The 72,089-nt window shown below is 45.2% G+C and overlaps 2 protein-coding genes across 5 annotated transcripts; both read left to right on the top strand.

The window, feature by feature from the left end:
* The first annotated feature begins 3,450 nt into the window (after positions 1-3,450).
* Positions 3,451-9,948, top strand: LOC127776835 (protein DETOXIFICATION 16-like). Its single transcript, XM_052303395.1, has 8 exons — positions 3,451-3,885; positions 6,026-6,570; positions 6,749-6,835; positions 6,951-7,007; positions 7,118-7,356; positions 9,254-9,372; positions 9,488-9,574; positions 9,670-9,948. The coding sequence occupies exons 1-8, from the start codon at positions 3,607-3,609 to the stop codon at positions 9,727-9,729; spliced, it is 1,473 nt and encodes a 490-aa protein (XP_052159355.1). The 5' UTR covers positions 3,451-3,606; the 3' UTR covers positions 9,730-9,948.
* Positions 9,949-36,372: 26,424 nt separating this feature from the next.
* LOC127776834 (protein DETOXIFICATION 16-like) lies at positions 36,373-65,565 on the top strand. Of its 4 annotated transcripts, none has more exons than XM_052303392.1 (8): positions 36,373-36,818; positions 47,553-48,100; positions 48,259-48,345; positions 48,461-48,517; positions 64,371-64,609; positions 64,778-64,907; positions 65,012-65,098; positions 65,186-65,565. In XM_052303392.1, exons 1-8 carry the CDS (start codon positions 36,492-36,494, stop codon positions 65,388-65,390), a joined length of 1,680 nt encoding a protein of 559 aa, XP_052159352.1. In that variant the 5' UTR covers positions 36,373-36,491; the 3' UTR covers positions 65,391-65,565. The 4 variants fall into 4 exon arrangements, with proteins under 4 accessions (XP_052159352.1, XP_052159351.1, XP_052159354.1 ...); XM_052303391.1 differs by having other exon boundaries at positions 48,256-48,345; XM_052303394.1 differs by having other exon boundaries at positions 64,778-64,896; positions 65,186-65,353.
* The last annotated feature ends 6,524 nt before the right edge of the window (positions 65,566-72,089 follow it).

The following is a 72,089-nucleotide window of genomic DNA, read 5'->3' as shown; positions in this document are numbered from 1 at the left end:
TTACTGTTGGCAGATAGATATTGCAGCTGCCACACCTTACCACAAGGGAAGGTCCGCCGGTCCAATACACCAAAGTTGATTGAAATAATCGAACAAAACAGCATAAAAAAGTTATACACGTAAATACCATTTTAGCAAAGTCATTCCACGTAACAATGAACATATGCTCTTGAAGCACAAAATATGGTAGCACACCACATAAGTTTGGCAATTTGCAGGACAAAAGAAAGCTACATCTCTATTATTTTGAATTTAGCAAGGAGTTCAAATATTTGAGCCTATTTATTTATTTATTTATGGCGTGTTGTAATTTCCGAACTCAAAACTTCTTATACTAAAGTTTGATAAGGCTTCAAATTAACACTATCTAAAATTTAATAATGCCAAAATATAGCGTTACCAAAGTTTAGTAAATATATATTTCTTGAACGAAGCGAACAAGCCCTTAATTGGGGTTTTACACTTGTGCAGTGCCAAAGTGTTTTTTTTTTGGAACGACTCGCACGAGACGGTGCGAAGTTCTATTGATAGAGCAAAAAAAAATTACAAGATTACAACCCTGGAGGGTCGTAACCAGAAAAAAGGAAAAATATACCACCACCCACATACCGACATCGCCAACACATAAGCCCAGGAGAAAGCTAGCACCGGACCGGCTGCCGCTAAGCATAACCGACCGCCACTAGACCAACAAAGGGACCCAGTTGAGATTGCCCTATAGGGGATGCCAAAACGACGTCTTCTAGAAGAGAAGCGACGGAAAAGCCGCCGCTGCCGTCCGTCGGGGCTCAAAGGAGCCAAGACTGGGCTTTCGCCCGGCAATCACCCTTGAGGGGGTAAGACAGCAGTGCCAAAGTGGTCGTTTACTGCCAAAAAAAAAAAAAAAGAAGAAAAGGAGAAGTGGCTACTGTTAACAACCCGATTTGCAATGTTTCCAAACGTCAATATCGAGTGCAACAATGGAGGGTGGAGATGGAGATGGCAAGGTCTAGTATATAGGAAATGGAGAGATGGAAGAAGAAAAACGTACATACTCGACGAGGATCCAAGCCCGGACCCAAATTGCTGCCGCCGCAGCTGTTCGCTCTCGCCGTCCAGGCCAAGCTTTCGTGCTGGATTCTCCTTCTAGTACAACTGCTGCTTTTAAATTCTTTCCTTAGGCTTTACTTGGAACATGACGTTGGGCTGCATCAATAGTCTGGTTCAGCTGCACCTTAGGAAGCCCATGGGTTCCTAACAGCTACTACTACAAGATCTGATAGAATAAGTTCATTCGAGGTCCCTCAATTTGTCGTCCAGTCTGGTTTTCATCCACAGACCGAAAAACCGGATACAAACATCCCTCAACTTACAAAACCATACAAACGAGGTTCCTCGACAGTATTGACCCCCGGTTTTTATTGACGTGGCGCCTAAACGGATCGTTTGACTAAGTCTTTGTCCCACATTGTATTGATGTGGTGCTTACGTGGCAAATCCCAAAAAATGATAAAACCCGTGGAACCCACATGTCAATCACACACAGTAATAATAATAAATGGTGGGGCCCATGTGGCCCACATGTCATCCTCAAAACTCCCTCTTATTTCTATCCCCCTGCAGGGTAAAGCGCGGTGCAGGGGCAAGCGGCGGCCTGAGTAAGGGCGGAGCGGGCGGCGGAGGACGCGGAGCGACGGGGTGGAGGGGCCGACCGGCGGAGCGGGGCATGCGGCGGGTGAAGCGGCGGCGACGGTGGAGGAGCCTAGTGGTGCAGAGCGAGGCGGGCGGTGATCGGAGCGGCGGCTACCCCTCCCGCCGAAGCGAAGCGGCGGTCGGAGCTTTTCAGCATGTGAGTAGCGAAGGGCGCGAAGCACGGAGCGGCGGGAGTAGAATAGGACGAAGCCAAAGCGGGAAAACGTGGAGAGGAGGTCATCGGCTCCGACGCTCCAGCCGAGGGAGTGGAAGAAGAGTGTCTTAGTCGTGGGGTCAGCCTTCGCTGCGAGCCACACTATCGCCATCGTCGCGTGGGTCGTCTTCGCAATGTCCTCCTCATCGTCGTCCCCTCCGGCGTCGTCCTCCCCCTCGGCATGCGGCCCTACCTGCCGCCTCGTGCCAGCAGGGGTGGCGGAGGTAGCTCGTCCCCGGGGAGGGCGCCGTGCCGATGAAGGTGAGGACGGGGGTCCGTGTCCCCAGCAGCGTGGTGGGAAGAGGCCGGCGGCGCCATGAGGTAGGGGCAGCTGGTGGCACACACGCCGGCGGTGAATGTGAGTCCCCCTACAGCGGCGGGGCCGGTGAGCGGGGGAGCTGAGGGGCGGGGAGGCCTGCACCGGTGAGGCAGCACAGGAGACAGGCCGCCGGGAGTCGATGGGCCCTCCAATCCCCAGCGAGCCGGCGATAGAGGAGGTCGGCGGACACCATTCTGAACCAGGTTCGTCGTCGCCACGGCCGCCGCGGGCTAGTCCGATCTGTTGCCGGAGCTCCTCTCCAAGATCGCTGGCGGCCTCATCAAGCTCCCTCTGTCGGTTCCGCTCCTCATGGCACGCGACGGCAGGTGGGCCAACGGCGCTTCTACGCATCCCCGCACGGGTGGACGCTCGCCATCGACCCCACTGACCTCGCCGTGTCGCACCTTCACTCCTTCACCCCTTCCGCTGGGCGTCCTCGCCGTCGAGGAGAAGAGAGAGGAGTGGGGAGAGAGATGAAGAGAGGGGAGATGGGGAGAGATAGAGGAGGAAGAAGATGAGGGGAGATCGCCGGCAGCCTCACCGCGGACGGGCTCCCTCCGCCGCCTTTGCTCATGGCGTGCGGTGGCAAGTAGGGTGGCAGCCGCCTCTACACGTCCCCGCACGACGCACGTGGGCCCCACTATTTTGTTATTATCTTGTGTGCAGCTGACATGTGGGTCCACATTTTTTATTTTTTTCGGGTAACAAATTGCCACGTAAGCACCACGTCAATGCCACGTGCGACGAGTACCTAGTCAAACCAACAACGTAGGCGCCACGTCAGCCAAAATTACTTTCCAAACCGTTGGGGGATCTCGTTTACACCGGTTTTGATAGTTTGGGGACCAGTTGTATCTGGTTTTTGGTTCAAGGATGAAAATCGGATTCGGTGTAAAGTTAAGGCACCTGAAATGAACTTATTCCTGATCTGATGGATGTTGGACAGCCCATCCTGGAAGTGGCACCGCCCAACACCAGGCCCAATCCCATTCCCCATCCTCACGGCCATTTCGCTCTGCGCCCATAAACATCACCGCTTGAGGCCACAGCCGATCGATGCACGCGGCCAATCGGTGGACGACGACGACGACGACGACGACCCAGATGCAACAGCGATCGGAGTACGCAAAATTCCTCGCCGTGCAGCGCCAGGCAAACACATGAAATTAGCCATATCTGCTTGGAAGTTGGAACCACTAGTACATGCAAAGCTCCCTACCACGGTGCCACCCCCACCCCACCCCACCCCTGCCGCCGCCTACGGATCACAAATTCACAACTCAATTCTCTCCACACAAAAACACACACGTAACTACGTACGCTTAATCAGTGATCGATCGAGCTGGAGTAGCTAGCTGACAAGAGGAGGTACGTGTCGCCGGCGATCGATCGATTGACCGACATGGCGGCGAAGGGGAGCCCGGAGGAGGAGGCCCTCCTCGCCGGCGTCGGAGGTGATCATCAGCTGGTGGAGTCGGATGAGTTGGCGCCAGCTGCAGCGGTGGTGCGGGAGGAGGTGAAGAAGCAGCTGTGGCTGGCCGGCCCGCTCGTCGCCGGCGCGCTGCTGCAGAACGTCATCCAGATGATCTCCGTGATGTTCGTCGGCCACCTCGGCGAGCTCCCCCTCGCCGGCGCCTCCATGGCCAGCTCCTTCGCCTCCGTCACCGGCCTCAGCCTCCTGGTATTAATACGGTTTTTAATTACTCATTCATCATCATTTTGCTCATATAATTACTAGTAGAAACTAGTACTCTACTTCCTCGGCCGTAAACATTTCTGGAGAGTTTGGCGTGAATTAAGGAGGTACGTGAAATTGAATGACGAAAAGTTCTAATTGATTGAAAAAAGAAAAATATGTAGATAAATTAAATGAGAGGTGGTTGTGATTGGTTGAGATGATAAGAGGCAAATGAAGAAATAATTACACTTAAGACAAATTTGAACCTAGCTAACGCAATTCATCTATATATGTCGCTAGCTGTAGCAAATTATGATCAACATCGTTTTAGCCAAATTATGATAAACATGAATATCGTTTTAGTCCATCATTTAGCCTATAGCTGATTATAAAACATATATAATCTTATTAATGAAATATATTAATTCATAGGTACATTATATATGTGGTTATTAGCAACTTAAAAGTTCACTACAACGAAAAACAACATCAAAATAAGTTATAAAATTATGATTTAAAATTTAAATTTTAACTGCAGTTAATAAGTTGAAGAGAAAACGAAACGCACTAGAAGTTATATCTCCAGTCTATTTTGGTTCATATATATCTGGATCAATATAATTCGTCCCCTTTGTTGGTAGAGGATCGATCGACATTTCTCCCCACAGTTCTATGATTGGGAAGATCAAGTGATCAACCACTCTATATTGATCAGTACGTGTCACTATAAAATCGTTTGCTCTAATTATAATATTGACAGGAGAACTACTTTTAATTTCAGTGTACAACTAGTCTTCTTCCAAGGGGAAAATTTAATTAGTATTTCTTTGTGAAAGTGGTGCTGTCTAGCTATGATTTCGAGGCCCCACCTCTGAGTATATTATATATTTTGTTCAGCATTTTTCGCTCCTTTTGACCGTAGAGAGGACTTTTCACTGAAGAGAGGAGAAAGATCAATGGTAGTCCAATGTTAAATCATCCAGTTGTCATCTGCATGTTTTCCTGCTTAGAACCTTTCTGAACGTATTACCAGTAGGCTCCATGATTGTTCCAAATCTAAAAAAAAAAATACTAATATAGCAAGCATATGGCAATTAAGTTTGAGGTTGCATGGTCTTACCGAAGGAATTTTATACCTGCTGCGCTCTGCTGATATATTTTAGGAAAGTTAAATAGAGCACGGCAGGTTGAAACTTTGCCAACAATTTACAAATATTGTTCTAAAAAAACAATTTACAAATATTTATCCTGATATATATAGTGCTCATGACAACATTTTGCCTTTGACCAACAAATTATATTACAAAACGATGGGATCATTTCCCCCTAGGTTACTAGAAGGCACTATATATGATGCCATATTTTCTATAAGAAATAGTCAAATTTTTACACTGTAAATTACTTACATTTATACTATAATTTTTAATAATTATATTGTAATTTTATAATACATATTGTATAAGAAAATTAGGACTAAAAGTAATTTTTTATTTACATAGAAGAAGAGATAGGAGAGTTATTAAAAATACTTACACAATCACATAGAAAAAAACTGTGAAATTAATCAAGTAAAATAGATGGCGCCATATCTTTAACAACTGCTATAAATTTGTGAATATCATACCGAAGACATTGCATATCATATCTTTGCGCTGATATAATTCCTAGAGGTGCTAGTAAAGAACCAGGCATCTCAGTCGGTGCATCTGTGATGGAGACGTACGGCCTATTACAAAGGTCTCATCTTTACCGGGCCGAAAAAGGCCCGTCACAGATGCAGTATCTTGAGTCCTAAGGCCTAGGTAATAAGAATTTTGGATGGTGATGAATTCACTTATAAATTTATAGGTAGAACTATAATTCAAAGATTGGTATAGTTGCTATACAAGCAAATCCGTGTCGCAATTTTGAGTTCAATTTTTCCCTTTTTTTCCCTGAACAAACACTCGTCTCACATATTTTCTGTCCAAGACTCTTCCTGTTCAAATCATGATATTTCGAATGAACACCTTTTCCCCTTCTACGTACATACCGCGAATACATGCATCAATTCCGTCAAAAGCAAAAATACAACATATACATTGTTTCGAAACAAGCTTAACCATTTTGAAATTGAATAAATTCCACTGGGCTTCATGATCAGCTAGGAATGGCAAGCGCACTGGACACCCTGTGCGGCCAGGCGTTCGGCGCCCGGCAGTATCATCTCCTGGGCGTCTACAAGCAGCGCGCCATGCTGCTGCTCACCGCCGTCAGCGTCCCGCTCGCCGTCGTCTGGTTCTACACCGGCGACATCCTCGTCGCGTTCGGGCAGGACGCCGACATCGCCGCGGAGGCCGGCGCGTACGCCCGGTGGATGATCCCGGTGCTGTTCGCCTACGGCCCGCTGCAGTGCCACGTCCGGTTCCTGCAGACGCAGAACGTGGTGCTCCCGGTGATGGCGAGCGCCGGCGCGGCGGCGCTGTGCCACCTGGTCGTGTGCTGGGCGCTCGTCTACGCCGCCGGGATGGGCAGCAAGGGCGCGGCGCTGAGCAACGCCGTGTCGTACTGGATCAATGTCGCCATCCTGGCGGTGTACGTGAGGGTGTCGAGCTCTTGCAAGAAGACATGGACGGGGTTCTCCATGGAAGCCTTCCATGACCCGCTCAGCTTCTTCAGGCTCGCCATCCCTTCCGCTCTCATGGTCTGGTCAGTGATCGATCGACTCAGTTCACACTCTTCCTCGATCTGTTGAGAATTTGATACTTCTCTGAAAGTTTAAATCCTTCTCTTTTTTTTTTTTTTGAAAATTTCGAGCCTTTCTTTATGTTGTGCAACTCGATCGAAGATACTCGTGTGGCGATGACATTCTGCTCTGGCATTGCAGCTTGGAGATGTGGTCGTTTGAGCTCATTGTGCTTCTTTCAGGTCTTCTTCCCAACCCGAAGCTAGAGACGTCCGTGCTATCAATCAGGTAATACTAAACAGAAATTGATCACCACACATTTCGACTGAAATGTTTTTGTGCCATGCCAAATAGAGACAGAAAAAAAAACAGTCTGAAACATATTCGGTTGCAATTTTGACAGCCTCAACACTGCTGCTTTCGTTTGGATGATCCCCTTTGGCCTCGGTTCTGCCATAAGGTATACGTAGCATTCATCCTCCTAGCTTACACTGCATTGCAGTCAACATTGCTCATCATCATCATCGTCATCAGTGCCTGTATTATCCATCATGATCTTGCATGATGCAGCACCCGTGTCTCCAACGAGCTCGGAGCGGGCCGGCCCCGCGCGGCCCGCCTCGCCGTGCGGGTCGTTGTGTTCATGGCCGTCTCGGAGGGATTGGTGATAGGGTTGGTGCTGGTTGGCGTGCGCTACATCTGGGGCCATGCTTACAGCGACGAGGAGGAGGTTGTCACATACGTGGCCAAGATGATGCTGATCATCGCAGTCTCCAACTTCTTCGACGGGATACAGTGTGTCCTTTCAGGTACACCTGATTATTTCTCCTTCCTGGCTGGATACTAAGTTACACAAGTTCGTCGTCACAATAGCCAAGCTGATTAGCGATGAATCATGTGTAGAGTGTTTTGCTTTCTCTCCAAGAATTCTATTTAAGATATTCTCTGATTTATAATAGGCTTTAATAGACGGCGTAGGAGGGTTTCAGAATATATTTATTATACATAAATTTCCTCTTTTACTGATTGAAACGGCACGTTAGCACAAAGTATATGAAAACTAGGACTTAGGGGGGGGGGGGGGGGGGGGTTATGGACGTTACCTTTGTGTTATTGAGCCTTCTATAGTTTTAAATTTATTTTTCTTACATTTAAAGTGAGTCATGACTAGATGGCTTTTTATTTTATTTTGTAACATTGTAGATTTATATATGTTCTACTCCCTCCGTCCCATAATATAAGAAATTATGCGTAAGTCATGGACAGACAAAAGCAGTATATGCTTATGAAGCGATAGAGGATGATATAATATATATTGCCAATTACCCTGGCTCTTTACCTTGATGGCATACATGCTCATTGCACTTTAGATAGCAATGTGTTGTATAGACACCTCGTTAATATTTGTGAACCGACGTTTGGTGGATTGGGGTTTGTAAGTTGGAGCTAATACATAGGAGTTGAGTGTTACATATTGATATATATATAGTTAGCCCTATAAAGGCTGAATACATTTGGATCAGCTGATATACTAAAAGCAACTTAAGTTTAAACTCCAAGATTGAAAAGGAAAAGATTGACATATATGCCCTCTACTCTTGTTTAATCTATCCTTCAGAACATAAATACTGTATGCAAAGATCACATTTAATCTTTTTTTATGATAATGTATTCACTTTAAATATTCTAGATATAATTGCATTGAAATTATCACTATATATGTTAGAATTAGAATCGGGGACATATCCGGTGAAAATGAGCTAAGTGTTGAAAACTCGTGAAAATCATACCTAAAAGTTTTCTAAATTCATGAAAAAAATACTAGAGATAGGTGTAGATATGAAATACATTCTCACCAAATCTCAAGTTCAAACTCAACTTCGTTTAGGAGTAACAAAAAAGACAAATTTCAGGTGAATAGTAACAGGACACTATTCACCAGAAATTTGTCTTTTTTGTTTCTCATAAAGGAACTTGAGTTTGGAGTTGAGATTTGGTGAGAATGTATTTTATATCTAAACCTATCTCTAGTATTTTTTTTCATAAATTTACGAAACTTTTAGGTATGATTTTCACGAGTTTTCAACACTTAGCTCATTTTCACCGGATATGTCCTCATTAGAATCACTCGCAATTAGAGTTTTTTTTTTCAATTTTGTGACATTGTTGATCTAAATTAATTATGTGTATTAATGAAGTGGTATATGATGATATATAATCTACATTAGTAATTATTTTCATAATTTATTTAATATTGTTGGGATGGCATGCAAAAGGTCAACATATGTCTGAAAACAACATAGAAAATATTTTTTTTTCAGAATGTTACTCACAATTTGAGTTGTTATTTTTCAGTGTTGTAGATCAAATTTAATTAAGCATATTCTCTGAATTGATATTTGATGATATAGTCTTCATTGTAAATTTTCTTTGCAATAGTTTTATTGTTTTTACTAGTCAAAATATAGCTAATATTTGTCTTGACTGTTAATTTAATCATAATAGAACTACAATGATGTAGAAGGATAGAAAATTCAATATACGGTTTACAAGTCATGATTATCACATAACATTTTATGAAGTTCTGAAAATTGATCATCAAAGTTTTAAAAGTTTCACCGATTCTTATCCTAAACATGTACACCAAATATTTATGACCTGTTGGAGTAATAATTTTCCGTTCGTGAAATTTACATATTTGTGCAGGTGTGGCTAGAGGGTGTGGATGGCAAAAAATTGGAGCTTGTGTAAACCTTGGCGCCTACTATATCGTTGGCATCCCTTCAGCTTACCTCATAGCTTTTGTCTTACATGTCGGCGGAATGGTGCTTACTGAAGAACCCTCAAGATCTTTTGTTTGCCTGAATTTTCATCAAGTTCCTTGTTGCAAGTTGTTTTTGGTTGATGCTATGAGTTTCAACAATGCTGAATGTCTTATAGGGTCTATGGCTAGGCATCATCTGCGGCCTCTTGGTGCAAGTCCTGCTACAAATGGCAATAACACTATGCACAAATTGGGATAAAGAGGTGCATACATGCACTTTTTTCCCTAGCTAGCCAATATTATGTTGCTGCTATTTTAAGTTCGAGAGTGAAGTGTATTCATAATTTTGTATTTACAGGCGGCTAATGCGAAGGACAGGGTCTTCAGTTCTTCTCTTCCTTCAGATCTCGCAACATGAAGTTAGAGGTGATAGTTGTGAAAGCGTGCTTGCAGACTACATGCTATTACTAATCAGGCCGCATTGATCTAGTTTCTCTTGGTTGGGTGTCGATCGTAAAATTTAGTATGCTGATCTGGAAGCTTAAAACAACTTGTGTATATTGCCACTTTTATATATATGCTGCCTTGTGAAATTTATTTATTTTTATCAGTGAGAGTTTCTAAACTCAGGATCTAACTGCCATAGCCTAAAGATTGTCACTTAATTCTTTGATCTAATATGGAATTTAGTGAAAATAACTAGTTGAATCTTAAAGAAGTATATAGTACCACCACTTTAGGGAAGCTGATCTCATCCTTGGTGTTGGAGTAGATGAGTCATGAATCCGGCAAGCCACTGGCTCAATACTGGAGGCGTCGACGGAAAATGGTTGTGGATCCTTCTTGCAATGGCTCTGGAATTGGCCGTTCGGGTCCCTCCCAATGCCTTTATATGTATCAAGATCTTTTTGGGAGTTCAGTGCACAAGAGATTGCCATCTCACATGCATGCAGGGGTTTCTCTCATTTTGTCTAGCATTGGTGGAAAACCGTCACTGATCATGGCGCAACATTTAGTAAGATGTGTGATTTAAACATTGGGTGGCCATGTTCCCTCTTGACCCAGTCTCCCAGTTTGTTAACTAAGAGATCAACCAAAAATCAATGGGAGACTGGGTAACATACATTTTTTTTTTATGATCCAAGAGGTAGCTACCTTTTCGTTGAATAGGAGAAAGCATAATTATGGGGGGGAAAAGTATGTTATGCCTCCTGAATATTAGCTTGCTAACTGATCTCGCAACTATCAGCTTGCTACCTAAAGGAAATCTAAATGATTGCATAGTAGGCAGAATGGCAAATGACGAGTCATGTAGCTCATCCGGCACAACTAAAAAGGATAAGTTGCTTTCTACTTCCTCCGTTTCTAGCATTGCTCACATTCATATAGATGCTAATGAATGAAACCCTACACAACACAAGCACATTCAAAATGAACCATTATGGTTCGTGGCTTGGACTGATCCATCGCAATAGAAAAGAATATATATTTGCATAAATATGGTGATTAGTTAGTGGTCTACTCTTAATACGTGGGCAATTTTGTACTTGTACATAGCATGTAACTTCTAACCTAAAATCTGGATTTGCAATCCATTTGAACTGATGTGCTCCATTCGAACAGAGCCGTAAAATGACTCTATCATGGATTAAGTAAGTTAATTATGTAAACAAGTTGTTCAGGTGAAAACGTGCCCTCACCAGAAAAACTGAGCACCCATGTTAGTGATTCGTAAATTCCGATGTGGATAAACATTGCAAATGTGTGCTGGTGTGCTTGTGTGCCTGTGTGCCCTAGGTTGGTCAGCAAAGCCCAAGGTGCCGTCTTACGCCATGGAGTCAAAAGATGGACAACAATTTGCGGTTGCATGGGTAAAGGAATAAGTTCATTTGTGGTCCCTTAACTTGACACTGAATCTAATTTTCATCCCTAAACCGCAATACCAGATATAACGGGTCCCTCAATTATCAAAACCGGTGCAAATAAAATCCCAAGGCAGTTTGGATGACGGTTTTGGCTGACGTGGTCATCGTCCTACGTGGCGATGATGTGGCACTGGAAACAAAATATAAAAACTAAAAATTAAAATAAAAAGTACAGGACCCACATGTCATTGAGTGTTTGATTAAAAATAAAAGTATTACACTGGGACCCACAACCAATCCTATAAAGCCTTTGTGGTTCATGGTTGGAATGGTTGGCATAGAAAATGTAGGCTAAAAGAGCATGTTGGTAGTGTTGGTAGCTTACATAATCAAGCCATGAAAAATTGTGATGTTTTGTTTCAAAGAGCCCAACACATTGATGTCCATATGCAAGTGTAAAGTGAAGCTGCTAAAAATGCATATTTTGTTCGATTAAATGGATAAATTAATGTTGCTAGGAGGTTGTTAAAGTTAGGTTTGCCTTTTCGGGGCCATGATGAATCAAGTGCTTCATACAACAAAGGTAATTTCTTGGAGTTTCGTGATTTCTTAGCAGAGCATGATGTTGCTTTAGGCAAGGTAGTGGGGAAAAATGCATCGAAGAATTGTCTTATGATAGCTCCTGAGATTCAAAAGGATATTGTTGAATGCTTTGCCAAAGAAATATTACATTCCATTTTGGAAGAACTTGGCCATGATGTGTTTTGCTTGCTAATTGATGAGTTAAGAGATATTTCTTGCGAAGAGCAAATGCCCGTGGTGTCGAGGTACGTTGATAAATGTGGAATTGTGAAAGAAAGGTTTGTTGGTGTTGTTCATGTGAAGGAAACAACAGCCTCATTCCTCAAGGCTTCTATTGATACTCTAATGGCAGATTTTAATCTAAGCTTGAGTCAAGTTAGAGGCCAAGGATATGATGGGGCTAATAATATGCGAGGTGAATATAATGGGTTACAATAATTGATCATGAGAGAGAGTACTTCAGCTTATTATGTCCATTGCTTCGCCCACCAACTTCAGTTAGTAGTTGTGGCTGTTGTGAGAAAGCACAAAGGAGAAAGTAATTTCTTTAGTATGATTTCTACCTTGTTAAATGTGGTTGGTGGTTCAGCTAAGAGAAGGGACATGATTAGAGACATCAATAGTGAGCATGTGAGCAAGGCATTAGGTTGTGGGCTACTTCAAAGTGGAAAAGGGTTAAACCAAGAGCAATCTCTTCAAAGACCAGGAGATACTCGTTGGAGTTCTCATTACAAAACTCTCAAAAGTTTGGTAGATATGTTCCCAACAATTGTTGAAGTGCTAGAATTTATGGAAGAGGATGATAGGGATAGAGCAAACAGAGATCAAGTGGCGGGTCTTTTAGTGTACTTCCAGTCTTTTGACTTTGTCTTTTACTTGCATCTCATGTTGACTGTCCTAATAATCACAAACACCTTGTCATTAGCACTACAACGGAAGGATCAAGATATTGTGAATGCAGTTAAATGTGTGAGATCTACAAGAGGTCATTTGGATGACCTTAGAAGACATGGATGGGAAAAATATGATCTTACCAAACTAGAAATGGGAGAAGTATACATTAATCCAAAGAAGCCAAGGCAAAAAACAGGAATTACAGACAAGCATCATTATGACGTGGATTGTTTTAATAATGTTATTGATTAGTTACTTCAAGAGCTAATGAGACAACATCTGAATTGCTTCTTTGCTCGGCAGCTTTTAATCCAAGAGAATCATTTCGTGATTTTAAAGTGGAGAGTTTGATGAGCCTGGCCAAACTTTATCCCAATGATTTCAGTTCTGCAGAATTGAGAGATCTTAGTCATCATCTTAGTCTCTACATCGCCGATGTGCGAGAAGATGAGAGATTTTCCCACATAAAAACAATTGGTGATCTTTCTCAAAAAATGGTGGAGACAAGAAAACATATTTGCTATCCTTTGGTGTACTGTCTTTTGAAGCTAGTATTAGTATTGCCCGTTGCCACTGCGGCAGTTGAGATATGTTTTTCAGCCATGAAGATTGTGAAATCAGAATTGCGCAATCGTATGAGTGATGACTACTTAAGTCATAGTCTTATACGCTATGTGGAGAAAGAAGAAATGAGAAAAGTTACCAATAAAGCCGTAGTTGACCGTTTCATGAAAAGATGAGAAAACGAGTATACTAAAATGTAACACATTTATTTTTATGTTTTTATACATTCATTGGATATAAATTTTAAGTTGGAAATTAAGATGTTTCTGACTTCTGTTTTTCTTTTATTGTATGCTATTAACTATCGATGATATTGAGATTGGCAGTGCCGAGGATGTATTTTGCATAGATTGATTGTCTTTTATGTATCTTCTGATGTTCCCCTTCGTTGTTTATTTTCGTCTTATATTTCGGTAAGCATTTTTACTTGCTACTCTATGATTTGGTGTCAATGGTTATCTATAAATGAAAAAAATACATACCATTATTTAGAGTAATTGTTGGTATTTATATGGTTAAGTAGTGCACCACCCTCAATTTAGTTCCAGCTCCGCCACTGCAGGAGTGCGACCCTCCCCCCCCCCCCCCCCCCCCCCCCCCCCCGCCTGGCCCGAGCGGACCATAGAGCCTGTTACGCTGCCGTCGCTCATTGCTCTTCGTTCTGGGCGCTTCCCCAGCTGCGGTACATTCACATTCTTCGCTCCATCTCTATCCAAGCTCCGCGGGGCCGTAAATGTTGTTGAAAAAGCAATTTTTAAACACAACTGGTTAATCTAGTTGTTTGCTATAAAAATAACTCTAATAATGTTGCTCTAGGACGAACACTACCCTGCGGCCCAGTCTGTCCATGTGATTTTAGATCGATAAGCAGAGTGTGTGACTCATGGGAAATCCTCGAGTTGGTATGGAATACTTGGTGGAGCGCTGGCTGCCGATGCTTGCCCCCGCCCTGGCTACCAGCTAGGAGATTGATGAAAACTTCACCCCTGGCCGAGTTTCTGGCAGACAACCAAAGTCTTCTCCCGCATGCTAGTTGTGTGTCACCATCACTAGTAGAGAAACGATTTTCCTAGACAAGGAGCTATTTAGTTTATAGATGGACCGTTTTCACGTCCACACGCAAAAATCGGCATCCCATTTTCACGTGCGGACCCTTAAGAGGCCCATACACGAAAATCGATTTTCACATGCGGGCCTCTTAAGGGTCTGCACGCAAAAATAAGCCGATTTTCGCGTGCGGGACTCTTAAAAACACCTACAAAAGTCTATCCTTCCTCCTCCTTTCCCTCCTCAACACTTCAAAATTTCATCTCATCCACCCATCCCCATCCTTATCTTTTCTATCCCCTCTCTCTCACCTCTGTATCCTCTCTCACTCTCTCACCTCTCTCTCCTCTCCTGCGTGCGGCCGGCGCGGGCAGGGTCGGCGGCACTGCGCGGCTTGGCAGCGGCCTCGGCAGCATGCGTGCGGCGGCGACCGGGAGCGGTGGGCTCGGCGGCGTGTGCGCGCAGTGGCGGACGACCGCCCCCCGCCCGGATCCGGAAGAGACTGCTGCCCCCCACCCGGATCTGGTGGCGGCGGCTGTCCCCCGCCTGGATCCGGCGGCGGTGGCGGCCTCAGCGGCATGCGCGCGGCGGCGACCGGGAGCGGATGGCGGGAGTGGCGGGCGGGAGCGACAGGTTTGGCGGCGCGTGCGCGCTGCGGCGGCCGTCCCCCGCTCGGATGGTGGGGAGGCGCCGGATCCGCTACCGCGACAGCGACGACGACATGTTGTTCTCCAAGTACAGGTAGAAATATATTATTTGAAAAAAAATATGCATTATAAGCATAGCTAATTCTCCATTATTTTAGTTATATTGACGGTCGAAGTTTGTCTGTAACAACCGTCAACAATAGGCTTTTACTCGGGCTGATAAATTACGTACGCGGTTCATCCACCTTCGCTGCTTGACATCGCCAGGAGCTTCCAGTACAAGCATGAGCTCAACTACACAAACTTAATGGCCGCGCTAATTTCTATAGTGAGTATGGAGGTAAAGAAAAAAGCATTCAACTTCTGGTAACCGTCAAATCGTATTTTTTTAAAAAAATGTTAGTAAAAAATAATCCTTTCAGGGTATGGTTGATTTGAGCCTTGGTAAAAGAGAATGCCAATCTTCAATGCTACCTGCTTATCTGTTGCCTGATATGTCACAATCTTTAACATCCTCTTTTACGCGCGCGTTATGAGCAGCCTGTTTGTCCTGGGTGCTCTCTTCCCATGGGGCCACCATCGATCATCATTTTTAAAGAAACTAAAAAAAATGGTTGGATGCAGAAATTATAGTGAAGCGATACGCCCATCCCTCCTAAAGTACTCCTACCAAAGTAGCTAGTAGAATGGTGGAGTTCACACTACTATTAACGGTTGTACCGGGTGTTGTTGGGATAGATGGATCAGAGGTGTTGGCGTATTCCTTTCGGTAAAAAGGTTATCCGTTTGTATTATTTGAGGTTAGGGAATACTGTATAATCTAAAAATTGATTTACTTACATATTAGAGTGGGAGGAAATCTATTGGGAAATTCAATTACTAATTGTATCATGGTTCCATTGTAACAGAGTAGTCCCAAAATTTAGATGGTTGTGTCGAGTTAGTTGGAAAGGCAGAAAATGTGGTGGCTATATTCGGTTGAGATAAATGTGTTAAAGAGGAAACCGCATGCAAACGGTGGATCCACTATTGTTAGTTGCCCTTGGTTGTGGGAGGGGCAAATGGCGAGCGGAAGTGAGGATCTCGTGCCGAGTTCTATGTGATCCTCCGTCACAACTCTCAGCACAGCTCCTTCAACAATGATGGAAGGAAGGTGTGTTCACCCCATTGATGATGTTCAACGTGGCGATTTGCAGCGATTGGGTGCTGGAGATGGTGGAGTTAATACAGGAAGCCCATCGAGCAGAGCAGATAGGCCTCCATGTGTAGATGCTTTTGAGATGAACACGCCAACAAGGGGTATCATGCATATTCATTTGAGTTGTCGTCCCAATCTCACCCAGATGCATAATATAATGTGCCATTTATTTATAGATTTGAATGTGTATATTAGATTGTAATGTCTCATGTAAAGATTATTGGCTCGTACATGATGATGGGAATTGTAATCGATTTTTTAGGAGCTAACATCATAGATGAAATGGTTCCCAAGTATAGAATGGCATTTGAATCGTATGAATCAGCCTATGCGTTCTATGAAAAAGCCGGAAGAAGTCGTCGTCCAGGGAAATATGTTGCAGCAGACAGGTCAAGAACATATACCGGGGGGATGAGACTAAGCGTGAACATCGTAGTGGGTTGGCTAGGGTTAGCTGTAAGGCATATCCGCATACGTGAGGGTGAAGAATGTTATGAGAGAGAGGGAGGTTGTATCAGTGGTTTTAGATGATGTTGTTCTAGAGCACAATCATCCGTCGACACCGTCACCCTAGGCCGTGAGGCACATGAGATCGCACAAGCATCAGGATGAGACATTAATGGAGTTTGTCGACAATATGCAGCAAAGTCGTGTCTCGCATCATAGTGTCATGGGGGTGCTGCCCGAGCTACATGGAGCCCGTGAGAACATCCCTTTCACAAACCGAGATCTGGAAAACAGGTAATATAAAATGAATGGTATGTATATTTTATAGATCATGACTTTATCGCCAAAATCCATCTCAAGTGTTAATAAAAACTGTGTGCGTGCAGGAAAGCGGCTAATGTCCGGGAGGAGAATGCGGACGACATAAGCAAGCTACTGAAATTTTTTAGCGAATGCAAGGAGGACATTCCTAAGTTTTACTGGGACATAAAAACATATTAGGAAGGGGGTGATAAAGAATGTATTTTGGAGCCATGCTAGTATGCAAGCAGAATATGCTGATTTCGACGACACCGTTACTTTTGACACCACCTACGAGACTAACATTTACAAGATGCCTTTGGCCATGTTTGTAGGCGCTAACCATCACCTGTAGTCAACACTTTTTGGATGTGCCTTGATCCGGGATGAACGGGCTGAAACATTTGAGTGGCTATTTGAGACGTTCAAAAATTGCATTGGAGACTGCCCTACTCCGCGGTGCATTCTTATAAGTATAATTTGAATCCTTTTGAAATTTTGTAATCTGTGGTGAAGATAGTATTGAGTGGGGTGACTGATAATAGGTGGCCTACTTTTAAAATGTTTTAGACCAGACCAACCTATGGCCGTTGCAGTTGGTCGTGCTTTCCCAGATGATATCCATCGGTTATGCAGGTTGCATATTATAGACGGCCACTCAAACCATCTGAACACTATTTTCATGAGACACAAGGACATTGAGACTGAGATGATGGTCTGCATTAACCAGACTTATACACCGATGGAATTCGAAAAATCCTGGAAACAATTCAGTGACATGTTTGAGCTGCATGATAGTATATCACTACGGGATCTATATGATTTAAGGCATCGATAGGTCCCTGCCATTTTCAAGAAGGAAAGATTATTGTGGTCGTTTGACGTTGACATAGAGGAGCGAAAGCTTTAATAGATTGGTGAAAAGTAAATTTTTAGATCACCAAACTGCACTACATAACGTTGTCATTTCTAGGAAGGAGAAAGAGGCTGCGGAGACGCGTGACTGCGAGGTATGGAAATATAGATTGAATAAAATGAATACATTTATTGTTGGATCTATCGGTGTAAGTTTGGTTGCATGCTCTTTCAGGCTATACCGATTGTGAAGACCGCATGGCCTTTTGCAGAGCAGCTATCTAGAGTGTACACTCGTGCAATCTTCAAGGTATTTGAGGATACGATAGATGAAAGTGTACATTTTAGGATTGATGGAGAAGGAGAGGACTAGACACAATGGATTATTTCTCACACCAGGCACTCAGAGCAGCATGACTGGAGCCAGCGTTAGTTCAAGTTAACAGCGGACGTAAAGAATGGGCAATTCATCTGTGAGTTCATGCAATGGGAGCACACAAGTTAGAGTGGAATATTAGATTGATATTCAATTATGCATTTCTTTTCATAATCTATTGATTTATTTTATTTGGTAAGGTTTGTTCTGTCCACATTTATTGCGAGCATTCATGCATGTGCAAGTTGAGAAAATACCTCATACATATGTTCTTCGTCGTTACTCAAAGCAAGCAAAGAGTGATGTGAATTTTGACCGTCGTGACCGTCCAATAGCTGGTCCAGACGGTGTTAAGGAATCGTACAAGACGAACATGTTGTCGCTAGATGCATTGCAGCTGGTAAAGTGGGGGCGGAGGTCCAGGGTTGCTTTTGAAAGGGCAACTTCGGTGATGAAAGGACTGAGAAAGCAACTAGAAGAGATTCCTCCCGATGTGTGTGAGGTTGGTGTAAACGAGGGTTCGAGAGAGCATGGCGGTGGTGGTGAGGATGAAACAGATCTTGGTGGACCAATGCTCTGTCCGCGTGGTAGTGCTGGTGATGGAGTTAGCCGACGCCCTCCACCGAGGACAATGACAAAGGGTAGGACAAGTGACTCAACTGAGACGGTCCATCAAGGAGCTCCTGGACCTAAGAAATGCACACAGGGTTGCAGTTGGTGTGGACTGAAGGATGGACACTACAGGAATACATGCCCAAAAAACTAGCAAATTTCAAGCGTACAGCTGCAACTAACAACAGAGGCAAAGCGAAGAGAGGGCGGCCTAGGCGTGAAAGCAGTGGTGGTGGTCGTGGGCGGAAAGCCATTAGGAGAACCCTAATGGACAAGTGGAAAGAGGGCAATGAAGTTGAAGGCTGTAGCGTTGAAGGTGATGGCAGCGGCAAGCCAAGCGATGGCAAACTGGAAGATGAATCAGAATGACTTATCAAAAATGTATCATGAATTTCAGTTTGTGGTGGTAATTTAGTTTATTGTGTGTAACTAAGTATTGCACAAATTCAGTACAGATGAAATGGTGTCACTTATGTATTAATGTTTATCGTTGGGTACATTGGTTAGTGTGTGCAAACATCATAGTGGTGGCGTATTTGAACAAATGAAATGTAATATTCCAAAAAGCTTATGGTTGGTGGTTGAATTGTGCGCATATTAGTAGTTAAAATAATTAATGTGAGTTATAACAATGAAATAATGATAGCAATGTGACCATATTAGCACTCTTAATGAATGGTTGGGTCATGAAACCATCCTGGGATAATAGGCGATCCAGAGGGAGTTTGAGGATCGGTACTGTGTTTACTTGGGGTTGTGGACCTATGGACGGGATATGGTGAGCTAATAAGTAACATATTTTCTAGTTGATGTGCATGAGAGATATTGGCGCCAGAGGGGTGGATAAGAGAATGGATGGATTGGTCAAGCGTAGAGTTAGGATACAATCTTTAGCTAAGTCGACCACTAGGCGTTATATATAGTTCATAGTTGGACTATATTGTTGCAGATCAATCTCCAGGGAAAAAGCATAGGTGCATAGGTGTCTGGAGGGGATGAATTTGGCAAAGAACTCCCTAAGCTACCCGATGGCTCTCCTGCATCAATATATGGTGATTCGTCTGGGTCGCATTCGCTAGAGAGGTTGCCTACATCTCCAGTAATGCGTGATGTGGATCTACCTCCTGAGTTTCGTGTAACCGGACCACCAACACCGGACTGGCCAACACCTCCTTCACCATCGGATGAAGAGAGGTTTTGGGAAGAGCTGTATTGAGACTACGATGATGGGTACGTATCGACTCCCTGCCTGTCGCTAGATCCGCCTCGCCGCCGCTCCTCATCCCCGAACCGCCGCCGCTGGAGCCGCACGTCGATTTGGCCATGAAACGACAATGACCCCCAGCGGCACACCTCGAGTAGCGGCTGGAGAGGGCGGTGATTAGGTCAGCCGCCCGTCACCTGGATGACGCCACTCCTTGGCCATAGCCGGGGGGCTCTGCCAGATCCGTAAAAAGTGGAGAAGGAGGGAAAAGTGGGTGGACGGTTTCTATGATGGGAGATGGAGTGAGTAATATAAATAGTAGGTAGAGTTAATAATAAACAATTTACTCCGTGAGTGTGGGAGGGGGAGGGGGTGCGGGGTTGGGGGGTTGGGATGCATGGAAGCTCCATCCTCCAAATTGTCTTCGCCATCGAACAGATCAGATGGTGGTGATGAGCAAGGAGTAGATACGTACCCATCATCGTAGTCTCGATACAACTCTTCTCGAAACCACACTTCATCCGATGGTGAAGGAGGAGTTGGCCAGTATGGCATTGGTGGTCCGGTTAAACGAAACTCAGGAGGTAGATCCACATCACGCATTATCGGAGATGGAGGCAACCTCTCTGGCGAATGCGACCCAGACGAATCACCATGTATTGATGCAGGAGAGCCATCGGGAAGCTTAGGGAGTTCTTTGCCAAATTCTTCCCCCGGACATCTATGCGCCTATGCCTTTTGCCTAGAGATTGATCTGACACTGTACAGTCCAACGGTGTACTATATATAACGCATAGGGTCGACTTAGCTAAAGATAGTATCCTAACTCTACACTTGACCAATTCATCCATTCTCTTATTGACCCCCTAGTGCCAATATCTCTTATGCACATCATCTGATCCATACACATCCACCAGAAAATATGTTACTTATTAGCTCACCATACCCTGTCCACAAGTCCACAATCCCAAGTAAACACATTACTAATCCTCAACTCTCTTTGGATCGCCTATTATCCTAGGATGGTTTCATGACCCAAACCATTTATTCAGAGTGCTAATATGGTCACGTTGCTATTATTATTTCATTGTTATAACTCACATTACTTATTTTAACTACTAATATGTGCACAATTAAACCACCAGCCATAAGCCTTTTGGAATATTACATTTCACACATTTCATTTGCACAAATACGCAACCACTATGTTGTTTGCACATACTAATCAATGTACCCAACGACAAACATTATTACATAAGTGACACCATTTCATCCGTACAAAATTTGTACAATACTGAGTTACACACAATAAACTAAATTACCACCACAAACTGAAATTCATGATACATTTTTTATAAGTCATACTGATTCATTTTCCCATTCACCATCGCTTGGCTTTCCGCTGCCATCACCTTCAATGCTACAGCGTTCAACATCATTGCCCTCTTCCCACTCGTCCATCAGGGTTCTCCTAACGGCTTTCCGCCCACGACCACCACCACAGCTTTCACCCCTAGGCCGCCTGCTCTTCGCTTTGCCTCTGTTGTTAGCTGCAACTGTACGCTTGAAATTTGTTGGGTTTTTTGGGCACGTATTCCTGTAGTGTCCATCCTTCAGTCCACACCAACTGCAACCCCGTGTGCATTTCTTAGGTCCAGGAGCTCCTAGACGGACCGTCTCAGTAGGGCCACTTGTCCTACCTTTTGTCATTGACCATGGTGGAGGCCGTCGGCTAATTCCATCACTAGCACTCCCACGCGGACGGAACATTGGTCCACCAAGATCTGTTTCGTCCTCACGACCACCCCCATGCTCCCCCTAACCCTTGTTTACACCAACCTCACACACATTGGGGTGAATCACTTCTAGTGGCTTTATCAGTCCTTTCATCACCGAAGTTGCCCTTTCAAAAGCAACCTTGAACCTTCGCCCCCACTTTACCAGCTGCATTGCATCCAACGACAACATATTCGTCTTGTACAATTCCTTAACACCGTCTGGACCAACTATTGGATGGTCACGACGGTCAAAATTCGCATCACTCTTTGAGTAACGATGAAGAACATATGTATGAGGTATTTTCTCAACTTGCACATGCACGAATGCTTGCAATAAATGGGGACAGAACAAACCTTACCAAATAAAATAAATCAATAGATTATAAAAAAAATGCAAAATTGAATATCAATCTAATTCTTCATTCTAACATGTGTGTTCCCATTGCATGCACTCACAGCTGAATTGCCCATTCTTTATGTCCGATGTTACCTTGAACTGACGCTGGCACCAGACATGCTTCTCTGAGCGCTCGCCAGAGGAGAATGACAGAGGAGACAAAGTGAGAGAGTGAGAGAGAGGAGAGAGGATAATGATGAGGATGGGTGGATAAGGATGAAATTTTGAAGTGTTGAGGAGGGAAAAGAGGAGGAAGGATAGACTTGTAGGCATGCCTTTAAGAGTAGGGTTGAAAGTGATTCGGATTATTTCCATCCGACTGGACCTTTTTTCGAATTCGAATAGTTTTGGTCGGATATATCCGGAAATTTTCGAATTCGGAACGAATTCGGATTTTTTTCAGAAATGAAAACTAATATGATATAGTTGATATCCGTCGGAATCGGATAACGGTATTTTCCATCGCATATCCGCATTACACATAAGGCTGCCATAGCCCATAAGCCAGCCCAGCCCAACAACATACAAGGAGAACTCTATCTCTCTCCAGTTCACACGCCCACACTCACCGGCGCACGACACAGCCGCCGCAGGAGGGTTCCCCATCGGTCGGCGCGGCCCATCACCGCCACCGCCTCCTCGCTCGCCACATCGTCGCCACGGGGGCAAGCCGCCGCCGCCGCGCCTCATCGCCTCCTCGCCCGCCACATCATTGTTGTGGGGCCAAGAAGCTGCCTCGTCCCATCGCCTCCTCGCCCGCCACATCATTGTCGAACGCTTCCGCCACCACCTCCCGCCGCCATCGCTCATGAGGGCGTGGGTGGCAGATCCGGCGCCGCCGACCCTCCCCACCGCCAGCACACCTCCCTGTTGCCGCCGCCGCTCCCGCTGTCCCGCCGTCGCCTGCCAAACCACCGCCCGGCCACCTCCTGCTAGCCATCCGCCACAGCCTCCACCAGCCGTCGCGGGCGCTGGTTGCCGAGAGAGAGAGAAAAGGAGGTGAGAGAGAGGACTAATGGTGGAGAAGAGATAATGGTGGAGAGAAAGAAAAAAGAAGTGCTGAGAAGAAGAGGAGAAATAATGGTGGAGAGAGAGAGGACTGAGTGTCTGAGTGAGAAGAGAAGATAAGGTTGCTGAAATTTTAAAGTGGTGGAGAGGGAAGAGGAGGCAAATCAGACTTCCTAGCAAAGATGAATTTTGAATTGATTTTTATGATACTAAATGAACTCATATGAAAACGTCGTCAAAAACAAAGTTGTAGTACTCATTAAGATCTACCAACTTTATTTTGGCCATTTCTCCGTCCGAGTTTGACTGAACTATATACAATTTGATTTGAATTTTAAAATATAAGAAATTCAAATAATTTTTCGGGTGGTAAATGATTTAAAATGGAAAAATTGTCAACAATAAAGTTGTATAACTTATCAAGATCTACAACTTTTATTTTGGTCATTTTTCTATATGACTTTGTTTTGAACAGTTTGAATTTGAATTGGAAAATATAACAACTTCAAACAAAATTTTAAAATACTACATGATTTCAATTGAAAAAGTCATCAACAACAAAGTTGTATGACTCATCAAGGTCTATAACTTTTATTTTTGTCATTTCTTCATCCGACAAAGTGATAGTAACATTGTTCACAAAATTTACATATCTCTCATTTGGTTTTATAAACTATAAGAGAGATATGTAAATTTTGTGAACAATGTTACTATCACTTTGTCAGATGAAGAAATGACCAAAATAAAAGTTGTATGTCTTGATGAGTTCTACAACTTTTATGTTCATGACTTTTTCAGCTATGTTTGATGAAAACAAAACAACGAACACACAGAAAATAGGGAAACCATGTATTTTATTAATCATGATTCATTAACATGAATGTTTTACAAAATACAAGATAGGGCTCCTGCAAGAGTTCGCCTTTTGCAGTCGTGACAATGCTTAATGGAAAGGTATCTAGACTGGAAATTGCGTGCAGTCCGTTGATTCCCGGTGCCTAGCAGTGAGGCTACCGGTTAATTACATCCATAGGACGAGCCTATGGTATACCTCTGATTAAGCTGCACTTGTGATCGTCATCTTCAAAATTATTTGCTCGGCGAAGGTTGAGGTTGGTGCAGATTTGATAGTGAATATAGTGAATGTGGAACGGGTGGCTTTGTTTCGCCAAAACCCAGTCATACTACACTACCATCACATCGGTGTGCGGAGGGAATTTGATGAAGCGGGATGACCTTTGCCTCATCAGTGCCCAGTCATGTACCCTGGCCTTCATCAAACATGGATTTTGTGGTTGCAAGAACTTCTCATACCTTTCTTCATCAGTACGCACATCTTCTAGAGCATAGCGAGCTAGACGGTTGAACTCATGAAGGTACTCTGTCACGGTACAATCCTTTTGCTTAAGTGTCCTGAACTCTCGCTTCTTCAAAGCAAGCACTCCTGCGGGTATGTGTGTCTTCGTGAATTCTTCAGTGAACTCTACCCAAGTGATTGGTTGTCCTTCTACTCTGTTCATCCGGAAGTGATCCCACCATTCTAAAGCAGGTCCTTGCAACTGACGTGAAGCGAACACGACTTTCTCCTGATTAGTGCACTGGAGCAGTTCCAACTTCTTCTCAATAGTGTGCAGCCAATCACCTGCTTCCACTGGGTTAGTGGTGCTAGAGAAGGAAAGTGGCCTCACACGAAGAAAATCAACTAGCTTATTCTGGAGCGGCGGAGGATTAACATTATTGTTCCCTTGCTGGTTCTACACTTGTTGAAATAACAGGTTGATCAATTGGGTTTGTTGAGGTAACACTTGGGCAAGGGTTTTTTTGGGTTCTCTTCATTGCTATTGTTTCCACTTCCACTAGCGCGAGTGTTCACCATCTATTGAAGATTTGAGAAGATAGAAGGACAGGGGTTACACTAAAGACAAGACCTTAACCAGGTTACCACTGATCTGGTGTGTGTAGACCATTATATTGTTTAAGTTGATTAAGCAAGCAACCTAGTATAATTACACGCTCATCACTGAACTTCACCAATGATTGGAATGCAACCATACCTACACACAGGCAAGCAACAAACGCTCTACCCTACTAACTATTCTTCAAAGTCATCTCATCACGAAAGCTCGTCACTTCAGTTCGATCATCATCTTCATATTCCTCGATTCACTTGACTTCCATAATTAGACAACATTGACGCCTTCGAGTTTCTCCAATAAGTATAACAACTATTCAAGTTGAAGGAAGAAAGGGGAGAGAACAATAAAACAATTTGCAAAGAATTCTGGAGAAGGAAGAAAGGAAAATTTTCACAAATCATGTTTTCGGAAAATTTGTCCTTAAGGTCTTACCATTTGGCTTATCCTACATTCGAGATGGCTCTGATACCAACTTGTCACGCCCGGAAATTCACTAGTAATTTCCGAACTTATTTGTACATAAAATCCTCGTCTACGAATCAACCGAGGTACACAAACTGACAATTTAATATACAAATCCATCATAATAATAACGTTACATACTTACAAAAGAAAATAAAACAGCAGCGGATTAATGGTCTAGCGATGGCTTCAGCTCCACTCCCACAGGCAGCTCAACTAGTATATAAGCCAAACGTCTCCTCCTTCTGGATCATTTTCTTCAACTGATGTTTGATTGATTATTGAAAGGTGAGTACATGGAATACTCCACAAGCCACACAACAAGTATGCAAGTGCACAAGGGTACCAAAGGATGGCATAATATAGGGCTCATTTGCAAAAGCAGCATTTAGTAAACATTTGAGAATTGTAAAACGGTAAAGTAATTAATCACCAATATTAATCAACACTGAACAACACACTTATGCTACACAGGCCCAACCATCCTAAACAACCATACCCAGCCCAACCATCCTAAACAACCATACCCGGCTGTACAGATCTAACTCCAAACCAGGAGTGTACCATTCCAAACCAAGAGCTAAGCAAATTATTACTAGTTATAGCATCAATAATTATTATGAGAGGTGTGAGACTAATCACGAAAAACATTGTTAGACCCACCCATAACAGCAGGCACGGCTATTCGAATAGTTTTACTCTGGCCAGAGATGTACCACCGTACCCACAAGACACTACCCACCATCATGTCACTGTGCCCGCGCAGACACGTCACCATGGCAAGTGATTGTGACAAGACCCCTCGCATAACTCAACTCAAAGCAGTGCGCCGTTCCTGTATCATAATCACCACGTCAATAGCCAGAGGCATGGACTGCCCAGCGACCCCCACGGACTTGTCACCGCTTCTCAGTCTAGTTCTCCACAATGAGCCTTGCTATACAAAGTGTCCAGCTGTTGCCTATTCTGGTTTGAGGTTGGCACGGTTAATGTTTCACAATAGTAGCTCACGAACCGGTCCTTAAATGTCATGAGCACGACCATCAAAACCATGTGCTCACAACCCACCATTATCAAGTTTTAGTTGGCAATTAATTAATTAACCAATCACAATTGACCATCGTGAGCTACCATTAAATATTCCTCATTAATTAATAGTGAAACATTAGTTATCCCAATCATGTGCAAATGTTTCTAAGTATGGCTAAGCAATTATATCTAACATCTAGTTTAACCAATATATAAGTCCAACTAGTCAAATTATAACCCAAGGTATCAAGGAATAGTGTAATCAATGCAAAGTGGCCATAACAAAGCAAAAGGTTCACACCACCTGGTGACATTCGAAAATAAATGCACATTTGAAATAAATACAGAATTTATATATAGGATCAACATGCTCAAAGGATTGTGTTTAGGATCTGTGTGACTTGCCTCGCAATAATCGGTCTTCAATTAGTCTTCTGCAATACTTCCGGCGCACTCGCGAACCTTCGAAACGACGAAAATGACAAGCTATTACGCAAAACGAGGAAAACCCTAAGAAACTCCAAATAAACAGGACATAAAAAGTAAACAAATATGTTGATCATGATTTTAGATGAATTTAGAGACATGAATCACTTAATTCCGAGTTACGATGATTTAGTTATGAATTTTCTAAGATTAATCTACTTTCAACCTAAAACAGAAAACTATTACGATTTATGACGCAATTAAGATTTATTTTTAGAAAAAAAATGGACTTTATGACATCGGCATCAGTCTTCGCCGGCACGGCACAGGATCGCAAGATCACCGACGCTAGAGGACTCGGCCGGGCCAAACGAGGGCACCAACGCGAAGAGGAGATCGAGATGATCCTTTCCGACGCAACAACGACGACGAGCAGCGGCGGGAGAGACCGGCGGTGAGCTCCGAAAGGCGGCTAGTGTCGGGTCCACGGCGGCGACGACTTTCCGGGGACGAGCGGCGGCAACGAAGGGGTGGCCGGGCTTCGTCTTGGTGCTGTGATGCCGAAGGAGGAAACAGCGACGACCAGTGAAGACGGCAACGGCGACGCGACTCGGCTGAAGATGGAACAGATCGTCGGCTTCAGGACGACGAGGGTGTTCCGATGGCTTGCGGCTTCGCGGAGGTGGCTGCGGACTTGCTCTTGTCGCTGCGGTGCCGAAGGAAGTGGCGGCGCCGGACGACGGCAACCAAGGCGACGCGCACGGCGGCTGGAGTGGCTGCCGGCAGCGGAGAGAGAAGGCGGCTGCGGGGAGAGGGTTTCCGGCAACGGTGGAGAGAGGGAGAGGTGGCGGCCGATAGAGGAGAGGGAGGGGGCTGCACGGGAGGGAGAGATCGAGCCCAACACGATCGTGGCGGCGCCGGGAAAAGCTAGGGTTTGGCGGGATAGAGATAAGGTTTAATCCGGTCGATTTGAACTCAATTCCAGAGGATAAAATCCGATTCCTTAGGGAAACGGGAGAGGAGGATAAGGATAATATTTCCCCTCAGCAAATTTCGGTAACGGGGCACGCGATGGAGCGGATTTGGCGGAGGAAACGACGGCGTCGAGCTGCACGGGAACAGGAGCTCGGGCTCTGTCCAGAGGTTGAAGAAGGAGTACTGTAGCGACAGGGAGGTGAAACAGACTTTTGACTGGGCTAAAAGAAAAAGAGGGGAGGGACAAGTAATAGACTTCTTCGGAAAAGAAGGGGACAGGAAGCGGGCAAAGAGGAAGAATGGGCCGAAGACTGAAATTGATTTTTTCCTGTTTCGGCCCGAAGAGGAAAAGGGAATTTTAATTACGTTTCCATTTAAATTAATCACTAAAATGATCTTTAAATTGTTAAAAATACTTTCAATACTCAGAAAAATCCTGAAAATACTTGTCCACTCAAAGTGTTTTAAAAAACTATATCCAAATCATTTAATGATTAATTTATTATGCGAATAATTACTGAAATGTGCTTTGTATGATTAAAATTAGTAATTAAGCTTTGAAAAATCCGAGAAAATTCCAGATAGTATAATTAATCATGGAGAATTTAATAAAAATTAAATCCAGCCATGCTTTATGTTTAGGAAATTTTATTTCCCTCATTTAACTTCACTTAAATTAACGAACATTTAATATAAATACTAAGAATAATTTATTAAATAATTTATAAATCCTGAAACGAAAAATCAAGCGGTGACCCGGCCTCATCAGTCTCAGATGCAACGTCTTCGTAGTTGGCGTATGCATGAGTCAAGAACAGCTACCGTGCATATGCATGGGTCAAAATATATCCTATCTTACTATAAAGTTATAACCCACTAATTCTAAATCTCGACATGCAAACATGCCACCTCATCATCCACTAGCAATAATTACATACAAAACTTATGCAAGCATGCAACATCATTTACAATACATTGAATTTTACAAATCAACATCCAATCATCTTCCTTCACATTATTTTTTACAATATTTTGAACATATATATATATATATACATATATCATATATATATATATATATATAGATACATATATACATATATATATATATGTACATACATATACATACATACACATACATACACATACATACATACATATACATACATACACATACATACATATACATGTATATATATATCTACATGTATATACATACATGTATATAGATATATACATACATACATATATATATATATATACATACATATATATATATATATATATATATATATATATATATATATATATATATATATATATATATACATGTATATATATATACATATATATATATACATACACACACACACATTATTTTTTACAATATTTTGAACATATATATATATACATACATACATATATGTATGTATATACATACATATATGTATGTATATACATACATATATGTATGTATATACATACATACATATATATATGTATATACATACATACATATATGTATGTATATATGTACATATATATATATACATACATACATATATACATACATGTATGTATATATATACATATATGTGTGTGTATATATATATATATGTGTATACATACATATATATATACATACATATACATATACATACATATATATCCATATACATACATATACATATATATACATATATATCTATATACATATGTATATATACATATATATATATATATATATATATATATATATATATATATATATATATATATATATATATATATATGTATATAGTATATATATATATATATGTATATATACTATATGCATACATATATATATATATATATATATATATATATACATATATAAATATATATACATATATATATATACATACATATATATACATACATATATATAAATATATACATACATATATCAAAATCTAACAAAAACAAGTTCAAATTCAGTTCAAACTTGCTTTGAACTAGTTAGTAAAGTAGTTAATGTTAATACCTAAGTAATTGAAAAAGTTTCATACTCATTTGAATTGGGTATATACTCAATTTCAACAATGGTGCCCGGGCACCATGGAGCACCAAACAATTTACTATATATATATATATATATATATATACACATATATATATATGTATATGTATATATATATATATATATAGCAAAATGCCCGTGCGTTGCACCGGATAATGCCGCGTTGGATAATGTTTAACTGAATGATTTTTTAAGCGGTCTAATCTGACAATAATAATCACAACGGTTTTCTTTTTGTTTAGACAATTATTCCACGTGTACGTGTATGATATGAACGATGTTCCTAACACGTTAGCGTAACGATTGTACTATGGAAGGAACAAACGGTGAATGCATTAGGTTACTTTCACGCAAGAATAGATGGACGAAAATTTGTATGATTAACAAAAAAATCTATATTTAAAATAGGTAAGTTTATTATAAAACTAATGATAATCACGACAGATAAGATTACTTTTGCATATTTACTCAATCTCATAGTGGTGACGCGTGCTTTCTTAAGCTGTCAACTCTCGCGTTGCAAGCGTGCGATCTGGTTTCCAAAGTCATATGTCGACTCACATGAGGAAGCAATGCGAGTGGAAGGGTGATGGCCAAGTGGAGCGGAGCGGCGGCAACGTGGCCTAAGCGGCATCAGTGGTGGGCGGGGTTCCATCTCCCCTCCTCCTTCTACGACAGACGGTGAGCAGCACAGAGCGGCCCGAGCTGCAACAGGAATCCACCTCTCCTCCTCCAACCGCCAGCGAGCGGAGCGGAGCTCTGGCAGCGTGGCCCAAGCGGTGCCCGGGAGTCCACCTCTCCTCCTTCGACCAACGGTGAGTGGAGTGGAGCGGCGGTGTTGTGGCCCAAGCGGTGGGTGGGAGTCCACCTCTCCTCCTCCTCCGACCGGTGGACGGCGCGTGAACGGGGAGCAGCGGGGCTCGGCGGTGCGTCCACGATAGACGGCGCGACGGGAGTTCTGGCGACACGGCTGATTTGTCGCTGCTACGCTCTAAGGCAGCACGGAACGACGATGACAATGAGGTTAGGTGCTGGATCTGTCGCCGCCTCTTCCTCCGCCGCCAACATCTTCCCCTCTCTGCCCTAGGCCACCGCCGTACCATCTTCCCTTCTTCTCCCTATGATGCCGCTTCCGCCGTCACACGGGTGTGGGGGCGTCGCGCGGGGCCACGCCCCTCCCAATGCGTCACTTGCCCTTCACCCCACGCCTGTCAAATTCTGATGAAGAACATTTAGCTTTACTTGGCTCCGTGGTTTTCAGTTGGGAACAACAGGCATGTGCGTGGCGATGAATCTTCAACGTAGCTGCTCGGGACAGAACGCGACATCCGTGCACTGTGAACGCCTAACAGCTGCAATATGCAGCTCAAGCGAGGACTGCGGCCGTGTTTAGTTCCTTTTTTTTAAAAAAAAATCTAAGTATACGGACACACATTTGAAGTATTAAATGTAGATTAATAACAAAACAAATTACAGATTCCGCCTATAAACTGCGAGACGAATCTATTAAGGCTAATTAATCCGTTATTAGCAAATGTTTACTATAACACCACATTATCAAATCATGGCGTAATTAGGCTCAAAAGATTAGTCTCGTAATTTACATGCAAAATATGCAATTGGTTTTTTTCGTCCACATTTAATGCTCTATACATGTACCAAATATTTGATGTGACGGAATTTTTAGAAGTTTAAAGAAAACTAAACATAGCCTGCATGCATTTTCATCAATGGTCCAGATCGATCAATCGCAACAGCATTCTCTATAGTCCATACAGTTGCTACAGTGCTTTGCAACCCGTGGTCCTTATCCATCCACCAGAGCAGCATCCTCCTAATCCAGAGTGCCTTTGTCCAGTTCTATACGAACAAAAATACAGCGGTATGTTCTCTTCCCCCTCTCCCTCCGTCTGTCCGTCCTCCTCCCCTCCCAAGCTCGCCCCTCTCCTTCCTCCTCCTCCTCCTCGATCCGCTTCGACGCTCCACTCAGGCACTGACCTCCCCCCGTGCGACGACCTCCTCTACTGCTGCCGCTGCGGGTGCTTCATCTCCACCTCCGATTCGCGGGAGGTGGAGATGAAGATGGTGGGCGAATCGGAGGGTGGGCTGCTCCGGTCGGCCACCAGCTCAACCCCATCCACCTCTCCTTGTGGCGGCGGCCCCCTTCGCCGGCAGCGGCAACGACCTCCTCTCCATCCCCCTCTTCCGGTGTTGGGCCGGCACAGGAGCAGGCAGCAGTTGGAGCGGGTGCTACAGCGGCGGACACGACGGCGACGAGAGCGGACGCGGGTGGCGGTGGTGGGCTCGCTGAGGCTCCTCCATCCCCCTCCTTGTGATTTTCTTTTTGTGATGAATGTTTTTAGAGATTTTTTTTGGGCAGTTTTTTCCTCCTTTTGATTTTGATTTTCCCCTTTTTTGTGATTGAATCTGTGATGAATCGGTTGCCCGACAAGGCGAGTCTGTGATGAATCGGCTGCGAATCTGTGGGTGGTTTATTGGATTGATCTTTTTATCCTCTTTTTTATTTTCTCTTTTCTTGTGATTGAATCTGTGATGAATTGGCTGCCCGATGAGGTGAATTTGAGACGAATCGGCTGTGAATCCATGCGTGTTTTATTGGATTTCTCTTTTGATTTTATTGTTTACTTTAGTCTTTTTTCCCCTTCAATTTCGTTTATTTTTTTCTCTAGTCTTACTGTTTCCAATCTTAAATATTGAAGTGCCTCATCTATCTTAATTTGGGCTTGTGGCAAACTGGAGTAGGAATCGGTGTGGGGTATTTTTTGTGCGTGATACTCGTGTGCGGTGGGAAGAAATCGGATAACGCGGGCGGGACGAAGAATCGCGGGTGAAAAGGATGTGACGATATGAAAAATCCGTACGTTGCAACGGGTAAACAGAAATTATAATAAATATAAAAAATATTAGACGATTACGGATCAACAAATAAGATTAAATCTAGTGAATTTAAAGAGGAAATCGTGAGAAAAATAATAAGAGTGGAGTGGGGTATCGATTTTTTGCAATCAATGAGAGGAGAAAAAGTAGATTGAAGTGCAAGTGTGCAACAGATTGGATGAGATAAAAACCGGATGAACAAAACAACAAAACACACGAAAAAACGAATCGGAAAAAAAAAGAAAAACAGCGAAAAAAACGGAGCGACAAGTCACGGGAAAAATTTAATCGGGCAAAAAATAAAGAGACGGACAAAAAAATACGAAAAAAAACGAATCGAAAAAAAAAAGGAAAACAGCGGAAAAAATGAAGCGCGGGTAAACAGAAATTATAATAAATATAAAAAATATTAGACGATTATGGATCAACAAATGAGATTAAATCTAGTGAATTAAAAGAGGAAATCATGAGAAAAATAATAAGAGTGGAGTGGGGTATCGATTTTTACACCAATGAGAGGAGAAAGAACAAGAGGAAGTAGATTGAAGTGCAAGTCTGCAATAGATTGGAATAGATAAAAATCGGATGAACAAAACAACAAAAAAACATGAAAAAAACGAATCGAAAAAAAAGAAAAACAGCGGAAAAAACGGAGCTAGAAGTCATGGGAAAAATTTAATCGGGCAAAAAAAATAAAGAGACGGACAAAAAAATACGAAAATAAACCGAATCGGAAAAGAAAAGGGAAAACAGCGAAAAAATGAAGCAAAAAATCACGGGAAAAACTGAATCGGAAAAAAAAAAGGGACGGACGAAATTTTTTTTACGGAAACCTTGCGTATTTTTTAATTAGGTATATATATATCCATCATTTTTATAATAATTAACATATATTTATCCATATAATCAAAGTGCGGGATATCATATTTCATCTACAATCTTATACAGAGGCTACTAAATGTATTTCTCTCTGAACATAGTTTGATAAACCAGTTTTATTTGTTGTTAATAACTAATATAATTTTTACTTTTAGCTTGATTATTAAAAAATATTAAAAGTTACTTAGGAATTTCCGCAGCAAAGTGCGGGGAATCACCAGTTTAATTATGAAAACAGTGCCTAGACAGTCCGATCGCCAATGAGGGCCAAACATATCTAGTACCATTGCTATTGGTACCATAGTAACTGACAAACAATCCGTTCTCCAATAAGGGCCAGACGTCTAGTTTTAGTCATAGAAAATATCAAATAGCACTTAAATGATCCAATCGTCAATGAGGGCCGAACCAACCTAATGGCAAATGCAGTCTGATCATAGCCGTGTTTTGGCTCTCATCGATCTGATTTTAATCATCGAGATAGATTAAGAACATATAGACGTTCCAATCTTCAACGAGTACCATACATCTACCATGTTTAATTTAGAAAATTAATGTGCTCACCATTCAGCGCAAATGTGTTGACGAAGTATGTTGTCAATGATGAAGCGGCTTGACGAAGGACGCTAGCCTGCGCCGGCAGGCTTTGTCTTCTGATGATTCTAAACTACCAGCGATCTGAGATAGAGCCAAGAAAATAATAGTTGGGTGTCTGGTGTGGCTGTCTTCCGCGTGCTCGGCTCTAGATGGGATCTGCTCCTTATATAGGCAGCGGCTGCGGCAACGATCTGCCTGATCTGTTCCGAACTTCCAGTACAAGCCAACAAGATCACGCGTTAATTTCCTTGGATAAGGCAGCGCACAAGCACGTTAATGTACCGAGTTATTCAAGATAAAATATGTGTTCTGCTGATTAGATGATCATGTGATTAGTGGTGCTAATGATAGTGGGTCCCACGTACTTGACGCCTTTGCCGTGACTAATTTCCAGACTGAGATAATCACGGTATATATATGCCCCCTGGCCACTTGTCATATTGGCAGCAAACCAATGTAACGCTATAGCACTAGTCGATTTCTTTTTCTTTAACAGCTCGAATCCTTTGAATTATGCATTCGATTTAAGATCCGTTTGAACTTATGGTCTCCACTCAAAATATAGAACGAAACGAGTCCAATATCAAATATATTCGGATATTGTGATATTTGAAGTTTCGGGGCCCACCAATCATAAAGACGTTCCTCATGTATTTAGTAAATCTGGGATACGAATAATATTCTCATATAAAATTATTACTCAATAATATATTATTTTTCTATGAATTTCTAGTAAAAATATCGTCCAACAAGCTGAAATTATTTACTGCTTCAAAACATTATTTGAAGTTTTGAAATTCAAATTTTTAATTGAGAAAACAAAGTAACAATAAAAGATGGCTAAAATAATAGCAATAAGAAATAAGAACATAACAACATGATAAACCATGATTTTAGAAACATTTAGAAAAAAGAATCATCCAATTTTAGAGTTCATATGAGTGAGATAAACTAATTTTAAATTTTATTTTCGCATACGGCTCTTTAAGATGCCCGTATGAAAAAATTGATTTTTCCATAGGACATCTTAAGGAGCCGTATGCGAAAATGTTGCCGTATGTGAAAATGCCGCTCGATTTTTCCAGAGGCGACAAGTTGTAGTCTGTTTGCAAAAATAATAGCCTCGTACACAAAAATCGTTTGTGCAGTAGTGAGGGGTTTTTATATTCCAATTAATATTCGTCACCGTATTCGTTTTGCTTCGTATTCGCTCCGTATTTGTATTCGATAATATTCGATTCTGTTTTCATATCCGGGTTTCCGATTTCGATTTCGATTTCAAAAAAAATTATGAAAACAAATATGATAGAGCTAGTTTCTGACTGTATTCGATTCGTTTTCATCCCTATTTAAGAGGCCCGTACTTGAAAATCAATTTTCACGTGCGGGCGTCTTAAGGGTCCACACGTGAAAATAGGAGGCCGATTTTTGCAGACGCGCGTGAAAATGGTCCGTACACAATTCAAAGAGCTCCTTGTACAGGAAAATCATTTTTATAGTAGTGATATGGCTAATCGTCACTTATTAGACTTGCTCTTAAGGTTTTAGCTAGCATGTTAAACTTTGGAGCCATGGGAGCTTGCTCCCTATCAGAGCATGTACAATAGCAGACTATTAACTAGCTATAAACATATTTTAATGAGATAAAAGATGAGAGAGAAGAGCAGCGGGCTACATATTTGTAGCCAGCTGCACCACAGATTTCAAGACGCAATGTGTGTATGATAATAAGACTATATATTAATAGTATAGTAAGCATCTATTATATGAATTGACTATTAGATTGGCTATAAATAAATTGGAGTTAGTAGTGGGCTATACTGTATAATAGCAAGTTATAAACCAGCTATAAATATATTTTAAAAAGATAAAAGATGGGAGAGAAGGGCTACCCACCCCGTTGTCCAACTCTGGCAAGGCCGCGCACTGACACCGAGCCAGCCAGCTAGCTACTGCGAGCTGACGCAGCAGCAACAGCAGCAGCAATCTATACCCAAACTCCACTCCATGCAGCTGCAGAGCGACAGCTGACACATACTATCTCATCTCTCTCTTCCGTGTTGGCCCACGCTGCCGCCGCGCGCCGCCCCCTGCTACTGATTCACTGATTCTCCACACCCCCAAAAAAACACACACACACACTCCCTCACTCTGTCTCTGACATGGACACTAGTACCACAAGCATAGCCAGTGAGCTCGGAGAGACGAAGACGCCGCCGGAGAACACGGTGATCAAGAAGGCGAGCGCGGCGGAGGAAGCCCCCGTAGTTGTCGCCGGAGATGAGGACGACGACGGTGAGGCCGGCTTGGGGGTGCGGGAGGAGGTGAAGAAGCAGCTGTGGCTGGCCTGGCCGCTCGTCGCCGGCGCGCTGCTGCGGTACGTCATCCAGATGATCTCCGTCATGTTCGTCGGCCACCTCGGCGAGCTCCCCCTCGCCGGCGCTTCCATGGCCAACTCCTTCACCACCGTCACCGGCTTCAGCCTCCTGGTATGCACTACGTTTTTATTCGTCGTCCATGGATCATTGAATATCATTTTGCTCAAATCACTAGCTAATTATACCGCAGTTTATGTTTATCATCCATGCACGTCTCGCTATAGACAAAAGCCCAAAACTAATGATCAAATAACAGGAAACTCTTAGAGACGCCAAACACTTGCACCGCTGCTTCCTTCCTACTCAAATTCACCTAATTAAACTCTTTCTGTTTCATATTATAATTTGTTTTGACTTTTTTTAACTATTAAGTTTGACAAAGTTTACATGAAAAATTAGCAGCGTTTCAATCATAAAATTAGTTTTAATTAATCTATTTATTATATAGTAAAAGTCCATTAAACTTCCTATAAACGCTCTCAAGCCACCACGTGGCACTCTTACAAACACTGCCCGTCACATGGCACGGTCTAATCTCACCGTTGATTTTCTCTTAAATTGGTGGACCCAATATTTTTTATTATTAGATTAGATGTATTGATTTTAAAAAGTAATAATTTTCTTATGTACAATTTGGGCCGGAAAAAAGAAACCAAACATAAGTACTTCGTGTACTTCGTGTACGTACTTACGTAACTGGAAAATAATCAACGAAACATACCTATTGTTCACGGAAGAAAAGAAAACCTGCGTACATACTTGCAATAAAAACCGATAAAGTAAAAAAAAAACTTACGTAACATATGTACATAGTGCCATTGAAAAAAAATGGATGGTGATTTTTCTACTATTTAAAAATAAAATAAAATTCTCTAAAAACTTACGCAAATATACATAGTTAACTAAATCTTCTACAATAAAAAAATAAGTTGTCCTATCTTTAAATTATTTTAAAATTATATATCTAATTTGTGATTTAGTCACGTGAGGTCAACATATAATAAATAATGTTATAATAATATTTTAAAGGAAAAAAAAGGACAAATTACACCTTGAACTATTATGGTCGATTGAATTACCCCCATAAACCCGAAAGTCAGACATCTTTCATCTTCAACTATCATTAATATTAGACAAATTACCCGCTGACTCAACCCGAAGTGGTTTTAGTCCTACGTGACAGTCCAGTTAACATTTTCTTCGAAAACAATTTGGTGGGACCCACCTATCATATCTCTCCCTCACCCCTCACCCCTCACCCCTCACCCCACTCTCTTTCTTCTCCCTCCACGTCTGTCAATCGACAAGGCTAGGGGCGATGATCGGCGGGGCAAAGGAGCTCGAGTGGTGAGTGGCGGAGGTGGCTCCTCCTCGGCATCTACTGGTGCGTGCCTCCTTGACGGCCGTGCGGCTTCTCCTCTACCCCCAACGGCGCGTGAAGATGACAATAGCAGTGGGGCGAAGGAGCTCGAGAGGCGGAGGCGGTTGAGGGCGTTGAGCGGTGAAGGCTTCTCCTCCTCAGCTAACTCGGCCACCACATGCTCACTTCGATGGAGGCCATCATCTCCATCCCTTCCAACACATCTCATCATCACGTGACGGCCGCTGGAGGCGAGGACCTGTGCTGGTCCTCCATGGCCAGGTTTGGCTGTGCCCCTGCCATTGAGAAATCCCCCAACAAATGCAATCGTGGCTCCATCTACCACAGCATGCCATCCCACCACGGTTCTTAATCGATCCCTACAACCAATGCCTCTCTCCTGACGAGACAAAAAGCACCAATCAAGAAAAACAAGGTGGATCAATAAAGAGAGCAAGAGCGGTGGAATAGTCGAAGGAGGATAACAGCGGCGGGACGGCAACACGCCTGCCGGCCGCCCCATGCAGCAAGGGGAGGGATAAGAGAGAGAGGTTAGGGAATGGGATTGAGGAAATGAGGGAGAGAGAGGGGAGAGTGGAGATAGAGAGGGTAGAGAGTGTGATTAGTAGGTCCCACCTATTTTATTTTCTAAAAAATGCTTACTGGAATGTCATATAGGAACAAAACCACTCCGGGTTGAGTTAGGGGGTTATTCATTAGGTACTAATAGTTGAGGGTGAAAGATGTCTGGTTTTCGGATTTATGGGGTAATTCGTACTTTTTCCAATTTTAAAAAATTTCACATCATATTTTAGGTGTCAAATATCACTTCACGACTATGCAATGCTAATTTAAATCTACATATGTAAAATAAATTAAAACAACACAATTTAATTGTGTATTTTTTAAGTAGATCTGTGTCAAATTGTTTTGATAACAAATAAACAATCAAGTAACATGCGCAATAAACTATTCATGATATATTTTCTTATAGTTGAAAAATTCCAACACATCAGGCATAATTTGATGGACGTATGTCACACACCCTATTGATGTGACTATAAAGTATACTTCAATAAATTAGTTATTGTAAATAAGTTTGGGAAAATAGATTCATTCTCTAAATTAATTAGTAAAGGTGTCTAAATTAATTAATTAGTAAAGGTGTCTCATCTGATTATGAATAATAGGCATTGAAAAAAAACAAACTCAAAATTATAAATATTTGTCAAAATATAACCAATAATATGGTGCTTTGGAAATTATCGTGCTAGTATTTAAAAAACCCTTTATCCAGGTTAAAACAAATTACTTATAGTAGAAATAGATATGAAGCAATTCCAGTATTCCATAATCGTGACACATGTTTTCACAAATATAAATTCAAGGTTGTACGGTTTCAAACTAGCTAATTAATGCATCTATAAGTACTTCCTTTTGTTTTCTTAAACGCTGGTAACTTTTAAACATGCATGCGCTTAATTATTGGTCTTATCTAAAATATTTCTACAAATATGAAAATAAAAATTAACCTCTAATTATAACACAAACCATAACAAAACATGGTAACATATGTATTTCTAACAAAACGAGCAATCAAACACTCAAACTTAAGTCAATGGCGTGATACATTAAAAACAGGAGGAAGACGTAGCTAACAAATGCAAAGACCTCCTAAAACGGGCGCATGACAATGCATATGCATCACCCACAGATGCAAAGCGACACAAATACATCACACACTAACGTCTCGGAATCTTATTTCTTCATATATCAATCAAAATAACATCTTTGCTGGGGTAGTGGTTAGGAGACATTACGCGCATGTCGTTAATTAAAATTTTTTTTTGCTCTAGTTACAAAATTGACAGAACCACTACCGATCTAGTGTTCAATTATTTCTCTGTAGAAAGTGTTGTGTTGCTGCTTTATACTACCTCCGTTTTTTAATAGATGACGCCATTGACTTTTTCTCACATATTTGACCATTCGTCTTATTCAAAAATTTTATACAAATGTATAAGATATAAATCACACTTAAAGTACTATGAGTGATAAAACAACTCATAACAAAATAAATTATAATTACGTAAAATTTTTGAATAAGACGAATGGTCAAACATGTGAGAAAAAGTCAACGGCGTCATCTATTAAAAAAACGAAGGGAGTATATGTTATCACTACTAGAAAAAATATTTTTCCAGGCGGCCCAAAACAATTTTCGCAGACGGGAGGAAGGACCGCCTCTACCTTGTCGCCTGCGAAAATAGACCATTTTCGCAGGCGGGTCTGTGGCCCGCCTGCGAAAATCATCTCAGAAAAATAAAATAAAATAAAATAAAGAAAAAACCACCCACGGGCGCCGCCGCCGGCCTCACCCTCCGGCTAGGCCGAGCCGCACCGCCGCCGCGTCTCCACATGCGGCGGTGTCATCGTCGTCGTCGCGCCGCCGCTGTCGTCGTCCGTCATGGCCGGTGGCGGAGGCAGCGAGGAGGGAAGCCGGCAGTGGAGGAGGCGCGTCTCGTCGTGGCCGGTGGCGGAGGTGGCGAGGAGGGAAGCCAGCGGCGGAGGATGTGAGCCGCCGTCGTCTCTCGTCGTGGCCGGCGGCAGAGGGGGCGAGGAGGTGAAGCGGCCGACGGAGGCGGCGAGGAGGGAAGCCAGCGGTGGAGGAGGCAAGCTGTCGTCGTCGCTCGTCGTGGTCGACGGCGGAGGGGGCGAGGAGGGGAGCTGGCGGCGGAGGAGGAGAGCCATTGTCATCGCTCGTCGTGGCCGGCGGCGGAGGGGGCGAGGAGGGGAAGCGGCCGGCGGCCGGAGGCGGCGAGGAGGGAAGCCGGCAGCGGAGGAGGCGGACCGTCGTCGTCGCTCGTCGTGGCTGGCGGCGGAGGGGGCGAGGAGGGGAAGCGGCCGGCGGAGGCGGCGAGGAGGCGAGCCGACGCTGCCACTCATCGCGCCCACACCGCTCCTCCTTAGAGCCGCCGCCGCTCGTCGGAGTTGACGCCGACGCCGCCGCCGACGGCCTGCTGCGCCTGTGCCGCCGCCTTGCTGTGTTGAGTTGAAGATAAGATGAGTGGTGGGGAGAGGAGATAACAGGAGAGGGTGAGTGGTGGGGAGGGGTTGGTTTCAAGATAAGGTTGAGAACGAGTCTGTGACTTAGATATTTTTCGGTGGAGGTATGATTTTTTTAGGCGGACCTCGTAAGGTTCTGCCTGCGAAAATCGATTTTTCCACGCGGACCACTTAAGCGGTCCGTCTGGAAAAATTAAGGTATTTTCGTAGGCGGATCGTTTAAGTGGTCCGCCTGGGAAAATCGATTTTCGCAGGTGGATGACGAAAATTCACCCAGTTTATATTTTTCTAGGCGGACATTTGGGTCTGATGGTCATATCCGTCTGGAAAAATAAAGGGCCAACGTTGCTAAAAACCGTTTTTCTAGTAGTGTATATACCATATGCGCACATCTCTTGAGTTTATTATATTGTTTTGTCCAACATTTTTCACTCTTTTTGGCCGTAGCTAGAGAGGGCTTTTCACTAAAGAAAGGACAAAGATCAATGATGCTCGAATATTAAATCATTCAGTTGTCATCTGCATGTTTTTTTGCCTGCTGATTCACTGCGTAAATTAGAACCTTTCTGTGCCACCAGGCGTTCCAAATCCAAATAAATAAAGATATCAAGGATATATACTAATTAAGCTGCATATAGTTTTTTTCGAAGGAATTTATACTTGTTGCACTATGATATATTAACCAAAGCTGGGCAAGATGATATATTAGTTTAGATAAAGCCATGCGATGGGGTGGCAAACAGGGTTCAAAATTAATTTGCGAACCCCCATGAGGCCATGACGAAACTATTCCGCCAGAATTTTTTGAACTTGGTCAAAATTTGTTCGAATTCAATTAATTTTTCGTTTTTTTCGTTCCCATTTATTTAGCCCTCGAGCCGCACGGGTAGGAAGGTGCAAATTCGAATTTGCAAAAAGTTGGTGGCAAATGTATCGGAAAACGAGTAGATACTCCACACGGCGCGATAGGATTTTAGAAATCCTTGCATTGTCCAGTAAGAAAAAAAAATTTAACGCTACAAAGCACTGTCTCTTGAGCTTTTTCTGCAACCTATGAGGGTGTTCGGTTAAAAAAGAAAAAGAGGGGAATAATACGTTTAGAGCTTTAATGAATACACTAGGACGACTGAGACTGCAAAGCAAAGGTTGAAGGAGCAAGAGGAAAAGCCTTGCACGACACCGGCAATGACTCGCAGCTCCACCGCTCATCACTGCCGCAATATGCCTCCCTGAGGGCGAATCCGTCAACCCACTTATATTTCAAAATAAACCGTGTATTTATTTTGATCAATAAATAGGTTTACGAGTTATCCACTTACACCCATATGGACATAAAGACCACCACCGCACTCTTAGTATCCACGCCATTAGAACAAGCGAAAATTTGAACCATGCCATTATAATTTTACAAAATTTGATATATATCATCTTGACCCACATGTCATTGACTCATGTGGGTCCTACATGTCATTGAGATACCGATAGCATATCTTAAACTTTGTAAAATTATAATGGCATGGTTCCAAATTACCCGAAGAACAAACACAGATTGAGTTAACTGCGATGGCTCCAAACTCACAACAGTAAGAGCAAGTTTAGGCCCTCTTTGTTTAGGCTTAGGCTTATTGGCCTAGACTTTTAAGTCAGCTTATTGGCTTATATGATTTATAAGCCGGTGGATTTAATGTCCTAAGTTTAGTAGTTGAGTCATACATCTACCTCACATAAGCCAAAAAAGCTTCTCCAACCTAGCTTTTGGCTTAATAGTGTTAGAGTGGCTTATGGCTTCAAAAAAGCCAAACGGAAAAGCTGCTTGTTTGTTTAGGCTTAGACTTTTCGACTTATAAGTTGGCTTATAAGCCTAAACAAAGAGGGCCTTAATAGTATAACCAACTATTAACTCCAAATCATCTATAGCCAATATAATAGCCAATTCATACAATAGTTGCTTACTATACTATTAATATCTGATCACACCTATCATACATACCTTACGTCTTGTAATCCGTGCTGCAGCTGGCTACAGATCTATAGCCCGCTACTCTTCTCTCTCTTCCTTTATCTCTTTAAAATATGTTTATAGCTGGCTTATAGCCTGCTATTGTAGCTGCTCTAATGGCCCAGCCAGCCGTTCTAGAGAATTGTTCGTTAACATGGCCAATCATCTGTAACGATGACTTCCAACCTGTTACATATGTCTCGCATCTATAGTGGCTTGAAAAGAGGAGCCATCACTTACAGGAAACGAAAGGAAAAACAAAAGGAAAAATGAGCCCCAGCGCATCACCATCCCCGCTCATCACTGTGTGTCATCGCCGTGATCTGTCCATGTTGTCGAATGACAGCTGTATTTGTCGAAGGACGTGGTTCACTCTGTGAAAAAGTAAAACTGTATATTGGTATTAAACTTTTGAGGATCCCACCATTACATATCCCTTGGGGTTTATTTATAGGCTTAGTACAAACTCATGCGCCTTAGGGTTATTAGGCACAGGGGAATTTACATAGATACTCTTATGATAGGAACACTTATGAGGGTAATTACAAACAATTTAACCTTAGGCCGAAGGCCCTTGTGACATGCCTTTAACAGTCCCAGTTGTGCTCGCTAGCCATTGTCCTTGTTGTTTTTGAAGGAGCTAGGGAGCAGGATGACGAGCGGTGCCATCAGGGAAGACAAAGGTGACACCTCAGCCAGATCTGGCTACACGATTGGTCCACCATCGTCGTTGTCTGCCTAGGGAAAGGGTGAGAGGGAGCAGCAGTGGCAGATGGAGCTTGCACAGGGAGTTGTTGGATCCACCACCTCCTCGGCTGGCATCGTTGCTGTCCGCCATCCCTACCGAAACCACCACTTGCCATGCCCACTACTTCCGGATCCAAGTTCCGAGGCTAGCCGGCAATGGATCCGCCCTTCTCGAGGGCCCGCTAGCATCGCATCCACACTCCTGAAGCTGGTCGATGCCAGATTCACTGTTACCGAGGCCTGCCGTTGCTGCTATCATTACCAAGCTACTACCGCTGCTAGATTTGTGTCAGGGTTACGGATAAGGCATACCTTCTATCCCACGACTTGTGGAATACACCGATATGGTATACCTTCACGTACACGGATCGTTTTCATATACACCATTTGGAATTCGTTCAAATTACGGAAAATATCTCTACGAGTCAAGCGATTTCCAAAGCCCTACTCGGAAGGGATAGAGTTTCTGTTATACCGTACAAGATCAAATATTCCCTAGTCTTACTTGGGGGTCAAGATGATCCACGGTATAAAAGGGACCCCCAGGGAGGGGTGCAAGGCATCGAATTTCATCGCCAACACACCCACCATAGCTTACAAAGCCAGAGTACGCGGAGCCAAATCGCCGGAAGATCTCGTCTAACTCATCGACTACGATATTATCGACATCATCTGTTTCGTCTACTTTCTTTTTAATATGTGGTTCCTCATCATCAATCACATATAAACTGGACTAGGGCTATTACCTGACAAGGGACCTGAACCAGTATAATCGTTGTCTTTTGTCTACTTGATGTCGTACTATCTACACCCTCGTTCCAACGTACCTCAATACTCGATTCATCCGGTCCACGAGAATCACTCATCGACAATTTGGCCATCCTCAATAGTGTAGAGCTCGAGAGCATGATGGTTTTTGCCCGTCGCCACTAGCTTTCTTCCTCTCTGGCGGTGTGGATAACGGTTCGTTGGGAGGAGCGGCGAGTGGAGAGACTTCTTTTAGATGCTGAGTGGAGAGGCCGAGGAGTGGCGGAGGAGAGGCAAGGAGCTGGGACTTAGTCAATATGGTGAAGTTGTTTAGAGCTTGAGCTAAACTATCTGTAACGACTCTAAATTAGGAGCCATTAAGTTTACCGATGATTGGACGGGTAATGGCTCGTCCTAATGAGTCGTAACATAGGTGTATATCAGTGACGAATGTTGGTCATCTTGGTTATCTCTAATGGCCATCAAATCCATCCATTACAATTACAAACATTTGTAACAGCTCTCTTTGACCCGTCACAGAAGATCTGTTGTAGATGTGAGGATATGTACGTGCTAGAGTGACGACATCAACACCCACTCAATTAAGGCTGCCTCAAGTTCACCCTTTCCTCCCTTCTCCTTCATCCCTCCCTCTCTTTTGCCCTTCCTCTTTTTTCCAGTTCATAGGTAGCTCGAGAGACATCACCCCCAAGCCTGCGTCTCCTCCCCGCGTCCGGCTCGCCTTTCCGCTGGCACTGGTGGTGCCTCCCACCTCCCGGGCCAGCGGTGGTGGAGAAGGCGGCGAGGGGTACAGCCGGATCTAGCCATGCAAGGTCCATATCGGGAGTATTCCCGGCGGGATCCGGGCATCTCTCCGACGTGAGAGGCGGGATCCCCTGTTGCAGTAGCAGCTGCGATGGTGGTGAAGGCGATGAGGGGATGGCCAGATCTGGCCCCACAATGTCTAGATCCGGCACATCCCCGATGGGATCCAGCGAGGCCGGGTCCCCTATGGCGGCGGCAACAAAGGGGGTTGCTTGGCGGAGTAGGGGCAACCTGCATGGCCGTCCGATGGCGCCGTCGGCTTCTCCTCCCTTCTTCCTTCTCCATTCTAGGTCCAGGTTTTCCAGAGGGTTGGATTGCCAGCTGGTGGTTGTCCGGTGGTTTCGATGTGTTTGCTCCACAGCCCAGCATGGAGACCCATGCGGGACAAGCGATGCAGCTTGTCTTGGCAAGCGGTGCTAGAGCTATGTCTACTCTTCGCTTGGCCCACTTCTCTATGTGGAGCTGCTTCCCTCCTCCCGATGTAGAGATCCATGGTGTGGTGTGGTGGTGGAAGGCGACCGGCGCAATGAACGGACGCCTTCGACGGCTTGGTGCCCGGCGGCTAGGAACAGGGGCGGAGAGAGCGTGGGGGCGGGGGGGGGGGGTCTTTAGACCCCCTATCCCCTAATATACCATTAGAGACCCCATTTATACCCTCCTAAAATTTTAATCCATATATTTGTAGATGAGGGGCTAATATAGACTTTGTTTGAGGTTGTTAGAAGGCCCAAAAGGCTAAGAAGACCCAAAAAATCCTAACCCAACCCTAAATTTCTCTTAGTTGCTTTTGGTCATTTTGGTTTAGCGCCGCTATAATTTTATCCTGGCTCCGCCACTGGCTAGGAAAACCTAGCACCATCATCAGTGGCTGGTGTTGGACTGGTGGTGGCACTTCGTGCGCAGGTCTTTTGGTGTGCAGGTGGCATTTGGGTGGTTTTCGTCGTGGACGCGGTGGCTGGATGTGACTCTGAGGTGAATGGCGTGCGCGGCTTGCCGGCACTAGCAATGGCAACGCCCTTGGGTGCCGTTCACCTTCTTGAAGGCGTTGCTATGGAGTCTTTGTTCTCCACTTTCTCAAGTGATCTCTCTAGGTGAAAACTTTGGATTCGCTTGAATCAGCCATTGTCGTTGTTCTGTTGGCATGTCCTTCTTGAAGGCTTCGTCTTAGGAGTTTTCACTTGTTGGACCGCTAGTCCTTGTAGGGTCTGGGTTTGCGAGGTCAGCTCACCTTGAAAATGTTAGGGTTTTTGCTGGTTTTCCTTAATTTACCGTGCTTTTGTAAATGTTTTTGATCTGGTTTTTCTTATAAACTAGATCAATTCTCTTCTTCTTTTAGTGAAATTGCAGGAGCTCCCAGCCCTTTGCGGAGGTTTCCCTCGAAAATATTAATGCTGCCTCCACATGCGGCTCCTCTAGCCCAACTTATGCAGGCACACCACCCAGTCGGCCAACCAATCGTCCGACCGGCTAGGCCGGCTGTCTGCGCTAGGCAGAACATCTCCCACAGCGAGCAGAACCCAGGTTGTGCTGCACACCCCGGTGGGTGCTGCCACTACCACAAGGCGCAAGGCATAGCCGTAGGTGTTGGCAAAGGGGACTGCGGCCGTCCAGGTAACTCAGAATGCAGAGAAAGCTTCTTCCAGAGATGGAGCGAGGATTTACATGAGATACAAAAGATGAGGGAGGAACCTCTAAACTTTCCCATACAGAAGGCATTGCACTTGCACATCCAGTGGTGAACCCATAACAAAAATCACCGGGGATCCTATACATATAATAACACATATAGTAATATAATTTTCAGCTTATAATATAATTATTATAAGCTAAAACAGCTCAAAAAATAGAATTCTACCCGGGGTCCAGTGATCCCGACCACAATAGTGTAGGACCGCCACTGTGCACATCCTATCTTTCGGGTCGAATTTACTCTACTGTACAAGATTTTAGTTCCAATTTTCCCCGTTTTTTTGGCACTAGTAATAAACATTCTCTCTCACGTATGTTGTCTGTCCAGAACTCTTTCTAGTTAAAACATTGATATTCCAAATCATAGCCCCAACGTCCTTGAAAATTTGATTCTACTTGTCTTCTTGGTCAGCTTGGAATGGCAAGCGCGTTGGACACTCTGTGCGGCCAAGCGTTCGGAGCCCAGCAGTACCATCTCCTGGGCATCTACAAGCAGCGCGCCATGCTGCTGCTCTCCTCCGCCGTCAGCGCCCCGGTCGCAGTCGTCTGGTTCTACACTGGCGACATCCTCCGCCTCTTCGGGCAGGAGGCCGACATCGCCGCGGAGGCCGGCGCCTACGCCCGGTGGATGATCCCGGCGCTGTTCGCCTACGGCCTGCTCCACTGCCAAATCCGGTTCCTGCAGACACAGAACGTCGTGCTCCCGGTCATGGCGGCCGCCGGCGCGACGACGCTCTGCCACCTCCTCGTCTGCTGGGTGCTCGTCTACGCCGCCGGGATGGGCAACAGGGGCGCGGCTCTGAGCAACGCCGTGTCGTACTGGATCAATGTCGCCATCCTGGCGGTGTACGTGAGGGTGTCGAGCTCGTGCAAGAAGACATGGACCGGGTTCTCCACGGAGGCCTTCCGCGACGCGCTCGGCTTCTTCAGGCTCGCTGTCCCTTCCGCTCTGATGGTCTGGTTAGTGACATAATTTTACGTATACTTGACTTCCTCTCTGTTTGAAATTCGGAGTCTCTCAGAATGTTCAAACTTTTCTTTTTGAAAATTTAATTTGGAAATGTTTTGTATCTGGTCTCGTGTTGTGCAACTCATGACACACTGTTCTTGCACAGCAGCTTGGAGATGTGGTCGTACGAGATCCTTGTGCTCCTGTCAGGTCGTCTTCCCAACCCAAAGCTGCAGACGTCCGTGCTATCAATCAGGTGATAATTAGTACTACTACTACGACCACAATTTTTAACGAGACATTTCAGGGGCGACATGACATGCCTACCTGAGCTCTGAGTCTGAGACAAACGCGATTGCATTTTTTTACAGCCTCAACACTGCTTCCTTGGTGTGGATGATCCCCTTTGGCCTCGGCTGTGCCATAAGGTAAATCTCCTTCATGGATCATACTCCATACTAGAGAAAACTCTCGTGATAGATTGGATAAATTGCGATCATCTACATATATATATAGGTGGTGAAAGTTGTTGCAACGTAAGTATATAACTGTACATATATAATGCCTGCGTTGCGACATTCTAAATAACATTCATTAACATAAAAAATTAAAGAAATATGATTAAATTAAAATCTTAAACCATATATCACAATTAGATTGAAGGAAATATAATCATAGAAATAACAACATAAAACTACAAATAACCCGGAACGATAATTCAATTTTAGAAAATTATGTAACTAAATCCTTTTTTTTTTCATTTTGCTATAAATAATTCAATATTATAAGTTACAACAATTTTTAATGGATCAAATAGTGCTAAAAATTAAAAATGTAAATGGGAGAAAAACTGAAATTAGTTAGAAATTAAAAAATCGTATTTTAGCCCAAAGATGAAAATCCAATCCATTAATTCTGAACAGGTACCAGTTTCATTGACATAAATTAGAATTTTCCTATTTCATTGACATAAATTAGAATTTTCTTTTTCTATTCATATTCCTATGGTCTCAATATAATGTGAGCGGTCCAGGAGCATGGTTAGGCTAGACCAGGAAGGAATAATAGCTTCGTCCATAAATGGTGGAGGTTGACAATAAAGAAAATCAGAACAACATGAATGCAGCTAGCAACGACGTGGTACCGATAAAGAGAGAAACGACAACAGCGAACTCTGGTGGTGAACACAACTGGATGAGTGCATCAAAACGCAATCCCGGGTGAGGGGGTTCCGTTTTCCTTGAATGCACAGGAAGAGCGAAAGATGGAGAAAAAACAATCAACGCTGTTCATCGTGTCTTCTCTAGTCGAAACAAGAAATAGAAAGGGATGAAAGATGGACACCGATCCTCCAGCGACCAAAAGATAGTGAGTAAGGTGGTTGGATGTGTCCTAAGATGTGACTCACCTATAGATGGTGGTTGTCACGCCCAGAAATTCCCGAATAGAATTCCAAGCAGAATGTGCATTAAAATCCCCGTCCAGGACCGGCCGGGGTACACAAACGACAATGTTGACATTAGAATTCCAAGCAGAATGTGCATTAAAATCCCCGTCCAGGACCGGCCGGGGTACACAAACGACAATGTTGACATTCAGATCCACGTCTTACAAACATTATAAAAGTCTTACATAAATGCAGCGGAAAAAACGAAAGACAGCAGGAGGTAAGCCTTGACTAGAACTGCAGCAGGAACACCACTCCACAGGCATCCTCGACGGCACGGACGAAGCCTACTCCTCGGAGAAACCTCCATCTGACACATACTCGTACTCTAGGGTTGGGAAAAATAGAGCAAGACTGAGTACTACCCACTGTACTCAGCAAGTCATACCGGAATGGGGATATGATGCAGCGAATTATCAAAGGAGAGCTAGAGTGGTTCATTTGCATAAAGTGAGCATTTATAAACAGAAGTTGGAAGATTTAAACAGTTGTAATAATTAATTAATATTGATCATCCGCTGTCCAACGCTATCCCACGTTGCAACAGGCCCAACCATCCACCTATACTATCCAATTTCATTAGACTAAACTAGGGTGAGACTAATCACGGTGAATCTGGTTGACCGCCCATAACCGCGGGCACGGCTATTCGAATAGTTTTACTCTGATCAGAGGTGTACAACTGTACCGACAAGACACAGCCCCACGACACGTTTCCGTGTGCCGACATGCCACCACGACATACCGGAAAGAGGCCGTGACAGGACCCTTCGCATAACCCCCTCTTGCTAAGCACACCACACCTCAGGTTTCACCCCCGTCCCCAGCGGGCAACGGGCAGTCCCCTCTCGTGCCTAGGTGAATCCGGAAGCGACAGAGGCCATCGTAGGGCCCGCCCCGCTCCATCACGCCCACCCTTGCCTGGATGCGTCGACTAGAGGAAAGCTACACTACAAGCCTAGCCGTTGCCCACGCTGGCTTGTGGTAAGTACGATAAGTTCTTCCAGGGCATCCCGCGAACCGGTCCTTAACTGCCATGGGTGCGACTAGCAAAACCATGCACCCACAGCCCACCATGTGATTCATTTTAATTAACCAACACCAAAACGGTAGTACTAAACCAACCTTACCAATTGAACCTAAAGTCTATATTTTAGTGAGCTTTCCCCATTGTGTGCTAGTGGAACTAAGCATGGCTAAGCAATTCCTAGTCCAAAATCTATTCATGTTATAACCCAAGCTAACAAAGGAGCATGGTATCAAAATGGAATGGCTGTAACAATAGGTAAACACCCTATCGTAACATTATAAAACAATGCAATATTTGAAGAAAAACAATAGAGCATTTGCAATATAGGATCAACATGTTCAAGTGACAAGCAAGACTTGCCTTGCTCTGCTGCTGGAGAAACCTTGGCGACTATCTCGAAATACATCGGAGCGTCGGAAGAACCGGAGTCTAGCGACATACAAGGCAAACATTGCAAACAGGCTATAAGGCTACTGAAACAGAGAACAAAACTATTTTTAATGGATTCTACACATTTTTCTTGATTTACTGAGACTTGAATGGGCTTAAACGGAGCACGGATGAATTAGTTATGAATTTTAGAAGATTCACTGTGTTTATTATTATAACAAAAAGTCCTTAAATCATTTATTGCGCAATAAATCCCAGGGCTGACGTCATCAGGGGGGCGGCGCCGACATGCGGGGCCCACCGGTCAGCGGCTCGAGAGAGAGGGAAAAGGGGCGCCGGCACGCGGGCCCCACTCGGCAGCGGCTCAAAGGGGGGGGCAGTCCACCGTGGACCGGGACCACGCGGGTGGTCCACCGCCGGTCCACAGGACCGACGGCCCAGATCGCCCCCGGGGCTGAACGGACGGACGGCGGCGACCCGGCTCGGCTCGGCTCAAGGCCGGCCGACCGGCCACGGCGACGGCGACGGCGCGCGCGCGCGCACGCGTTGCCGGCGACGGCAACCGGCGGCGGAGGTGGCAGCGGGAAGGCGACGCGAAGGCGGCGGTGCTAAGCGGCGGCTAGGAAGGAGAGGGAGGGGAATAGAGGGGAGAGGAAGCCTCACCGAGGGTGGCCGGCGTGGAGGAAGACGACGGTGAACGGCGACGACGAGCCACGGGAGGACGACGGCAATCGACGGACGGGATTCGGGGTGCCCTAAGGAAGGAGAAGAGAGAGATTAGAGGGAGAGAGATGAACCACGGCGATGGGAAACCATGGCCGAAGGCGGCGGACATGGCGGCTCTCACCGTCGCACGGTGAGAACGGCGCTCCGGCGGCGAACCTCGACGAAGGAGGGGTGGACGGGGTGGATCTCGGCCATGCGAACCCGACGGCGGCGACGGCGTGGTGCTGCGGCGAACCTAGCGGCGGCTAGCGGCGGCCGGAGCGGCGGGAAAGGCGGCGGCGGGTGGATGCACGGCGCGGGAGCGATGGGGAGCACGAGGGAGTTCGGTGAAATGGGGAAAAAGAGAGAGGGGGCGACGCCGGAGCTTAAATAGGGAGAGAGGGGGCCGGACGTGGCCGGGAGAGGCGGGAATCGCTGGCCGACGTGGGGGAGTGGGAGAAGAGAGAGAGAGAGAGAGAGAGGCGGGATGCGAAAATCGAATCCCGGCCATCTTGGGCGCGGGCGCGGGCGGGAGAGAGAGGGGAGGCGGGCGCGGGAGGCACGGCGCACGACCGGGGCGGCCGACGTGGCCCGGAGGGGGCGGGACGTGGGCGCGGCGGCGATTTCGGCGGTGGTGGCGACGTGGGAACGGGCGGCCGGAGGAAGGGGACGACCCCGACAGGTGGGGCCCACCTGTCGGCGTCCCGGGGAGAGAGGGGAGGCGGGCGGCCGGCCCGCGCGGCTTAGCTGGGCCTCGGCCTTCGGCCGGCCCAGCGGGAGGAGGGGGAGAAAAAGAAACGGAATGGGCCGGCGGCCCATTCAAAGGAAAAAGAGAAAAGAAAAGAAAGAAAAAGGAAAAAGAAGGAAAAAGGATTTTTCCTGGGATTAAAATTGCATGTGCTCAATTTTAATTGGTTAAAATTATTTCTAGGGCTCTGAAAATTCCACTAAAAATCCTGTTAGTGAGTTTTGACATGTAGAACTCAAGAAAAATTCTACATGCCAATTCCGATTATTATTTGCGTTAATTTATTAAGGTTTTCTCTTGATTTACACAAGTATTTTCTTGAGACCATTTATAACTTCAATTTAGGCTTGGGAAAGAACTTTGGGGTGTGACAAACCTACCCCCCTTAAACAGAATCTCGGCCCCGAGATTCGGAGGAGCTGGCGAAGAGGTGCGGATGGGCGGCTTTCAACTCATCTTCCCTTTCCCAGGTTGCTTCCTCCTCTCAATGGTGACTCCACTGAACTCGGCAAAACCTGGTGACCTTGTTTCTGGTTCTTCTTTCGCTGGTATCAAGTATACGAACCGGCTTCTCCACATATGCCAGGTCCTCCTGAATGTCAATATGCTCCGATTCAGCTTGTTCTTCGGGTACTCTTAAGCACTTCTTTAATTGGGACACGTGGAACACGTCATGAATGCCGATCATATTGGATGGAAGTTCTAGCTGATAAGCCACTTCCCCCCTTCGTTCCAAGATTTTGTATGGTCCCACGAAGCGTGGTGCGAACTTGCCTTTCGTCTGAAAACGGTGTACTCCCCGAAGCGGAGTGACACGAAGATACACGTAATCCCCTGCTTCAAAAGTGAGCTCCCTTCGGCGGTTATCCGCGTAGCTCTTCTGTCGAGACTGGGCAATCCTCAACCTTTCCCTGATGGTTCTGACTTTCTCTTCTGCTTCTGCTAATACCTCTGTCCCGAACAGTTGACGCTCGCCTGTCTGATCCCAGAAGAGAGGTGTGCGGCACTTCCGGCCATATAAAGCTTCAAACGGTGCCATCTGTAGACTGGCCTGGTAGCTGTTGTTGTACGAGAATTCCGCATATGGCAAGCTTTTGTCCCAAGCTCCACCAAAATCAAGAGCGCAAGCTCTCAACATATCTTCCAAGATTTGATTGACTCGCTCGGGGTGACCATTAGTTTGCGGGTGATAGGCCGTGCTAAATTTTAAACGGGTCCCCAATTCCTCTTGCAATTTCTGCCAGAACTTTGAAGTGAACTGACTCCCTCGATCAGATACAATCTTTTGGGGTACTCCATGTAGACACATGATTCTCGAGAGGTATAGCTCCGCCAACCTTTTGCCTGTATACGTGGTATGTACTGGTATGAAGTGAGCAACCTTAGTGAGTCGATCCACGACTACCCAGATTGAATCGTGACCCGATGATGTCCGGGGCAGTCCTGTTATAAAGTCCATTCCAATCTCCTCCCATTTCCATTCCGGAACTTGAAGAGGTTGGAGTAAACCTGCTGGCCTTTGTTGCTCTGCCTTCACTCGTTGGCAAACATCACACAGTGCGACGAATTCAGCTATTTCTCTCCTCATGCTGACCCACCAAAACTTTTCTTTGAGGTCATGATACATTTTGGTGCTGCCTGGGTGAATGGAGTACTGGGTCTGATGAGCCTCGGTGAGTATCAGATCCTTTAGTTCCTTGTCGTCAGGTACACACAATCTTTCTCCTAACCAGATTGTGCCGTGTTCATCCTCAAGGAAATCCTGAGCCTTTCCGACTCTCATGTTCTTTTTCAGCTCTGCTATTTCAGGATCATTCACTTGAGCTGCTCTGACTTGATCCATGAGCGTAGGCCGTGCCTCCAGAGCGGCTATGAACCCGTGTTCAACAATTCCCACGTTGAGATGCTCAAACTCCTGCAACAATTCCTCACACATGCCCTCAATGCATAGGGCAGTGCAGTAACTTTTCCTGCTTAATGCGTCTGCCACCACATTGGCTTTCCCCGGGTGGTAGTGAATGCTCATATCATAGTCTTTGATTAATTCCAACCATCTTCGTTGTCGGAGATTTAGGTCCGGTTGGGTGAAGATGTATTTCAGACTCTTATGGTCCGTATATCAGATAGTTCCTCCAGATCTTCAAAGCCTGAACCACCGCTGCCAATTCCAGGTCATGAGTTGGATAATTCCCTTCGTGTGGACGCAACTGCCGCGAGGCATACGCAACCACTCCGCCCTCTTGCATTAGGACACATCCAAGTCCGTGGCGGGATGCATCGCAATAGACTTGGAAGTCTTTCATCTGGTCGGGCAGAATCAAAACTGGTGCGGATACTAATTTCTTTTTGAGCTCCTCAAAACTCTTGTCGCACTCAGCTGTCCATTTAAACTTCTCATCTTTCTTAAGCAACTGAGTCATGGGTCGGGCAATCCTGGAGAAGTTTTCGATGAATCGGCGGTAATAACCTGCAAGTCCAAGAAAACTTCGAATCTGCGGCACGGTCTTAGGTGGGGTCCATTTGGTAACTGACTCCACGTTCGATGGATCAACTGCCACGCTTGAGCTGTAATGACGTGACCCAGAAATTTGACTTCAGACAACCAAAAGTCACACTTGCTGAACTTGGCGTATAACTGGTGCTCCTTCAACCTCTCGAGTACCAGACGGAGATGCTGCTTGTGTTCTTCTTCAGACTTTGAATAGATAAGTATGTCGTCGATGAATACCACAACAAACTTGTCTAGAAATTCCATGAACACTTTGTTCATCAGATTCATGAAGAATGCGGGTGCGTTGGTAAGTCCAAAAGACATAACCGTGCACTCATACAGCCCGTACCGAGTGGTGAAAGCCGTCTTTGGAATATCCTCTTCCCGAATTCTCAACTGGTGGTAGCCTGATCGCAGGTCTATCTTAGAAAACACTTTAGCTCCTTTCAGTTGATCAAAAAAATCATCAATTCACGGCAACGTATATTTATTCTTGATTGTGACCTCGTTGAGTGCGCGATAATCGATGCACATCCTTTTCGTCTTATCCTTTTTCTCCACAAAAATGACCGGTGCACCCCAAGGTGAAGTACTTGGTCGAATGTACCCTTTCTGCAGCTGCTCATCAACCTGCTTCTTGACCTCTGCTAGTTCGTTGGCCGCCATTCTATACGGTCTCTTGTAAATTGGAGCGGTTCCCGGTGCCAAGTCAATCCGGAATTCAATCTCTCTCTTGGGTGGCATGGTAGTGAGGTCTTCGGGAAACACTTCTGGGTACTCGCAGACTATGGGAATCTCTTCCAATTTCCTCGAATTCTTCTGCTCGGTGACCACTGGGATTTCCACCTCAATCTGATTCAAAGAGACCCCTTGCTTTGGTGAGTCTGGTGATTGGTACACTACTGTTTCTCCCTTCTCGTTGGTCAAGGTGACTGTGCGATTCGCGCAATCAATGACTCCCTTGAACTTGGTTAGCCAATCCATCCCAAGAATGACATCTAGGTCTTTGGATTCGAGAAGAATGAGGTTGGCTAGAAATGGTGATCTTTGAATTTCTATTGTTATAGAAGGGCTGAATTGAACCGAAGTGGAGCTATTCCCTGGGGTATGAACCCGCATTGGTGTGCTAAGTTCCTCTCTTATTAACCCATGCATCCCGACAAACTTCTTTGAAATGAACGAATGCGTTGCACCAGAATCAAAAAGTACTGTTGCAAGGATTGAGTTAACCGGAAACGTACCCAGTACGACCTCTGGTGCTGCTTGTGCCTCCTCCGCAGATGCGTGGTTGACACAAGCCTGGACAAACCTTGGCCCGGCACGCCTAGGCTTCGGGCATTTGTCAGCGAAGTGGCCAAGCTCACCACAGTTGAAGCAGGACCTTTTGTTCCAGTCTCCTTCTTGGCTTGCGCGGACGAGCCTGACTGTGCCGGTGCCACTGGTGTGCGTGGAGCTGCACCGCGGTTGGGCTGACCGCCATGGTGGTTCTGATTGCCACTGGCGCCCTGGTGGAAGTTGCTAGGGTTGAACGGGCAGTACTGGCGGACGATCATGGTGGTAGGTCCACCCTGCTGTCCGGGAGTGAGGCGTGGCCTCTGGTGACTTCCCTGATGTGCCCTGAACTGAGCGGCCTTCCTCTTCCTGTCCATCTTGTTGCGTTGATCCTCCTGACGGATTGCCTTGTCAACCAGCCTCTCAAAATCAGCGTAGTCCCCAGATATCAGTTGGTTGGTCAGCTCGTCATCCAGACCTGCCATGAACTTTTCCTGCTTCTCGGCGTCGGTGCGGACATCCTCTGGTGCATATCGCGCGAGGCGATTGAACTCATGGAGATACTCTGTCACAGTCCTGTTGCCCTGATGAAGTGCCCGGAATTCCCTCTTCTTTTGTGCCACGACCCCGTCTGGCACCTGCGCCTTCCTGAAGCTACGGCAGAACTCTGCCCAAGTGACTTCAGTACCTGGTGGGCGGGTGGCCATGTGATTGTCCCACCAAGCTGACGCAGGACCTTGAAGCTGGTGTGTGGCGAAAGTAACCTTCTCCTGATCATTGCACTGCAGGAGATTCAGCTTCATCTCTATGGCATGGAGCCAGTCATTCGCCTCCATGGGGTTGGTGGTGCTAGAGAAAGTGGGTGGCCTGACACGTAGAAACTCTGGCAACTTGGACTGAGGGGGAGGGGGACCAAACTGCTGGTGCTGCTGTTCGGCGTGCTGCAGCATCCTCTGGTGCATCTGCTGGTGCTGGTGCTGCATCTGCTGCATCATGGCTGCCATCATCTGAGTCTGATGTGCCATCACTTGGGCTAGCGTCGGATTCTCGGGAAGTGGTGGCGGACCATTGCCGGAATCGCTGTTGGGATGCACGCCATCAGTGCGCTCTTCGCCGTTGCTGCCCTCGCCTGTTGTACGGCTTCCATTCCTGGTGTAGACCATCTGGAGGAAGAGCAGACGGGGAAAAGAAGAAAAACAGAGGCTCAAGAACTAAGCTTTATTATATAGGAATTTAAAACTGCAATTGTTCTGATCTGAATTAAAACACTTAAAAAGCAAGCAAAAATCCTTATTAAGACAGCCATATCATAGGCACATGATATCGACCGTCGACTGACCCACGAGCAAGCAACCTAAACACACAAACTAACAAACAAATGCTAGACAGTCGATAAACTAATGGAAGACGAGCCTAATGCTCGGAACGGCTCCTGCGGTCGGTGGAGTCGAAGGCGTCCTCCTGCTCGTCACCAGGTCCCTCTGAGCGACTCCTGGAGCCCGGCAGATAAGTCCCGCCGCTGCCCGGCTCTGAGCCACTGGAGCTGCTGCTGCTACGGTCGCGGCTGCCACTAGGAGTAGCTGACAACCAACCTCCGTTGCCACTGGCTGGACCCCTGGCGGCTGTCGCTGGAGCGAAGGAGAGAGCGGACGCAGGAGCTGACACGGGAACAGGAGCTGGAGCTGGCACTGGAGCTGCGGGAAGTGCTGGAGCTGCGGGCGGAACTAGAGCTGCGGGAATTGCGGGCGGAGGTGGGTTCCTGGGCGCAAGTTGGATGCGCACGGGTGCAGTCGTCGTCTTGCGGGGCGTAGTGCGGATCCGGACTCCTCCTGGCGCAGGAAGACCCTTTAACTGAGCATTCTCCCTCTTCAGGCGCGCTATCTCGTCCTTCAGAGCGACGATCCTCATGAGCTTCCCATCATTCAAGGCCTTGGACGCCTTGTGCAGGTCCGAGTGCATCCTATCCAATCCCCTCATCACAGCACACATGTGACCAAAGGTGGTGTCGTTCTCGCCGGCTGTCGGACGGAAAGTACTGACATCATCACCGCTGGCTCGACGAGGGTGAAATCGGTACGCCGTGTCGTGGAAGATGTAGTTGTAGCGCTCCCGTAGTCTGGCCATCATCAGGTATGCTGCCTCCTGATAGGCGTGATCTGCTGTGCCTCCGGACGCCTCAACCACCATGTTAGCGAGGCAGGTGCCCACATAGCCATGGACCTCCAGGCGGACACGGTGAGGAAGCTCGCCACTGAGCGGTGGAACAGTCGTGTACTCTGGTGCGTTGGGGTAGCCCACCACCAGCGTCATACGTGCTAACTCTGCCACAAAGTCAATCATGCCTTCTCCGTGGTGGTTGGGTGGGTGGCCGGCCATCTAGAGAAGACAAAGGAGTAGGATCAATGCATGCTCAAATCCAAATTTAGATAAAGCAATAAAGGACTCAAATAAGAGAATCAAATAAGAGCGAAATTTTATGCATAGATCATTTTGCATGAGAGCGAATAAATAAGACAGACGTACTAATAATAACAATAAAGGCAGAAATACCTTGCAACCCATATTCCTAAGCTAGGACCTAATGCATTTCACCCATCAAATCCCAACTGACTGACGAATAAACCCCAAATAATTTTACTAAAACCTTAGACTGACTTGTTTTGACAAATCTCACTTAAACGAGCAACCAAGATTTTTCCCTTGAACCACAAGAACAGGTCCCAATTTTCTCGGAACAAATCCAATTGCGAAGAACATATGCAATGAAAAGGATTCAGAGGGCTCTTAGGTTTTCCCGTTTGGCTTGTCCTACGGTCAACATCGGCTCTGATACCAACTTGTCACGCCCAGAAATTCCCGAATAGAATTCCAAGCAGAATGTGCATTAAAATCCCCGTCCAGGACCGGCCGGGGTACACAAACGACAATGTTGACATTAGAATTCCAAGCAGAATGTGCATTAAAATCCCCGTCCATATCCACGTCTTACAAACATTATAAAAGTCTTACAAACATTATAAAAGTCTTACATAAATACAGCGGAAAAAACGAAAGACAGCAGGAGCTAAGCCTTGACTAGAACTGCAGCGGGAACACCACTCCACAGGCATCCTCGACGGCACGGACGAAGCCTATTCCTCGGAGAAACCTCGATCTGACACATACTCGTACTCTAGGGTTGGGAAAAATAGAGCAAGACTGAGTACTACCCACTGTACTCAGCAAGTCATACTGGAATGGGGATATGATGCAGGGAATTATCAAAGGAGAGCTAGAGTGGTTCATTTGCATAAAGTGAGCATTTATAAACAGAAGTTGGAAGATTTAAACAGTTGTAATAATTAATTAATATTGATCATCCGCTGTCCAACGCTATCCCACGTTGCAACAGGCCCAACCATCCACCTATACTATCCAATTTCATTAGACTAAACTAGGGTGAGACTAATCACGGTGAATCTGGTTGGCCGCCCATAACCGCGGGCACGGCTATTCGAATAGTTTTACTCTGATCAGAGGTGTACAACTGTACCCACAAGACACAGCCCTACGACACGTTTCCATGTGCCGACATGCCACCACGACATACCGGAAAGAGGCCGTGACAGGACCCTTCGCATAACCCCCTCTAGCCAAGCACACCACACCTCAGGTTTCACCCCTGTCCCCAGCAGGCAACGGGCAGTCCCCTCTCGTGCCTAGGTGAATCCGGAAGCGACAGAGGCCGTCGCAGGGCCCGCCCCGCTCCATCACGCCCACCCTTACCTGGATGCGTCGACTAGAGGAAAGCTACACTACAAGCCCAGCCGTTGCCCACGCTGGCTTGTGGTAAGTACGATAAGTTCTTCCAGGGCATCCCGCGAACCGGTCCTTAACTGCCATGGGTGCGACTAGCAAAACCATGCACCCACAGCCCACCATGTGATTCATTTTAATTAACCAACACCAAAACGGTAGTACTAAACCAACCTTACCAATTGAACCTAAAGTCTATATTTTAGTGAGCTTTCCCCATTGTGTGCTAGTGGAACTAAGCATGGCTAAGCAATTCCTAGTCCAAAATCTATTCATGTTATAACCCAAGCTAACAAAGGAGCATGGTATCAAAATGGAATGGCTGTAACAATAGGTAAACACCCCATCGTAACATTATAAAACAATGCAATATTTGAAGAAAAACAATAGAGCATTTGCAATATAGGATCAACATGTTCAAGTGACAAGCAAGACTTGCCTTGCTCTGCTGCTGGAGAAACCTCGGCGACTATCTCGAAATACACCGGAGCGTCGGAAGAACCGAAGTCTAGCGACATACAAGGCAAACATTGCAAACAGGCTATAAGGCTACTGAAACAGAGAACAAAACCATTTTTAATGGATTCTACACATTTTTCTTGATTTACTGAGACTTGAATGGGCTTAAACGGAGCACGGATGAATTAGTTATGAATTTTAGAAGATTCACTGTGTTTATTACTATAACAAAAAGTCCTTAAATCATTTATTGCGCAATAAATCCCAGGGCTGACGTCATCAGGGGGGGCGGCGCCGACATGCGGGGCCCACCGGTCAGCGGCTCGAGAGAGAGGGAAAAGGGGTGCCGGCACACGGGCCCCACTCGGCAGCGGCTCAAAGGGGGGGCGGTCCACCGTGGACCGGGACCACGCGGGTGGTCCACCGCCGGTCCACGGGACCGACGGCCCAGATCGCCCCCGGGGCTGATCGGACGGACGGCGGCGACCCGGCTCGGCTCGGCTCAAGGCCGGCCGACCGGCCACGGCGACGGCGCGCGCGCGCGCGTTGCCGGCGACGGCAACTGGCGGCGGAGGCGGCGGCGCGAAGGCGACGCGAAGGCGGCGGCGCTAAGCGGCGGCTAGGCAGGAGAGGGAGGGGAATAGAGGGGAGAGGAAGCCTCACCGAGGGTGGCCGGCGTGGAGGAAGACGACGGCGAACGGCGACGACGAGCCACGGGAGGACGACGGCAACCGACGGACGGGATTCGGGGTGCCCTAAGGAAGGAGAAGAGAGAGATTAGAGGGAGAGAGATGAACCACGGCGATGGGAAACCATGGCCGAAGGCGGCGGACATGGCGGCTCTCACCGTCGCACGGTGAGAACGGCGCTCCGGCGGCGAACCTCAACGAAGGAGGGGTGGACGGGGTGGATCTCGGCCACGCGAACCCGACGGCGGCGATGGCGCGGTGCTGCGGCGAACCTAGCGGCGGCTAGCGGCGGCCGGAGCGGCGGGAAAGGCGGCGGCGGGTGGATGCACGACGCGGGAGCGATGAGGAGCACGAGGGAGTTCGGTGAAATGGGGAAAAAGAGAGGGGGCGACGCCGGAGCTTAAATAGGGAGAGAGGGGGCCGGATGTGGCCGGGAGAGGCGGGAATCGCCAGCCGACGTGAGGGAGTGGGAGAAGAGAGAGAGAGAGAGAGGCGGGATTCGAAAATCGAATCCCGGCCATCTCGGGCGCGGGCGCGAGCGGGAGAGAGAGGGGAGGCAGGCGCGGGAGGCGCGGCGCACGACCGGGGCGGCCGACGTGGCCCGGAGGGGGCGGGACGTGGGCGCGGCAGCGATTTCGGCGGTGGTGGCGACGTGGGAACGGGCGGCCGGAGGAAGGGGGCGACCCCGACAGGTGGGGCCCACCTGTCAGCGTCCCGGGGAGAGAGGGGAGGCGGGCGGCCGGCCCGCGCGGCTTAGCTGGGCCTCGGCCTTCGGCCGGCCCAGCGGGAGGAGGGGGAGAAAAAGAAGAGGAATGGGCCGGCGGCCCATTCAAAGGAAAAAGAGAAAAGAAAAGAAAGAAAAAGGAAAAAGAAGGAAAAAGGATTTTTCCTGGGATTAAAATTGCATGTGCTCAATTTTAATTGGTTAAAATTATTTCTATGGCTCTGAAAATTCCACTAAAAATCCTGTTAGTGAGTTTTGACATGTAGAACTCAAGAAAAATTCCACATGCCAATTCTGATTATTATTTGCGTTAATTTATTAAGGTTTTCTCTTGATTTACACAAGTATTTTCTTGAGACCATTTATAACTTCAATTTAGGCTTGGGAAAGAACTTTGGGGTGTGACAGTGGTGGTTCACAATGAAGAAAACCAGAATAGCGGGAACAACAATGACGTGGTCCCAACAGAGAGAGAACGGACTCCTGGACCCTCATCATCTTAGGTTTTGGGGGTGATGGAGATGGTAGGATATTGAGTGAAAGAAAGGATACCACTGTTTGACATCATGTGAGAGGTGGCACTAGTGCCCATATACCAATTCTTCGAGGATAGCTACTATACAGTGGTGATACTAAAAGCATTGGCAAGCTGCTATTGAGCCCACTGGACGAGGCCGAACCAATCAGATGGTGCTTGCTAGGATACCTACTGACCTAGAGCCTGGAGGAGGTCTGGCAAACCAAAGAAAGAGTTGGCCAGCACAAGGCTGGGTGTGGCCTAGCCTTTCATCTCTAGGCTAGGAGGGGCAGCCCAACCACGCTAGCCCTAGGGCTTAGATGCTAAGTTGGGCCGAGGGTCTAGGATGTGGGAGCGGTATTATGGACCAAGCCAAATGTTATTGTTGCCCATCCACGAATTGTGAGGAGTTGAACAGGTGGGAGATGGGCCGTTGCTTCACGGCTGGCTCATCCCACCGATGTTTCCCTATCTACCTCCATTGTTACAGTAGCGACGGTTTCGATTGTTGTTGCCACCATTTTTGTTGTAACCGGTAAGGTGGTTGGATTGGTGCCGCTATTGCCATCATCACTACCGGCAACCCTAGATTGGTCACCGCCACTATTTCCACCACCCATGCGATCTTCACCACCAGAGGAGATGAAAATATTGGGGGCTTCACTTGGGTGAGTACTCTTTGTGATCTCCTCGAGCAGCAACTGGGAGTGATCTTCGACAAATATGGTGAACGGTTTATAAATAGGGACAATCATCACGAGGTGTTCATACTTGGGGTTCAAACCTTTGAGCATGTGGTAGGCAAGCTCATCGAGGTCAGTGTGGAGTTGGCCATCACCTTCTACCGACGGTAATCATCAACGATGGAGAGATCTCCTTGCATCAAGCTGTGGAATTGAGCCGCAAGGATTAGCGCCTATCGATGGTGGTCGCTAGGCCTTGGTGCTCAATTTTGTGCCATACAAGTCGAACGGTGGCTCTGGTGGTCATGGCAATCTCTAGGAGCTTAGCAGAGCACACAATCCATCTAGATCCAGACGATGCGATCCGGGCGGTAGGTGTCTATCAAGACTTGAGTGGGCATATATTTGCAGAGGGTGAAGAAGAAGAAGCCACACCAGTTGATGTAATTGGACAAAGAGAGATCGAGGGTGGCTTGGCTCTAGGGATTTGATGTTGAGGATGGCAACAGCCTGAGAGTGGAGATCGACAAAAATAGTGTTGTCGTCGAGGTCATTAATTTGGATGGAGCCAGTGACACCTGGGCAGCAATGGATGGACCAGCACCAAGGGTGGGGATGAGGAGGACAGGACCGATGCGGCCGAAAGCATAGAAGAGGATGTCATGGTGATTACGGAGAAGGCTACGGGACCGTCAGCTGGCTAGGGCAGAGAAAGGTCGCGCATAGGGCAGCCGTGGCTGCCAGAGCAGTGTCATTGATGAGAGCTGGGCTGCGATGATATTGGCTGCAGATGCTGATAGGGGCGAACGAAAAGCGGCACGAACTGCCATGTCCACAGCGGTGGCAGCTGCATCCTAGATGGGGTTCTCTTCTAGACCAGTCGATGAGCCGTTGTTAGAGGATATGGCGCAGGTCAGGGAGAACAGTATGGCAACAACACCTAGAGAGATGACGGCGTGACAGTCATGCTAGGCAGAGGAAAGCCCGTGGCAAGGGGAGGGCCACCGAGAGAGGCCGGCAGTGCGGGTGGATATTATCAGCTAAAGCATGGTAAATCAAAAACGACTGGTAGTATGATAGCGGACGATGATAACACGATAGATTGGATTGATTGCAATCATGTACATATATATAGGCAAACCCTTGCTGTATCCACTCAACCATCTATAGAACCAAAATCAAATTGGATAGATGAGGGATATAGCCAAGATACACGTCACGCAGGACCGTGTGATACTGTCATACTTCTAGCTTACAACTTTTTACTCCAACCGTGCTCATCATCTACGCATGCATGTATAATATTGTTCATCTCATCATCCATAATGCAGTACCCGTGTCTCCAATGAGCTCGGCGCGGGGAGGCCTCACGCAGCCCGTATAGCGGTGCGGGTCTCCGTATTCATGGCCATCTCGGAGGGCTTGGTGATAGGGTTAGTGCTGGTCAGTGTGCGAAACATCTGGGGCCATGCTTATAGCAACGAGGAGGAGGTTATCAAATATGTAGGCAAGGTGTTGCTGGTCATCTCAGTCTCCAATTTCTTCGATGGAATACAATGTGTCCTTTCAGGTACAGTGTTTACTACTACATTGCACAACTTTTGTTGTTGCAATTCCTATATATGTTCATTTATATTTGATAGGAATTACAATTCAGTTAGTGAAAATGTTATTACTGTGCATTATTATAGATAATGATAAGATATTTTGTGTTCTGAAAATGCGTATATTTGTGAAGGTGTGGCTAGAGGCTGCGGATGGCAGAAAATTGGAGCTTGCGTTAACCTTGGCGCCTACTACATTGTGGGAATACCTTTAGCTTACCTCATAGCTTTCATCTTACATCTCGGCGGGATGGTGCATACTCTGTACTCACTGGATCTTTTGCTACCTGAAATTTCTATAAGTTCTATTTTTTGGTTGTTATATTGGCTGATGTTATGAGTAGCAATAATATTAAATGTGTTTACAGGGACTATGGCTTGGCATCACCTGTGGCATCTTGGTGCAAGTCGTGCTACTCATGGCATTCACCCTATGCACAAATTGGGATAAAGAGGTGAATATATGCATTGTTTTACTAGCTAATATGATGTTGCCATTATTTTAGCTCATGAGTCAAATGTAATAAAAAATAATCTTACAGGCGGCAAATGCGAAGGATAGAGCCCTCAATTCTTCTCTTCCTTCAGATACCGCAACATGAACTCGATGGAGATGATTGTTGCGTAAGCAAGCTAGGGGATTACTTCCTCCGTCCAAAAAAAATAAATCTAGGACTGAATATGACATATCCTAGTATAATAAAATTGGACAGACTGTCATATTCAGCCTTAGCTTTGTTTTTTTAAAGGACGGAGGGAAAGAATACTGGATACTATTACTAACCACCTAGCTCTAGCTATATAGCCTCTCTTCATTTAATATATTATCTCTGCTGTTATCGTGCTTTCTCTTGATGAATGGTATAATTTAGTATACAGATCCTGAAGCTTAAAGCAGTTTTTGCATATTGCTGCATATTTATATATTACGCGTCTTGTCAAATTTGGTATAGTAGTGACAGGGCCAGTCAGACATGATAAATCATATCAAATACTCCATCTGTCCCATAATATAAGAGATTTTGAGTTTTTTTTCACTGTTTGACCGCTCGTCTTATTTAAAAAATTTGTGCAAATATAAAAAACGAAAAGTTGTGCTTAAAATACTTTGGATAATAAAGTAAATCACAGAAAAAATAAATAATAATTTCAAAATTTTTTTAATAAGACGAGTGATCAAACAGTGTAAGCACAAACTCAAAATCCCTTATATTATGGGACGGAGGGAGTAACACTTATCGTTAAAGAAAGCATCACAATATACGCAATTTTATTTTTCATGGATAATAAATCATATCAACACATGTTTATATATGTTTGGAAAAAAAACGACTTTCATGCTTATGTGAGTAATAGCAAGGATTCCATGCCTATCATTATTAGTGGTGGAACGAACAATAGCATACATAATTAACTTTGTAAGATTTAATTAGTAGTATCTAAATTAAAATGGAGAGGCAAATAATATTGGGCTTATTAAGAACAAATGGATATTAAAGGCTCAATTCAGACCATATTACTGTTGGTGATCACGATTGCTGCTCATGATATTAACAAGCAACAACGATCTGCAGCTATGGATCAGCTAAGGTGCCGATGTGCATGAGACGAATAGGGAAGGCAAACGGGTTGTCAGGGAAAGGGAGGAAGAGGAGTGGAGGTCATATCCACCTGCCTGATCAAAGAAGGAGGGCGTTGTGGGCGAGTGGGTGGTAACGCTTCGGCTTCATAACTTCATACTATCACAAAAATATGGTACCATGTTAGGTAGTTTTTCTAAAAGCCATTCTATAGACCTATTGATCTTTTTCCACCTCCATAGGATGAAAAGATATACACCTTAAAGCAACTATAGTATTGGTTCTAGAGAATAACGGACACCAAAAATGATACCGGTTTTTTAAAAATCCGACACCAATAATAAATTAAAGGTGCCGCTTTTTCTTAGGAACTGACAGCTTAGAGAAAGTTGAGCCGGCGAACCGAGTCTACCTCGAGTTTTTTTATTCCTCGCAAATCAAAGTCACATTTGCCCTTAACAACTCTTCTCTTCTCTCTTAAACTCCTCCCTCAGCCACAACCATGACGTGTGCCGTCCCCCTCCTCTTCTCCACCAGCACAGTGTGCGCCCCTCCTCCTCTTAGCTGTGGCCCACGCGCCCCTACTCTTCTCCGCTGCATCCAACACCTCCACCTCCAGGATGGCGGATTCATTGCCACGAGCTGGGGAGCAGCTCGATCCGGCTTCCACGAGCTTGGAGGCGGCCAGCTCGACCACGAACTCGAGGGTGCCCCCCTCCACTTTCCTCTTCGACGTCGCTGCCTCTCCGTCACTCCCTTGGCCTCCACCTCGCCATGGATCGCTGGCTACGGCGAGCTCGGGGCAGGATTAGGCCGTGAGCTCGAGGGTGACCCGATTTATGCGGCTGCTGGGGGACCACCACGATGATGGCGGAGGCACCGACAGCCACATCCACATGCCACGATGATAGAAAGTGGCCACCACCAGTGTCGCGGCTCCCTCCCCGGTCCTAGCAAGAGGGTTTTGGATTCCTTTGTTAATTTCTTGGTTTCCCCCAATCTTTCTGGTTGATATTGGTTTTCCCTTTGATGTTGTGATGGATAGCTAGTTCTTGGGTTGTAGATGATCATTTGTGATTCATTATGTGATTTTGATGTTGAAAAACAATTTGTGATTGATTGCGAACAATTTGAGAAATTGGGCTCGGACGGTCCAAACGAGGTTTCAGCGTTGCTCAATGCATCGACTTGATATGAACCGATGTATCGGCTTGATACGAATCGATGCATCGAGCCAGCTATTTTTTTTATTCCTGCAACCTAAAAGGTCCTACTCAAAGGTACCGCTTACGTCTGGTCAAAAAAAAAGGTACCGCTTACGGGTGCTGGTTGGAAAATCTGGCACGTATGGCCAGTTCCCAATCAGCACCATCCACTGGTGGAGAAACCATCTGTAGTCCCGGTTCGTAACCCCCCTTTAGTCCCGGTTTTTAAACCGAGACTACCAATCCGGGACTAAAGATTGATCTTTAGTCCTGGTTGGTACTAAAGATCGAGCTGACCTTTTTTTTTTATTTGCATGGCCCTGACATATATATGTTTCAATACATATACATGCATAATATATATGTATTTATATATATATATATGTTATGCAAATGCATATATATATATATATATATATATATATATATATGAAAGCACTTAACATTTTATGTGCATATATATATGACCAAAATATATATTTACACTAAAGTAAATGTGTACATGCATATAGAAAAATAGACATGCATTAATTACAATTCATTATGATGTCCTAGCTAGCTACGACTTCGACGTAGTAGTAGTCATTATCTCAGAAGTTAACGACTTATGAATTGTATTTCCGTCGTAATAGAATTCACCCTTGGGATCAAGGATTTGTTCGTTGATGAATCCCATGAGTTGTTCTTGAACCGCCGCGATAAATTCTTTGTGTGTGAGGTTATCCCTCATGCAAATAACCTATATGAATGTATAAAATTAATTAGTAAACAACAAATCGATACGTACGCAATGAAATTTTGAATTTATTTGTATGTACATCGAGCTCTCTTGTGGTGATGATTTGGTCTGCAAGGCAGTGGCAATACTCGCACACGTAGTAGCCGCACAAGTTAGTTCCTGGGCTTGCTTTGCGCACTATATATACATGACAAACGGCGAGAGATCTAATTAATATACACTTGTATGTATTTGAATTGGAGATTCAATATAAATGTAGAGCATGTGTACTCACAGGAAATCTAAACTTCCGCCTAAGTCTTTCTCTCCAATTGCCGTGGACCAAATGACGGAACCGATACCAAGCCCTACATGGAGTTTAAAGCTATGATTCGTAGTAGCAATTAATTATAACAAGATTCGTAATTAACATTGGAACTTATGACAGTACCTGTCTATAAGTTGAAAAACCTTGTCAAACGTAAACTCTTTTTTATCCATTGAGTCATATACGTTGACTACGCAGGCCTCCAAGTCGAAGAGTAAAAGGACCCAGTGGAATCTGCAATGTGCGTCGGATGCATTACATATGAAACACTTAGCATGTTCGTACGGGAATGAAATTTGGTAGGAAGACAGTAAAAACTAGCTCTGTGTTGTACGACAATAGTATGAACGTCTTGTAATGTTGCGCCTTCAGGAGATGGACGAGATTGTCCTCTGTGGCTTGTGGATACTGGTCGAGCATTGTAATGTTTACTTTCCGATGGTCGATGAATCCAGTATCGAAAACCCCCCGCCGTCGGGCCCTTTGAATCTCCATTCTATAATGATAAAAGGAAGTATATATTATATATGGTGTACTTATATATAAGGACCTAATTAATTAAAGGAAACGTAATAAGAAATCTAACTGAACGATACTTACAAAGTCCAACAACTCATAATAGAGATGTCGAGGGCGTCCAGCTGGTATAGTTCGTAGATACCCATGAAATTGATCTAGAGAATATCTTCTCCTTGCAAGAAGTCCGTGTCCCTGATCCTCGCTCCGATCATCTCTCTACCGGTGGCGCTCATCTCCATGTACAATTGATGGAATTTGTACATTTGTGTGGGTAGGGACTGCAACTGCTCAGGCTTGACAAGCGGTTTACCGAGTTCGTACATGTATTTCACTTCCGCCTTTTCGATTGGTGCGCCTCGTAGCATTTGATCCTTAGTTAGCTCGGTGTCATTAATAAAATCTTGTATTCCAAATTCTTCACCGGTCACCAATGACTCGATCTCCTGGTTTGGTTGCTCTCCAAGCTAAGGGACTGGTTTGGACTTTCCAAAAGATGATTTCTTAAGTGTTCGTTCATAGTCCGATAGTTTTATGGCCTCCTTGGCAGGTGCAGACATACCCTTGAAGAAGTTCCTGACACTCGGGTCTATAGGAATCTTCTTTTCTGGACTTCGAGGCTTCAATTGTCTCCTGACTTCTGATGCCACATAAGCGTCAAGCTCCTCCTGCGTGCAATCGTACCCCGGGTCCTTGTTTTTGGTGGCGTCAACTTTCGCCTTCTTCGTTGCCCTTGTGGGGGCAGGCGATGGAGCTTGGGGGGGCCCTTGACTTGGAAGGTGCCAGACGAGGAGCTTGTGGAAGAGTCGGTGCAGGAGCATGAGGAGGAGTCGGTGCAGGAGCCTAAGGTGGATACGGTGCTGGAGCATGAGGAGGAGACGGTGCTGGAGCATGAGGAGGAGATGGCGGAGCCGGAGGAGATGGTGCACGAGACGCCGGTTGTCGCCCAGGGAGGATGATGTACCGCTTGCGCCATAGTATAATGGCGCGGCTTGTGTCTCGTAGATGCGTCTCACCATCTCCTCCAGGGTAGTCCAACTCGAGGTCCTCGTACGCGCCTTCCACCAACTCAACATCGACCTTGGAGTATCATGCTGGAATCGGCCTGCAGTGGTAAGTCCCTGAAGGGTCCGTTGGGATGGCCATGCCCGACGCCACCTTCACGTGGTGAGAGGTTATTTATTAGTAATCAACATATATAAGCAGCAACTTGCGGAATGGACAAGTCTAAAATCTATAAACTACGAGCTTACCTTTATTGATAAGTTCTTGAAGGGAATATGCAGCTCACATGGTGTCCGCTGAGTGATGTCATCAACGGGGCAGGCGGTTTCGTCCTGGGTTTGCATGGCATCCATGCTCTGTGATCCTACCTGCCCCGTTGAGGCGCAGCTGCTACAATTGCCTGAAGGGCTGACCATTGCAGGAGGAATGTACGGCTGGGGATCATGGGACCGATGTGCGGCCATGCTTTCATCAACCTTCCTTGCCACCTCCTCTTGCATGCTGAGCTCGTAGCTCGATACCCTGTACTCAAGATTTGCAATCTTCGCCTCGGTATCTCTCTTGCTCCTCATCCGATTCCTGTACGTGTGGATGTCCTCCTTGAATCCAATCTTCCAAGGAATCACCCCTTTCCCTTGTGTTCGTCCTGGATGCTCGGGAGTCTGCAGGGCGAGTGACAGCTCGTCCTTCTCTCTATCGGGTTGGAACGTGCCCTGAGAAGAGGCTTCCACTGCGTCCGTTAGTCGACTCGCAGCCTCGCGTATCTGATCGCTGAAGACCAGGGAGCCATCAACTGGGTTGAGCGTTCCACCGTGAGCATAGTACCAGAACTTCAATCGATCCGGCCATTTAGCAGTGGCCGGTTTGATACCCCTCTCAAGCAAGCTTGCCTCCATCTCCTCCCACTTCGGCATCGCGACGCTATAGCCGCCTGACCCCAAGTGGTGATGGTACTTCTTCTTGGCGGCATTTTCTTTGTTTCTTTCCATCATCGCCTGCCCTTGTTGACCTGTCTTATAAGCAACGAACTCGTCCCAGTGATCCCTTAGCTTCGGGAATGTGTCGAATTTCGATGTCTGCCTCTTCAGGATGTATTTCTGGTACAGATCTCCCTTGAAGCTCTGAAACTGTTCTGTCATTTTCTTTAGAGTCCACCTTTTCACTATGTTCCCTGTACCCGCGGGAAGGGTGAATGTCTCGAGCATTGTGGTCCACAGCATCTCTTTCTCCGAATCTGGGACAAAGCTCTCATGATCTCCGCGTGCCCTTGTTCTACGCCAGTACACCGTACTGATAGGCATGTTATCCCACACAATCCAACCGCTGTGTCGTACGTAATTCTTGGCTGCTTCTGCCGGGCACTAGGTCGGCCGTCTTCGTCCACTTCCGTTATGACGTGCTGACCCTCTAGCTTCTGCGTGGCACCTCGTTGTCCGCGTGCCCTCTTCTGTCCAGCGGAGGGTTGGCTTCCACTAGCCTCCTCCTCCTCGTTCCCCTCCGCGTCCCTCTCCACGTTCCCCTCTTGGTTCCCCTCTGCATCCCTCTCCACGTTCCCTTCCTCGTTCAAATACTGGATTGGATCCTCGTTCCCCTCTTCTTCGTTCCAGTATTGGCTGCTTCCCTCTACAATTGTATCATACAGTATCTGTTCCTCATCGTGATCAGCCATCTGTTCATACAAGAAATATTTGCTAAGGTCTATAGGTCATATTTGCTTTAACAATCATATATGCTAACAATCATATATGCTAAGTCTAAGTGTCGTATATTAGAACCCTAGATAATCATTAAGACGATACTAATCTTGTATTAAAACTCTAACAATCATATATGCTAAGCCTAAGTGAAGTATATTAGAACCCTAGATAATCATATATGCTAAGTCTAATTACAAATCTAATAATCTTATACTAAAACTCAAATAATCTTGTATTAAAACTCTAATAATCTTATATTAAAAATCTAATAGTCATATATGCTAAGTCTAAGTGTCATATATTAGAACCCTAGATAATCATATATGCTAAGTCTAATTACAAATCTAATAATCTTATATTAAAACTCAAATAATCTTCTATTAAAACTCTAATAATC

This window comes from Oryza glaberrima, chromosome 6, assembly GCF_000147395.1.
Source record: "Oryza glaberrima chromosome 6, OglaRS2, whole genome shotgun sequence".
In the NCBI taxonomy this organism is placed as follows: domain Eukaryota; kingdom Viridiplantae; phylum Streptophyta; class Magnoliopsida; order Poales; family Poaceae; genus Oryza; species Oryza glaberrima.
This window is presented reverse-complemented; position numbering and strand designations above follow the sequence as displayed.

Coding starts and splice junctions, on each gene's coding strand:
- LOC127776835 (XM_052303395.1), top strand. CDS start 3,607: ATGGCGGCGAAGGGGAGCCCGGAGGAGGAGGCCCTCCTCGCCGGCGTC. Junction 7,008..7,117: donor GGCCTCGGTTCTGCCATAAG/GTATACGTAGCA, acceptor TGCATGATGCAG/CACCCGTGTCTCCAACGAGC. Junction 9,575..9,669: donor GCACAAATTGGGATAAAGAG/GTGCATACATGC, acceptor TTGTATTTACAG/GCGGCTAATGCGAAGGACAG.
- LOC127776834 (XM_052303391.1), top strand. CDS start 36,492: ATGGACACTAGTACCACAAGCATAGCCAGTGAGCTCGGAGAGACGAAG. Junction 48,518..64,370: donor GGCCTCGGCTGTGCCATAAG/GTAAATCTCCTT, acceptor TCCATAATGCAG/TACCCGTGTCTCCAATGAGC. Junction 64,908..65,011: donor GGCGGGATGGTGCATACTCT/GTACTCACTGGA, acceptor ATGTGTTTACAG/GGACTATGGCTTGGCATCAC.